Source organism: Herpailurus yagouaroundi, unplaced genomic scaffold (genome assembly GCF_014898765.1).
Source record: "Herpailurus yagouaroundi ecotype Mexico unplaced genomic scaffold, PumYag 566, whole genome shotgun sequence".
Classification (NCBI taxonomy): Eukaryota; Metazoa; Chordata; class Mammalia; order Carnivora; family Felidae; genus Herpailurus; species Herpailurus yagouaroundi.
This window is the reverse complement of record NW_024412783.1, coordinates 1535207-1605800: the sequence shown is the minus strand read 5'-3', so window position 1 is coordinate 1605800 and position 70594 is coordinate 1535207. Positions and strand designations below refer to the sequence as shown.

Here is a 70594-nt window from a genome sequence, read left to right as displayed (position 1 = left end):
ATATGTACTTCTTTATTAATTTATTAAAGCACAAACCTAACAGAAAGTCTAATAGCCACAGTTAGTTTGAAGTTGTGGTTAATGTAAGGAAAATTTTGGCTTGTTTGTAACAACTATGGCATGATACAACCTGTGGTTTCTCTTGACAACCAATCCACAAATCTTTCTAAACCTCTTTGGTTGGTTCCATTCAACATGGAAGAGAAAACTAAAATTCTTATAAAGCCTGGGGGAAATAAATAATTTTTTCTAATCGCATTAATTTACTCCTGAATGTTGTTCATAGACTGGGAGTCTGTAGACCTTAGGTAAAGAACTTCTGTAGAGGTGGCCTACCTGGTCCAGGATATGTTTTCTCTATATTCTGGAATTCCCTTTGCAGCATCCAATAAAGGTAGAATGATAAGGGCTCTGACCATCAGGACTGGAGCCAGACCAGCTCTATATGGGGTGCAAGTGGGCATTCTTGTAAGAGAGAAATCATTAGGTGTAGCCATACAACTGGAGACTATGCACGTGTAATGTATAGTCCATGGACAACGTGATGCAACTACAAATGGGTGGCTAGTAGCTGGGGTATAGCATAGTTTCAGGGCATGGGAAGAAGGACTGTGAGACAGGCACAGGCAGAAGGAAAAAGGTGAGGAACTGAGTGTCCATGTTTACCCTGGGAATGGTGAGCTCTGCAATGTGGGTTTCTGCATTGCTCTGCAATGTGAGCAGTATTTTATACTGCTATTTTCACAGTGCCTGGGCAAAATAGACATTAAGGCAAATACATATCGAACAGAATAATAAGCTTTTCTATCTGAGCAAGATTTTTGAAATCAATTTATTGATTCATTTTCTTCTCAAGATAAGTAAGTGCCCACAACCACAAACTTGGGAGGGGAAATGCTAGAAGGAGCTTGTGCTTTCACCTCCTGACTTTTTCTGCCCACTGTATGGTCCTGACACATTTATATCATAAATGTTATCTTTAGGTAGAGCTGAACAGGATGTGGAAATTTCTAGAAGTCCCAAGAGAGTGTTAAGAGTTGTTCCTGACTCAGGATCTGTGTACTGCAAGGGGAAAATTTTCAAGTGAAACTGGGAGATGAACTAAGATTCAGACTGGGTTCACTGGGCAGAAATGAACAAAAGAGGTTTGGCCCCTGCCCACCATCCAGGGTGTCAAGAGTATAAGGACATTCACATTAAGAAATATTGCATACTCTATTTATGACCACTCAAGGATCTTTATATCCACAGATGTCTCCTTCCTGGGAGATGGGAAGTCAAGGTCCCCTCTGCTCTGATAACAGCCAGTATGATGGGCTATAGCCATAGAAGAATCCCTAGAATCTGTAACTTTTTTCAGGCCACCACCTATCCAAGAGTGGGCAGAGAGGCTCAAGATAGAGAATGAGCAGGCATAGCCAACTCAAATGTCTCCTGGAGTCCAGAACTGGGGTCCTAACTGTAACCTCTTAAACTTGATTTCATTCACTAGGACCAACATAGAAGTGATGTGTATGATGACAATTAGGACTGGACTTGGGTGACAGACCAGGGTGGGAGTGCTACAAGTTAGTGACGGGGAAAGGTCATCATGAATGTGTCAGTGGCTGAGGAGGAGACTGTGCATGTGTATGTGAGTCACCTGCCATCTTCTGTTTCTGAAAAACAGTTGAAAAAACCTTTCTTCCTACAATCATCCTTTCCCACATACATAATTACACCTTTCCTCATGGTGTAATGGTAGTGAATCTGGCTCCATAATTGTAACAGGAAAGTGAAGGGGGGGGGTAGTAATTCTGAACTTAAATATAATCAACATGTCCTGGCTCCAACAAGCTCTGGGTACACCTGAGACCAAATTAAAGTGGCATTCTTGTGACAGTTCCACTTTTCACACATTAGTATGAAAAGCTTTGCAGACCAGTAAACTATTGAAATAATAATAATAATAATAATGATTAAGTCAGCAAATTTTCCTGCAGTAAATGAAGAAAGAGTTACTCAGGAAATTATGAGTTTGTAAATTGTTTATAAAAACAGTTCAAACATTATTTGAACCAAGATCCAGTCCTTGCTCCTATCCTAGCTCAACAAGATGGAAATTCCACTCCCAACTGGTACAGCCAAAAACACAGGGCTCCTTCTCACTCCTGCCTCTAGTCAGAGGGCTGTCTTCCTGAGAGAGACAGAAATCAGCACCAGGGCCATGGCAGACATTTTTCCAATGGAAATTTCAAAGCAGACCATAGAACAGAGATGTCCAAATTTCTCTCCAAAGAAACTGACTTCTTTTGCAACAGATTGTGAAAAATGGTCAAACCTAAGAAAGCTCTAAAACTGGTGAAGGTTGTGAAAAGCAGTTGGGAATTAATTGATGGGTTCACTGGAGATATAAGCTAAACTTTAGGCCAGTTAGTTTGCCAGAGAGAAATAGGAAAACAGAACAATGAAGAATCTTCTCGGGGTAAAAACAAATTTCAGACACCAACTTTGTGACTTATCCCTTCAAAGGAGCCTGAATTTCGTCTGTGTGGGAACAAGTGGTTGGTGAGAGTTTTTTCTTAAACATTGCACTTCTACAATTTCCAAGGGCAGACAATGATTCATAATGACTAACACTAACAACATCCTAAGACCAGGTCCATGGGACATGACTTAATAAATAGATGAGAATGATGTTTAACTTACATATCAATTATTGAGAATTGAGTGCCCCTCCATAAATCAATGGCATAGAATAGAAGTCCAGAAATAAACACACATTTATAGGGTCAATTACTCTTGAACAAAGGAAGAAAGAATATACAATGGGAAAAAAGACAGTCTCTTCAAAAAAATGGTGTTGGGAGAAATAGATAGCTACATGCAAAAAAATGAAAGTGGACCACTGGCTTACACCATACAAAAAAACAAACTCAAAATGGGGTAAAGACCTAAAATGTGAGACTTGAAACTATAAAAATCCTAGAAGAGAGCACAGGCAGTAATTTCTCTAACATAGGACATAGCAACTTTTTTCTAGATATGTCTCCTGAGGCAAGGACAACAAAAATAAACTATTGAAACTTTATCAAAATAAAAAGCTTCTATGCAGAGAAGGAAACAATCAACAAAAATAAAAGGCAACCTATAGAATTAGAGAAGATATTTGAAAATTATATCTCTGTTAAAAGGTTAGTATCCAAAATATATCAGAAACTTGGAGGAGGGGCCAACATGGCAGAAAAGTAGGGGGACCCAAAGTTCCCTCATCCCTCAAAGAAGTGTTGAAGCCAAAGGACTTTGAACCCTAAGAGTCCAGGAGGAAAAGAGACAGAGTCTCTTCTAGGGACCCACTGGGAAAACCTGGTGGGCCATAGGTGTGTGATTGTGAACTGGGAGAGATAAAACAAATGGAGGAGGGATCCCCTTCTGCAGAGAGACAAAGGGAAGAGAAAGAGAGGCTGGTGAAGCATAAGACTGTACCTGGACAAGAGAAAAACCTTGGACCAGGACAGAGAAAGATACAATCTCCAACTGAGGGGCTTTCTCCAGACTGGGGCCAGCTGTCCTGATCGTGCACTTGGGGAGAAAGGGAGACAGCCCCAGGCTCAGAGGCTAAGTCAGGGTCGCTACTCCACAGTAGGAGAAAGCGATCCCCTCCCCGGAGTGCTGTGGGACAGGACAAAGCCTGTGTGTGTCCACCATCCAGAGACCACATATCGGACACATAGAGCAAGAGTTTGAATCCCAGCCAAGTGCTAGGGCATGGGAGTCAACAGAGCAAGACAAACTGCCTCATTTGCACCTCTGGCACAGTGAGGACAGCTCAAACAGAGTGGTTTGGGACTCCTGGAATGTGGAGGAGAGACTGGGGTGTTGCCATTTTTCTCCCCACCACCACCAAGGTGGGACCTCAGGGATCAGACAGCAGGGCTACAGTGAAGATGGGACCTTCCTACAAGACAACAGGACCCTCTGAGCCTGGTAACTGAATATCTACAGGAGCAGGATTGATGCTGATAAACTAGATGGTCCCTCCTACAGACCAGCACTATTGCATTGCTTGGTTTAATTCTCAGACAATTCTTATTATGTAGATATATTCTTCCTTCCTTTTCTCCTTCTTAACTCTTCCTTCCTATAGTCTGGTTACTCTGGTTCTTGGCTTGTTTAAGCAGACATATTTAATCCATTCTCTTGATACATGTTCTACCCCTCCTTCTTTATTGTCCTTTCTCTTTCTCTGGAATAACTAATTCATATAGTTTCTCTGTCTGGACAATGTTATCTTCCTTTCTTTTCCCCACCTCTCACTTTATTTTCCTTTCTCTTTCTCTGGATTAAGCTGTATAGTTTCTCTGCCTGGTCAATGTTTATTTTTTCTTCTCCACCCACCCTGTACTTGTCATTTCTCTCGTTGTATGGGATAAGGCCCCTTCTGTCAGTACTGCCATCACCCTGTTGTTTACTTGTAGCTGGTGTTTCTGGTTTTCTGTTTTTTTTGTTTGTTCGTTTGTTTTAATATGTGTGTTTGCATGTTTTTGTTTTCTGTTTGTTTTTTGTTTGTCTCTTTTCCTTTCCAGGGTTACTTCAATGAACAATTCAAAGCACACGTGAAGGAGGGTCCAAAACATCACTACAAGTAGGGAGATAAAGTAACCAAAGTTACAACAAAAAAGCGCAAGTAACCGTCTCCAAAAAACACCTCCTTAAGGGCCGGGCCCTGAACAGTGTATGTCCCCGCTTTAATATAGCAGTGCTTGCAGGTTCAGGGCACATAACAAGCTTTTAATACACATAAGGGACAGAAAACTAGCAAAAATGAAGAAACGGAAGAATTCTCTTCAAAAGAAATTGCAGAAAGAAATGACAGCTAAAGAATTGATCAAAACAGATATAAACAATATAACTGAACAAGAATTTAGATTAATACTCATAAGATTAATAGCTGGGCTTGAAAAAAGCATACAGGACAGCAGAGAATCTACAGCTGCAGAGATCAAGAAACTAAAAAGTAGTCATAATGAATTAAAAAATGCTATAAATGAGGTGAGAAATAGCAGTGGTCACAGTGAGGACTGAAGAGGCAGAGGAGACAATAGGTGAATTAGAAGATAAAATTATGGAAAAAGAGGAAGCTGAGAAAAGATTTAAAAAAATCTAGGATCACAAGGGGAGAATTAGAGAACTAAGTAATTCAATGAAACAGAACAATATCTGTATCATAGGAGTTCCAGAAGAAGAAGAGAGAGAGAGAAAGGGGCTGAGGGTGTACTGGAACAATTCATAGCTGAGAATTTCCCCAATTTGTGGAAGGAAACAGACATTGAAATCTGGGAGGCACAGAGAACTCCCTTCAGACGTAATTTGAATCAATCTTCTGCATGACGTATCATAGTGAAACTGGCAAAATTCAAAGATAAAGAGAGAATTCTGAAAGCAGCTAGGGATAAACAGGCCTTAACATACAAGGGTAGACACATACAGGTTGTAGCAGACCTATCTACTGAAACTTGGCAGGCCAGAAAGGAACGGCAGGAAATTTTAAATGTGATGAACATGAAAAAATATACAACCAAGAATCCTTTATCCAGCAAGCCTGTCATTCAGAATAGACAGATAAATGTTTTCCCAAACAAACAAAAACTGTAGGAATTCATCACCACTAAACCAGCCCTACAAGAGATCCTAAGGGGGATTCTGTGAGTGAAATGTTGCAAGGAGCACAAAGGACCAGAGACATCACTACAACATGAAACCTACTGATAACACATAACTCTAAACCCATATCTTTCAATAAAAACACTGAATGTAAATGGACTAAATGCTCCAATCAAAAGACATAGGGTAACAGAATGGATAAAAAGACAAGACCCATCTATTTGATATCTACAAGAAACACATTTCAAACCTGAGGACACCTTCAGAGTGAAAGTGAGGGGATGGAGAACTATCTATCATGCTACTGGGAGTCAAAAGAAAGCTGGAGTAGCCATACTTATATCAGACAAACTAGATCTGAAACTAAAGGCTGTAACAACAGATGAAGAAGGGCATTATAGGGGCACCTGGGTGGCGCAGTCGGTTGAGCGTCCGACTTCAGCCAGGTCACGATCTCGCGGTCCATGAGCTCGAGCCCCGCGTCAGGCTCTGGGCTGATGGCTCAGAGCCTAGAGCCTGTTTCCGATTCTGTGTCTCCCTCTCTCTCTGCCCCTCCCCCATTCATGCTCTGTCTCTCTCTGTCCCAAAAATAAATAAACGTTGAAAAAAAAAATTAAAAAAAAAAAAAGAAGGGCATTATATCGTAATTACTGGGTCTATTCATCAAGAAGAGTTAACAATTATAAATGTCTATGCACCACATTCATAAGCACCCAAATATATAAAACAATAAATCACAAACATAAGCAATCTTATTAGTAAGAATGTGGTAAATGCAGGGGACTTTAATATTCCACTTACAACATTGGACAGATCATATAGATAGAAAATCAATAAAGAAACAATGGCCCTGAATGATACACTGGCCCAGAGGGACTTGACAGATATATTTAGAACTTTTCGTCCTAAAGCAGTAGAATATACATTACTCTTGAGTGCATGTGGAACATTCTCCAAGATAGATCATATATTGTGTCACAAAACAACCCTCAATAAATTTAAAAGAATTGAGATCATACCATGCACATTTTTAGATCATAATGCTATCAAAGTTGGAATGAACCACAAGAAAAAGTTTGGAAAACCTCAATGCATGGAGGTTAAAAAATATCCTATTAAATAATTAATGGGTCAACCGTGCAATTAAAGAAGAAATTAAAACATATATGGAAACAAACATGAAAATGAAACAAATATGAAAATGAAAACATGACACTCTAAACACTTTGGGATGCAGCAAAGGCAGTCCTAAGAGGAAAATATATTGCAATCCAGGCGTATCTCAAGAAACAAGAAAAATCCCAGATACAAAATCTAACAGCACACCTAAAGGAAATAGAAGCAGAATAGCAAAGACACTCCAAACCCAGCAGAAGAAGAGAAATAATAAAGACCAGAACAGAAATAAACAATATAGAATCTAAAAAAACAAACTATACAGCAGATCAATGAAACCAAGAGTTGTTTTTTTGAAAAATAAACAAAATTGATAAGCCTCTAGCCAGGCTTCTCAAAAAGAATAGGGAGATGACACAAATAGATAAAATCACAAATGAAAATGGAATTATTTCAACCAATCCCTCAGAAATACAAGCAATTATCAGGGAATACTATGAAAAATTGTATGCCAACAGACTTTACAATGTGGAAGAAATGGACAAATTCCTAAACACCCACACACTACTGAAATTCAAACGTGAAGAAATAGAAAATTTGAACACACCCATAACTAGTGAAGAAATTGAATCAGTTATCAAAAATCTCCCAACGAGTAAGAGCTTTGGACCAGATAGCTTCCCTGGGGAATTCTACCAGATAATTAAATTAGAGTTAATACCCATCCTTCTCAAGCTGTTCCAAGCAATAGAAATAGAAGGAAAACTTTCAGACTCATTCTATGAAGCCAGCATTACCTTGATTCCCAGAACAGACAGAAACCACCCCCCCCAAAAAAATGATAACTACAGGCCAACATCCCTGATAAAAATGCAAAAATTCTCAACAAGATACCAACAAAGGGAATTAAACAGCATATAAAAAGAATTATTCACCATGATCAAGTGGGATTCATTCCTGGGCAGCAGGGCTGATTCAATACTTGCACATCAATCAATGTGATACATTACATTTATAAAGTAAAGGAGAATACCCATATAATCCTGTCGATTGATGCAGAAAAAGCATTTGACAAAATACAACATCCTTTCTTTGTAAAAACCCTCAAGAAAGTCAGGATAGAAGGAATTCTATCTTAGTACACACACACACACACACACACACACACACACACACACACACGTGTGTGTGTGTGTGTAAATAAAGTATATTTACTTTAAGAGTAATTATTGATAGATATGTATTTTTGTAGTTATTTCTGAAGACGTTTCTTTGTTCCTTGCTCATCCTTCTCTCTTTCATGGTAAACCGATTTTTTTAATAATATTTTTTGATATCTTTTCCTTATTCTTTGCATGTTTGTTAATAGTTCTTGATATATGGTTACCATTAAGTTGGCATACAACACTTGTGCATACAATCTATATTAGGTTGATTGTCTTTTAAGTTTGAATACATTCTTTTTTTCTCTCCTCCCCATGTTTTAGGTATATATTATTATATTTTATATCCCTTTGTTGTGAGTTCCTTGACTTTTTTTTTTTACAGAAATATTCATTTTATTGATTTTGTTTTTCCTATCTTTATATTGTCACTTTTGGTTTCTCATTTCCACTCAGAAAGTCCCTGTTAATATTATTTGCAAGGCTGGTTTATGGGTCACAAACACCTTTATCTATCTATCTATCTATCTATCTATCTATCTATCATCTATCTAGCCTGGGATACTCTTTATCTCTCCTTATATTCTGAATTAGAGCCTTACTGGATAGAATATTCTTGGCTGCAGATTTTTGCTATTCAGCATTTTGAATATATCATGGCATTCCCTTCTAGCTTAAAAAAATTATGTTGAAAAGTCTTCTGATATCCTTATGGGGCAGTTCCCTTGTATACTATTGTCTCCTTTTGTCATGCTGCTTTTAATATTTGTTCTTTATCACCACATTTTGTCACATCAATTACAATATGTTTTGGTGTGGCTCTGCTTTTGTTGATTTTGTTGGGGATTCTCTGTGCCTTTTGGATCTGGATATGTGTTTCATTCCCCAGATTGGGGAAATTGTCAGTCATTATCTCTTCAAATAAATTATCTTCCCTCTTTTTCCTCTCTTCTTCTTCTGGGTCTTCTATAATACAAATGTTATTACATTTGATGGAGTCACTGAGTTCCTTAAGTTTATTCTCATTTTGTATAATTCTTTTTTCTTTTTTTTTCAGCTTGATTCCCTTCCATTACTCTGTCTTCTAGGCCACTAATTTGTTCCTCTGCTTCTTGCAGCTTGCCGTTCATTCCTTCAAGTGTGTTTCTCATTTTGTTTATTGAGCCTTATTTCTGTGTTAAGGGTCTCACTCATGTCTTCCACTCTTTTTTCAAGTCCTGTGAGTATCCTTATGATCATTGCTTTAAAATCTGTTTTGCTTAGCTCTATGTCCATGGCCTTGTCCTGTTTCATTTGGAATACATTTCTTTGTCTCTTCATTTTGTCTGCCTTTCTGTGTTTGTTTCTCTGTGTTAGTAAATTCAGCTGTCTTCACTCTTTGGAGTAGTGACTTTATGAAAAGGAGGTCCTGGAGTGCCCTGCAGTGCAATGTTCCCTGTACACCAGAACCTGGCACTTTAGAAGAGTATCTATCCTGTGCATATTGCTTACACCCTGCTGCTGTGTCGGAGTCACTTTTCCTTTCAGTATAATCATCTGTAGTGTCTCTTTGCCCCTTTTGGTCTGTGCTTACTCTCTGTGGTGTCAGTGGGACCCAAGAAGGCCAGTTCTGGGAGGGCATGTCCACTAGGGAGCTTGGGAGCAGGGCGGCATTGTTAGTCAAATTTGTTGGGCCACTAGTCCTATGCTGGATTCCTGGAAGCACTGCAGTGACTAGGGCCTGCACCCCAGGTGGCCAGGGTGTGAGGCTGCAGGCAATGACAGCAGGGCATAGCTGCATGCAGCACAATGGCAGCAGTGCACCCTTCATCTGGGCATAGTATGCAATGGTGGCTAGGGGCATGTGCACCTGGGTGTTGCACTACAGTTGGGCTGAGCACGAGATGGCAGCTATTCACCCGGTGGCTGGGTGGGTGTTCATGCAGCTTTAAGAAACATGTTTTTGAGCTCTGGGTTGAGGATACAAATGTCTGTGCAGCCCTACCTCCTGCAGGTGGCTTTGTGTTTATGCTGAGTGTGCGGTAGGAAAATGGCTCTTGCCAGCTCCCTCATTTTCAAAGATGTCCCCCAACATGCTTCAAAATCAGTATGAACAGATCTGTTTCCTGTTTGCCCCTGACATTGTATAAGCTTCTCCTTTTATGTTGCCCTTCCATCAGGCGACTGTCTCTTTAGTGGCAGTGGTCCAGCTATCACTGGCCCTCCCAGCTTGCCCAGTGCTGAGTCAGCTGACTTTTAAAGATCCAGGTTCCAAGTCCCACTGGCTTACAAATTCACAATTTCAGTCTCTTTGGTTTTTGAAGCCAAATGTTATGGGGATTAGTCTTCCTCATGTGAGTTCCCTGGTACGAGGCCCCATTACTCTGTTTTCTTCATGTGCACAGCTCCCTCCCTTTGTGGGTAGCCTCCCTCTGTATTTCTGACCTTCCTAAGTTTCAAATGCAGCTTTGTCTCTATATTTAGTTGTGGAGTTTGTTCTCCAATCTCAAGATTGCTCCTCAGTTTATTGACTTGGAGGTAGGTGCTATTTTGTAAATGTGGAATTGTGTGAGCTCAGGGTCCTCCTACTCTGCCATCTTCCCCATAGTATCAGATGTATTGACTCTATCTCACAGTATTTAATTATTATTAATGTTACATACTAGTATTTCTTTTTAAAGTTTATTTATTTATTTTGAGAGAGAGAGAGAACCTGAGTGGGGGGAGGGACAAGAGGGAGAGAGACAGAATTGAAGAAGGCTCTGCACTGTCAGCACAGAGCCTGATATGGGGCTTGAACTTACAAAACCGTGAGATCATGACTTGAGCAGAAATCAAGAATCAGACACTTAACTGACTGAGCTATCAAGGCATCAACATCATAGTATTTAACTTATGAAATATAAAGAAGAAGAGAAAACATCACCCAAGGACTTTGCATCCTCCCCTGGGGAAAGGTCTTTCCATTTTCAGTTGTACGTGGAATACTTGTATCATGTCAGATAGAACTATGATCTTGTTATTGCTTTTATTTGAAGATTAGGAGTAAAGTTAAAAAGACATGTATGGGGGCGCCTGGGTGGCGCGGTCGGTTAAGCGTCCGACTTCAGCCAGGTCACGATCTCGCGATCTGTGAGTTCGAGCCCCGCGTCGGGCTCCGGGCTGATGGCTCAGAGCCTGGAGCCTGTTTCCGATTCTGTGTCTCCCTCTCTCTCTGCCCCTCCCCCGTTCATGCTCTGTCTCTCTCTGTCCCAAAAATAAATAAACGTTGAAAAAAAAATTAAAAAAAAAAAAAGACATGTATGAGTACAAGTTGACATGGGGTGGAGATGTGATTATCTATCTATCTATCTATCTATCTATCTATCTATCATCAAATTGGCTTACATACAACATCTAGCACTCATCCCAACAAGTGCCCTCCTCCCTGCCAATCACCCACTTTCCCCTCTCCCCCACCCTCCATCTACCCTTAGTTTGTTCTCAGTCCTTAAGAATCTCTTATGGTTTGCCTTCCTCCCTCTATAACTTTTTTTTCCCTTCCCTTCCCCCATGGTCCTCTGTTAAGTTTCTCAGGATCCACATAAGAGTGAAAACATATGGTATCTGTCTTTCTCTGTATGACTTATTTCACTTAGCATAACACTCTCCAGTTCCATCCACGTTGCTACGAAAGGCCATCTTTCATTCTTTCTCATTGCCAAGCAGTATTCCATTGTGTATATGAACCACAACTTCTTTATCCATTCATCAGTTGATGGACATTTAGACTCTTCCCATAATTTGGCTATTGTTGAAAGTGCTGCTATAAACATTGGGGTACAAGTGCCCCTATGCATCAGCACTCCTGCATCCCTTGGGGAAAATCCTACCAGTGCTATTGCTGGGTCATAGGGTAGATCTATTTTTAATTTTTTGAGGAACCCCCACACTGTTTTCCAGAGTGGCTGCACCAGTTTGCATTCCCACCAACAGTGTAAGAGGGTTCCCATTCTTCCACATCCTCTCCAGCATCTATAGTCTCCTGATTTGTTCATTTTAGCCACTCTGACTGGCGTGAGGTGATATCTCAGTGTAGTTTTGATTTGTATTTCCCTGATGAGGAGTGATGTTGAGTATCTTTTCATGTTCCTGTTGGCCATCTGGATGTCTTCTTTGGAGAAGTGTCTATCCATGTTTTCTGCCCATTTCTTCACTGGATTATTTGTTTGGATGTGGAGATTGGTGAGTTGTTTACAGATTTTGGATACTAGCCCTTTGTCTGATATGTCATTTGTAAATATGTTTTCCCATTCTGTTGGTTGCCTTTTAGTTTTATTGTTTCCTTTGCAGTGCAGAAGCTTTTTATCTTCATGAGGTCCCAATAGTTCATTTTTGCTTTTAATTCCCTTGCCTTTGGAGATGTATCAAGTAAGAAATTGCTGTGGCTGAGGTCAGAGAGGTTTTTTCCTGCTTTCTCCTCTAGGGTTTTGATGGTTTCCTGTCTCACATTCAGGTCCTGTATCCATTTTGAGTTTATTTTTGTGAATGGTGTAAGAAAGTGGTCTAGTTTCAACCTTCTGCATGTTGTTGTCCAGTTCTCCCAGCACCATTTGTTAAAGAAACTGTCTTTTTTCCATTGGATACTCTTTCCTGCTTTGCCAAAGATTAGTTGGCCATACATTTGTGGGTCCAATTCTGGGGTCTCTATTCTATTCCATTGGTTTATGTGTCTGTTTTTGTGCCAATACCATACTGTCTTGATGATTACAGCTTTGTAGTAGAGGCTAAAGTCTGGGATTGTGATGCCTCCTGCTTTGGTCTTCTTCTTCAATATTACTTTGGCTATTCAGGGTCTTTTGTGGTGTCATACAGATTTTAAGATTGCTTGTTCTAGCTGCAAGAAGAATGCTGGTGCAATTTTGATTGAGATTGCATTGAATGTGTAGATTGCTTTGGGTAGTATTGACATTTTAACAATATTTATTCTTCCAATCCATGAGCATGGAATGTTTTTCCATTTCTTTGTATCTTCTTCAATTTCCTTCATATGCTTTCTATGGTTTTCCTCAGCTGAATTTTTTTTTAACAGCTCTTATTATTAGATATCAAACACTGTTGGAGCCAACAGAAGGCGAGGCATGTCTGAAACAAGATGTATTAGTGGTTTATCTGACATCAGAGCCATAAACCTCTGGCTGGCAGTCAGCTGCAGAATGCAGGCAGCTCCAGGAATTGTCCCACACCTACCAACATTGAGCAGGTGAAGATAAGGGAGAGCTATAAAATTTGGCTGGACTCCACTGATAAGCAGGTACCTCTGAACACTATTTCTGTTACTAGCTCAGTCATCTGGGAGTGTTTTCCTCTTCTTCTGTCACGTCCTTCCCTCCAGCTGACTGTATGTATCTTCATATTCCTCTTCCTCTCTTCTCAACTTCTTTCCCTTTCTCCAATTCTTGTAGTTCTTCTAGTTGCAGACTACTTTCTCTCATCTCTTTTTATGCTTCCAGACCAATTTGCCTGTCTTTCAGATTCTGCCTTCTTGTCTGTCACCTTCTCTCTGGTTGTGTCTTATATATTTTTTAAGAAAAATTATTTCAATTCAGGATAAAAAAGAGACTATACAAAGTGGCAGGTGAACTACACACCTATTTGCATTTTTTTTTAACTTTGTTTTTGTTGGTTCCATGAAGACATAGCTTCCCTCTCTCTAAGGGACACCGTCCTAAGGCCTCATGTCCTTTCTTGTTATTGGCAGGTCCCCCTTCCAACTGGGTAGCCTTATACAGTCCCTTCTGCTAAATGCCCTGTTCAAGAGAGAAGGAAAAGTTTGTTATCAGGGATTTAGGAAGTCCCTGTGCAAAGTGGAATTGTTGGCTGGGTAAAGATTAACTGGAAGAAGGCCAAATGGGAGAACAGAAACTGCACATTCCTACTCTGTGGTGCAGGGGCAGGTGGGCTTGTGGCCTCTTTCTCCAAGGAGAGTGGGAGGCTGAAACCACAACAGCACCACTGAGGTGAGAAGGAGAAGAAGGTGGCTTTAAATGACTCTCATTTTCCTCTAAGCAGCAGCAACGCCTGAGAGTTCTGCAGCTCAAGGAGCCTCATACCAGGAAACCCTCCCATGCCAGTGTTCCCACTACTTCTTCCACTCTTTTCTGTTTCCCAACCTCTGTAGGAGTTCCTGCCTCACCTTAGGAGGACAGGCTCTGGCATGCCTAAAATTCTCTTCTGTTGGGTGTGGAGAGGACTCTGCCTAATAGCATGTTATCACAGAAATCACAAGGCAAGAGAAAAGGGGACAAGGTGGCCTAGAAGCACATGTGAGATGAAGCAGTAACTGAGCAAGGATGAATTTGTCTTCTCTTTTTTTTTTTTTAATTTTTTTTTCAACGTTTATTTATTTTTGGGACAGAGAGAGACAGAGCATGAACGAGGGAGGGGCAGAGAGAGAGGGAGACACAGAATCAGAAACAGGCTCCCGGCTCTGAGCCATCAGCCCAGAGCCTGACGCAGGGCTCGAACTCACGGACCGCGAGATCGTGACCTGGCTGAAGTCGGACGCTTAACCGACTGCGCCACCCAGGCGCCCCAAATTTGTCTTCTCTTGATAAACTCCAAACTAATCTCCTTTCCATCCTAGAACAAAATGATCCTGTCTTAAATGGGGAAGAAACCCATTTTTATACCCCCTCCTTCCAAAAATATTGATGAATAAGTCAGCTGGCTCATCTCCACTGTGTGGTGATAACCACCTTGCCTGCACTGAGGAAGGAGAAATCACTGCCCAGCATTCCAAGTTCTTCAACAGCATTGGATGGTCATCACCTCATGTCCAAAGCAGAAATGTCTAGCAGCCCTCTATTGCCTCCAGGCTGGTCCATAGTCAATCTGGAACTTAGAGTTCTCATGCCCTGACCCCATACCTCTCCACGAATGCATCCACCATCTCACAGCTTTCACCAAAACACCTTTCACAGGCTCCACTTCCTCCATTGGCCATATCATTTTAGTGCTTTTGATAACCTGAGATGTTATCTACCCAATCTGGCCCCCCTTCTTGCAGATTGGAACACCAAAGCCCAGAGGGGTTGAGTGTCTCATGCATATGCACGAACACCTGTGTGGCAGAGGCAGGCCAATAACAACTGTATCTGGACAGTATGGCCAGTGTTTTTCGGTCCTGGGTGACATCTGCCTCTTTCACACTCAAGTGTCCCAGTTTAGACCATACATGTTGTATGATCACTTTATAGAATGTCTATTGTACAATGTTAAGTGTTGAGTGAGATGGAGTCAGAGATGACATCAGGAGTGACACTGGGCCAGTCCTGCAATGAGTTAAAGGAGCCATGGGGCATTTGGTCTAAAGTCCACATGAGCTGGGCCTCAGAACCATAGGCAGAAGTCTAACAGGTTAAGCAGGGGGAAAATTTGTGCCAAGAGTAGCACAAGTATAAGCAAGTCAATGAGCAAATGTCTGGTAAAAAGTGCCATGTGCCACCCCCTGAGAACACCAAGATAGGTGAGTCACAGGCCCTGGCCAGATGAGCTTAGGACAATTTCAGAAGAGTAAAGCATGGGTGAGAGGAGTGGTAAAGGCAGTATGAGGGGGGATTCCTTTTTTTTTTTTTTTTCCAATTTAAATTCAAATAGTTAACATACATTATAGTCTTGGCTTTAGGAGTAAAACCCAGTGATTCATCTCTTACATATGACATCCAGTGGTTATCCCAAAAAGTGCCCTCCTTAATGCCTATCACCCATTTAACCCATTTCCCCACCTACCTCCCCTCCAGCAACCCTCAGTTTGTTCTCTGTATTTAAGAGTCTCTTATGGTTTGCCTCCCCTGTGTTTTTATCTTATTTTTCCTTCCCTTCCCCTATGCTCATCTGTTGAGTTCCTCAAATTCCACAATGATTAAATCATATGATATCTTTCTGACTTATTTTACTTAGTATAATACACTCTAGTTCCATTCATATTGTTGCAAATGGCAAGGTTTCATTCTTTTTTATTGCCGAGTAGTATTCCAGTGTGTGTGTGTGTGTGTGTGTGTGTGTGTGTGTGTGTGTGTGTATACACATATACAGTGGATATTTGAGTTCTTTCCATAATTTGACTATTGTTGACAGCACTGCTATAAACAGTGGGGTGCAGGTGCCTCTTCGAATCACCATTTTTGTATCCTTTGGATAAGTACCTAGTAGTGCAGTTTCTGGGTCATAGGATAGCTTTTTAATTTTTTGAGGAACCTCCATACTGTTTTCCAGAGTAGCTGCACCAGTTTGTACTCCCACCAAACCATTTCTCCAGCCTGAGGACAGGGACTGGTCCAGAGCTTCAAAGAGTAATTCCCTGCTCAAAGCCCTCTGTTATCTTTCCTAACCTTCCAGAGCTCCCTGAATGCCCTCTTAAACATCTATTTGTTTACTTCCCTGTATCACCTGTTACCTGTATGCACCTGTGTTTGCTACCTGACTTTCCCATCCATGGTATTACACCTTGTGGTGTTCCTAGCAAGCCCTACCACATTGTTTACAACTCTAAAAGATCTTGCTAAATATCTAATACACCACACACCCTTTTGCCAGCCAGTGAAATGGTCCCCTGGCTCCCTTAATTCAAGGTATGGTGCAGTGTGGCAGCCTGGGGCTCTGGAATGGCAGACAAAGAAGAAGCCAAGGGCTCAGGAGCGGTGGTGGAGGGAAGCCAAAGGGACTTCTCAAGAGGGGAATATGTAAGGAGGGTGAAGTAGAGAGAGGGACAAGGCACTAAGAAGGACAAGGAAGGAGGTGAGTTCTGAGGAGGAGAACAGGGCATCAAGAGGCACAGAACATCTGGTCTCAAATGACCAGCTGCCCACCAGACCTGAACCAGTTTTCACATACAACAGGAGATTCAAGCACACCAGAAATGCAGGAAGCCCAGGTGAGCTCCACTCTGCTGCGTACACCCCACCTCCCACCCCTCTAGGTTCCCAGGACCACCCACCAAGGGTCGAGGAGGCAAACCTCACAGGCCTGCAGTATTATCACATCGAAAGAACCAGAACCAACAGATTGCGCTCAGCCCGCTTTCTGGTGGCTGCTGCCCTCTGCTGACCAAACAGGACTACAACCCAAGAAGCCCATCTTAGCTATGCGTGCGAGCAAAGTTGAGGGTGACCACCAAACTCACAACCAGAGGACGAGGTAAATCCAAATCTCATTGGGGCCTTTATAAAAAGTCTGCTTCTCTAGCACTAGATAGTAAGAGGCCTCCTAATTTAAAGTTCATTTCATCTCAAAGCTGCAGGGAACTAATAGGGATCATTGTGGCTAACACCCTGTCTGACCTGGCACAGTGTTAGGCACACCTACACTGTCTCATTTTGTAGGTGATAAAATTGGAGCCTAGAGAAGTGTGAGAATACCCTCCCGGAGACATAGAGATATGATTCTAGGACTGTGGATATAGATGCTGACCTCCTAACCACAGTACTAACAAAGTCACTTGGCATAGGTTTGGACTATGGGGAGGAGACACAAAAGCATTTACTGAACATTAAGTGTCAGGTATGTATTAAGTGCGGGGGAGATGGAGGCCCAGCTGCTCACCCAGGGATGGCATAGCTCGAGAGAACTAATTACCACTCAGTGTGATGGGTGACATGACATGGTACAGGAATGGGGGAGATGAGATACATCACCTGAATTTGACCATCTTTTGCTCATTTTAAAACAGCTAAATTCCTTGACCCCCCCTTCCCAGTAAAACTTCCTAAAAGATGACTACACCCACTCCACTTTCTCACATCTGGTTCCTGTGTTTGCACTCAAGTCCAAATACCTGCTTTCATTACCTTCTACAAGGTGAGGGGCAAACCGGACATCCCTACTATGCCTGTATTCTCACCCATGAAAAGGTCATCATGGCGCTACTTACTTCATAATGTTGTTGTGGAAATTAAATGGGTAAATTCATATGCCTAGCACATGAGTCACCCTAGGCAAGTACAAGGCACTATTGTTAAGATAGGGTTGGTGGCCTATTTGCTGGGGCTGTTTTCTTCCATACAGAGGAAGTGCCATAAGCTTTTAAGCCTCCTACTAGCTCTCCACTCTTGCCTTATCTAGTAGGTGTTTTTGTGAGTAAACTGGGTGGGCAGTCAGCCCTTCTTTTCTGGGGCTCCTTCACACCAGAAGCCTTGCAGGTCCTGCATTGTCAAGGACTGGGAGGGAAGTACGACCCTGGGGTGTCCTCTCAGAAAGCCCACTTGCCCAAAGACATGGGCCATGCATTCTCATAGCAGCTCTTCCAGTAATAAAGGGAATATCTTGGCACTCATCTGCTTTATCACACTTTACTTCCCAGGGAGAGAGGTTGGTTGAAGGGCATTCCAATAAGCAGAATGGTAGGTAAGTCCAGTGATGTTACGACAGAAAGAACAGGATCAGATACCTTTTACATCATTTACAGTGATGAGTTGCTTGTGACTGACTTATCTCTCTCTCAGAATGTGTATGTTGCAGTTGTAAGCCAGCCAGAATGTGACTGTATGGTTATTAAGTTAAAACGAGGTCATTTGAGTAGACCCAAATCCTATATGATTGGTATCCTTTACAAAAGGAATTTGAACACAGACATGTACACAGGTAAGATGTGAAGACATTGGGAGAAGACAGATGTCTACAAGTCAAGGAGAGAGACCTGGAACAGATCCTTCTCTTACAACCCTCAGAAGGAACTAATCCTACCAATAGCTTGACCTGACTTCCTCTGGAACTGTGAGAAAAAAATTAATTTGCTGTCAAAAAGCCAAGTTAGGAAAGGCAGTCTCATACGTGGACAGTACCTGGTATGTTCAGAACACAGTGGCTCCTGATGGCCCATCTGCCATCTGAGATCACCAGGGTCACTGCTCTGCCCTCCACCCTGCCCCTCAAGTGTCTTCAGGACACTCATTTCCCATCAGGTTTCCAGTTGACCTCCTGCTCTCCTCCCTAGCAGAGCCTTCTCCATCTCCTGGCTGACCTCCTCCTCACCTGGCCCTTAAATGTTGGCACACTTCTGGTGGTGCAGGTGAGGGTGCTGAATCCAAAGCTTTCGCTCTACACCTCCGTGGCTCCTGAAGTCCTCATCCCTCCCCAACCTGACTCCACTAGATATTTCACAGGCTGTGGGGTCCAAACACATTCAAATCCTTTCTATCCCACAACAGGTCAAACCCTGACTTGAACATCACCTTTTACATGTGTTAAATTTTAATTTCAGATAAACAGCAAAAAAGTTACACTAAGAATGTCATAAACATTGCAGGAGGAAAAGATTATGGTCTATCTGAAATTCAAGTCTCTCAGTCTTGAACTTTTGTTCTGTTCTCTCAGAACCCCACTTTTGTCCCTCCCCTTCCTTCATGCTCACATCCAGACACATCCAGGATTGGCACCCTCATCTGGTCTGGACCTCCAGTGATTGACAATGTCCTGTCCACCCCACAGACCCTTCCTAGCTTGGCAGGTGGGAGGAAGGGGGGGCATCTCCCCTGCCCTGACTCCCCCATACAAAAAGCACCCCCCCCTTTGCCCTGCTCTTCCCCCCTCCCCATCCTCACGCCCTTCCCCTCCCTGACAGGAAGAATAAACATTACTGTTACATAAACTATTTTATTTAAATAAAATCAGGGGCAGACCCTTTTCTTTCTCTCTCACACTCACTCTCGCACACACACACACACCCCAACACATGCACACACACTTGCCCACGTCCTCCCTCCCTTTCTCCCCTCTACCCATGGCCACCTCAAACCCAGTGGTTCTCATAGTGACCATCTTAGCACAGGCCCTCCATATGATGGCCCACTCCTCCCAGTTGATGGCAGCAGCATACAGGCCTAGGCACAAGCTATCCTGCCCAGAGTCCAGCTCTCAGACCTCTTAGGGTGGGAAAGGAGGAAGGACCAGTTCTCCCAAGGCACCCCGATCCAGTGTGGCTTCCCTGCTTTTCCTCCCTTACAGCCTGGAGCACCACCAAACCCCTCCCAAAGGAGGGTGGGTCCCTTCACCCTAGGGCAACCCCTCCCTGCATCAGAGAAGGCTCAGTAGCCAAACCTGAACAGTCCCCAAGGGATTCTGGAGTAGGTATTGTCTGGTTTGGGGAAGAGAGAGGGAGAGGGATTGAGCACCAAATTCCCTAACTCCACCCAGCAGGAGGGCGCTGAGATTAAGCTCAGTGACCTCCACCCAGAAAAAGTAAACCCAACTCTGCAGCAGGAACCGCGAAGGCCTCAACCATCAGGACCTCATTATGTCTCCACCCCCCAACATGGACCCTGCTAGAGACCCACTAGCACCTTGGCAATGTTAATGGCCCAGCTCAGCTGGGGAAACAACATGCACATGGGAGCCTGTCTGGAGGTGGTGTCCTCTATGTGGACAGTGGGGTTGGGTTTCACCTTCTCTGACACTGGTACCCTTCAAGTCCTTCTTTGTGGCACACACAGCAAAGTGGCTTAAGTAATGAGAAGGGAGCACTGCAGGGTTGTGTAGTGTTTTCCAGAGGCACACAGTCCTACAGTGCATTTTACAGATTACATACAGGCAGGCTAGGACAGAGGCTCTGTAGCATCCCTAGGCCCCCTTGGGAGATGGGGAGGTGAGAGGGACACCTGTCTATTGCCTCAAACCAGGGGGCCAAGATGTCAAAACTCAGGTCCCACATCCACCTTCTCCAGTGGGCTACCCTGTACCTTCTAGACCAAGTTCCCTGAGGGGAAAGCCAGACAGATGGAAGGAAAGCAGAAAGGGGGCAGTGAAGGACATCAGACCAAGAGGAGCTAGCAGGGGGAGGGCAAATGTGAGAGCCATAGAAAAAGCCTTCTGAAGGGGTAAGGCAAAGAGAGCTGCCACCTGCAAAGAACTGGGGGAGGAGGGAGAGAAATTCACCAGAGACAAGAGCCAACCTGACCTCTCCAAGGGAAGCAAGGACCTGAGGACAGGGAGCTTGGAGCCCTACATGGGCCAATGGTGGTAGGAACCAGCCACCCTGAGCATGAACTACAGGCTGATGCTGCGCTGGTGGCGACCCCCACGGCCCCCGCCATCACTGCCCCAGCGCCCCCCACTCCGGGAACCCAGCTCCTGGCCATCCAGACTGGTGTGGTCTGAGAGGCCCCGCAGGTGCTCCACAGAGTCACACTTCTGCAGGTCTGAGGCCACTGTGCGTAGGCTCAGCAGGCTCAGTGTGTCTGTGTCAGGGGCAGGGCCAGGCCCCAGGCTACTGCCCTCCTCCAGCACCCCGCCTTCAGCCCCTTCTATGATACCACTGTCTCCATCCTCGCCACCATCAGGCCCGGCCTCTGCCCCCACAGGGGAGGAGCGCCGCTGGCCAGGGGCATGAGGGGGCTGGCCCCGGCGCCGGGCATGGATCTGCTCGCTGATCTGCTCCAGGTTGCGCAGGGCAACTGAATAGCGAGTCTTGGCCTGGGCCACCTGTTGCTCCAGCTCTGTCACCTTGGCCTTGTGCTCCTGCAGAGGGAGGAACAAAGTGAGGTGACCGACTGGCCAACTGTCCGTGGCTCCTGGAGCGGAGTCCCTTCAGCTCCACTCAGCACTTTCCACTGGTGCCTCCTTTCCTGGACTCTTAGGCCAGCTCACCATCCAACACAAACCTGCAGTGCTCCACCCCACCCAGCCTAGCCCCTCTTCACTCTTCTCTTCTTCCTCTTTCCCAGCAGTATCACCCTGCTCTTGGCCTTACAAGACCTTCCTCCCAAGTCTTCATCCCCACCCACTCCTCCTCTCCCCATGGTTCCCTTTCCCTATCTGGCCAGTTCCTCATCCCCATTCTCCCTGGTTTCCCCTGATTCCCACTTTTTCTCATTTACTTCCTTTTAACTCCATTCTCTACCAGGACCCATTCCCCAAGCCCAACTCCCACTCCTAGATATCATTCTTAGCATATGTACCTCCACCTGGGCCACCACACTGGTCTGTCAGATGGACCAGAGAGGCACTGGCATCCCCTCTAACTGCCCTCACTCTCCATGCCTACCCCCTTCCTGCCTAGTCACACACTCTCCCCCACCCCCACTGCCTTACCTCCAGAATCTGGCTGAACTGGGCCTTGAGCTCAAAGTAGGGGCGGCTCTTGCCAATGGCCCGCCGGAGAGTCTTCTGCAGGGCCTGGACCCGAGCTTCAGCCTGCTGGCACAGCCGAGTCACCCGCTGATGTTCCCGCTCACCACGAAGCCGCTCCTCCTCTGCCTCATTCACCTGGCCATACATTCACCAGGACATACATCACTGACCCAGGACCCATGTTCTTGTCTCTCAAGACATGACCATCCTTCAGGATCTGACATCTGCTGCTAGAGACTAAATGTTTATCTCTCTCCTCCTCTCCAAAAAATTCATGTTGCAATCCTCACCCCTAAGGTGATGGTATTGGAGGTGATTAGGTTATACAGGTGGGAGAACTCAAAAAATAAATAAATGGGATTAGTGTCCTCACAAAAGAGTTCCTGGAGAGCTTTCACTCACTCCTTCCACCTCGCAAGGTCACAGTGAAAAGACTGCCAGCTGTCTAGGAACCAGGAAGCAGGCCTTCACCTGGTACCAAATCTGCCTGCACCTGATCTTCCTAACCTGCAGAGCTGTGAGAAATAAACTTGCTTAAGCCACTCAGTCTATGTTATTTTGTATTTAACAGCCCCAGTGGACTGGAGCTGATGCCAGGGATCCTCCCACTCCCCAGTCTTCTGGGAGTAGCTTAGAAATGATACATACATGCGAGAGTAGCTTAGAAATGATACATACATGTGAGAAATAAACTTGCTTAAGCCACCTAGTCTATGTTATTTTGTTGTAACAGCCCCAGTGGACTGGAGCTGATGCTAGGGATCTTCCCACTCCCTAGTCCCCTGGGAGTAGCTTAGAAATGATATATAAATTACACTTCAAAAATCACGGTACACTAGCAGAGCCCAAAAGTAAGAAAAGGAGAACATTCTGAACATAGAAGTGAGGGGTCACAGCTAAACGTAACAAAATGTGAGTGTTGAATCTTGAGAATCCAGGGGGTGGATCAACTGAGGGTCAGTCCCATATCTGGATGCAAAGGTTCAAGAAGAGCCCAGAGAGACATTCTTAAGTCAGAAGGAAATGTAAATGGAGGCCAAAAAGGGCAGAGAGGAAGGAAAAGGTTTTGCCTGAAACATAATCAAAGCTAAGGGAGGGCTGGAGGGTAGAAGAAAGGAAGAAAGAGGGAGATGGGATGAAAGAATAGCCAAAGAAGTACCAGAACCGGAGGAGACCTGGCTCACCTTGCAGGTGGCATGGTTGAGCATCTCCTGCCATGTGGGGTCCAGCCGGTTCTTGTCAGCCATGACACCCTGCTCAGCCACAAACACCATCTCCCGGGCAGCATTGTGCATGCTCACGGCCCGCTCATACCGCAGCGCTGCCTTCTGTGTCTCTTGCTGGGCCTGGAAGACGGGACCATCAGGATGGGGAGCCCCAAGGGACCCCCACCGCCCATGGAGACCCATCCTGGATGAGGACAAGAGGAGGAAGGCCCAGTGCAATATCAGCTTCACTTCCCAAACTGCACTAAGGATAAATTCCAAAGAAGCAACATTCCATAAAGACTATCTTATAAGGATATGGCTCAAAAGAAATAAATGCAGAAATAAAGACTGGATGGGGAGCCTGGTGGCTCAGTTGGTTAAATGTCCAACTTGGGCTTGGGTCATGATCTCACGGTTTATGGGTTTGAGCCCCACATTGGGCTCTGCACTGACAGGTCAGCCTGCTTTGGATTCTGTGTCTTCCTCTCCCTCTCTGCCCCTCTCCCACTTGTGTTCTCTCTCAAAAATAAAAAAATAAACTTAAAAAAAAAAAAGGACTGGAAAATGATACTGCCACTGCAGGGTGAATGTGTGAAACCCAGCACTCGCAAAGGCCACTGGCCTGTGCTCTAGGGAGAACAAAGAAAGATCCACCCCACTTTAGTTTGAAGGTGGTGAATGACTTGGACCAAGTCTCACAGAGAGTACACCCCTGAGACCATCACCTCCAGTCCAGCCTGTAAGCTGAAGGAAATAAGACAAGTGTTCTGAGATACTCATTACACCCATGCTTACCAAACATGAAACTGGAAACAAACCTAAGTTTTCAATTATAGGGAAGTGATTAAGTGTATAATAGAACATTAATAACAATAATAATATGAGGAAATGTTAAGCAGCTTTTAAAAATGATAGCATGGATGTATATTTATTGACATGGAAATATGTAAATAAGTAAAATAAAGGAAGAAAAATAGCACGAATCATAAATCTCATTTTGGCAGGATATACACACACCCAAAAATCAAGGGGTTATCTGTATTGTATTAATTACATTTTTTATTTTCACTATTTTATGATGCTTTCACATCCTGGGGTTTTCCTAGGGCTAATTCCTAGAGACACTAAACTCCTCTGTGAGCATACTTTTCAAATGCAAACCAACCAATCCAAAGCCCACCACCTCCTTTATCTAACTCTCACACACAAAGCCAATTATTTCCTCTGCCCTACATTAACCCAGGGCCAGGTACCAAAATATAGAAACCACCCCTATAGCCCAGGGCCCACAGTTATTCAAGCTATCTAACTCTAAATTCCATCAAAGTTGCCTAGGGGCGCCTGGGTGGCGCAGTCGGTTAAGCTTCCGACTTCAGCCAGGTCACAATCTCACGGTCAGTGAGTTCGAGCGCCGCGTCGGGCTCTGGGCTGATGGCTCAGAGCCTGGAGCCTGTTTCCGATTCTGTGTCTCCCTCTCTCTCTGCCCCTCCCCCGTTCATGCTCTGTCTCTCTCTGTCCCAAAAATAAATAAACGTTAAGAAAAAAAAAAGAAAAATTATTAAAAGTTGCCTACCCTGCCTTACCCATTCCTTCCTATCATAACCGCAATAAAGGCTCTGAGCCAAGTTTTCCTCTCATGTCTTCCGCCTCCTGATCAACCCAAGTGCTTCCCCAGGTGGCCCTAGGTGGTGCGGCATGCTCTTTCTTCTTGGAAATTTTAAGTAATAAACTCTCTTTTCATGGCAGCTGTCTCTGTGTCTGTGTCTTACCATACTTGACTAAAATAAATTCTAGATGCAAAAAATGTGAAACAGGCACATGGCAGGATTTGGAGTGATTTTGGTTTTCTTCTCCTTTTATAGTTACTGTTACATTAGAATCTTCCAATACTGAACCCATTACTTGTGTAAAAAAGGGGGGGAAGGAAAAGGGTAAAGGAATGGAGAGGTGAGCAAAGAAAAGAGACATGAACCAAAGGGAAGAGAAATAAGAGAAACCAGAAAGTGTTCTGTGTGACTGGAAGAGTCCAGGGCCAGGCTCTGTATGCGCCCCTCCTGGAACGTGCATCAGCTAGCCATACCTCCTTAGCAAGCCGCCGAGCCTCATAGTAGGGCCGGGCCTTCTCGATGCAGCTCCCCAAGTGGGAGCCCTGTGTGTTGAGCTTCCTTGCTGACTCCTGCAAGATCCTTCGGTAGGTGGTCCTGGCCTCCTGGCAAAGGGACAGGGACATGGGCAGAAGGAAGGCACATGTGTGGGTCCCAGCCCCTCTCGTTTTTCATACATGCCCCTTCCCCTGCCACTGTATTGAACAGGGAGAAAAGAAGACACCTCCAGAGACTAGCCCAAGGGTGTGAAGAAAAAGATCAACACTCACATCCAGCTGCAGCTCCACCTGGTTGATCTCCTCACTGGCCTGGTTGAGATGCTCTAGCTCCTCCTGCCAAAGAGGGGCAAAGAGTTAGAGCAGTGGGAAAAAGTAGCCTCTTACAGGAACCATGTGGGGTGGGAGGGAAAGTCTGCCTGGTTAAGGAAGGGAAGAAATGGAGGAAAAGGGCACTGTCAAATGCCTCCGTGCAGGAGACCTAATATACAGTCTCCTGTAATCCTCACAACTCCACCTCTGTATCAGACAGTAAAACCCCCTTTTTAAAGATGAGGAAATCACCATTCAGAGAATAGAACACACACATGCACACAGCAAAGTGGCAGCAAGCCTGCCCTCTCTTCATTAGAACATGTGACCACCTTCTCTCCGAAATTCCAGCCAATAGAAGTTGCCTTGGAGCTAACAGTCTGTGTTCCTGAGAGAGGAACACTAGGCCAGTCACTCACTACACATTTACTACACACTTATCACAGCTCAGCACCATGACACCCAAGAATTCAGAAAACAAAGAGGCAGAAGCTCCGGACTCAGTAAGAAAAAAGTGGTACAAGGAACTGTAAGAAGCAGGCCTGGTGGGAGCAGCAGGATCACCTACCAGGGCAGGAAAGGCCAGGCAAGACACCCTGAGGACTTGCTCCTAGGCTGGGCCTTGACAGATACACAGAAAAGCACCAGTGACAAGCAGGTGCCCAGAGCAGGCAGCTTGTCAGGTGAGAAGCCAGCAAGGCTGGGGTACATACAGGAGAAAGGATACCAGAACTTTTCCCAATGGCAGGGGGAGACCCTTAGAGCCTGGCACCACCCAGTCTGTGGTTTAGGAAGGTGGGTCTGAGCAGTATGTGGAAAGTTTACAGTGGCCAGGGAGAAAAAAGTGGAGGCTGTCTGCAGTATTCCAGGTGGGAGAGGACAGGGCGATCCCAAAGAAATGCAGGAAGCAGAATCATGAGGGTCTGGTTGAGGTCAAGATTAGGGAAGATTCCATGGTTCAAGAGACCTCTAGGCCTGCTTGAGCAGTTGACTGACAGAGACCCCAGGTCCTCACACAACAGATTCTGTGGCAGGGAAGGAGAACACTGGGGACAAGTCACCAGACATGGTAGCATAAGGATCTCACTGGCCCTTGGTGCACCTGGGTGGCTCAGTCGGTTGAGCGTCTGACTTCGGCTCAGATCATTATCTTGCAGTCTGTGAGTTCAAGCCCCACGTCGGACTCTGTGCTGACAGCTTGAAGCCTGGAACCTGCTTCAGATTCTGTGTCTCCCTCTCTCTCTGCCCCTCCCCTGCTCATGCTCTCTCTCTCTCTGTCAAAAGTAAATAAACATTAAAAAAAAAAATTTTTTTTTTTAAAGGATCTCACTGGCCCCAAGGCTAGAGAAAGAAGCAACAGAACCACCTGGGCCTTTCACTGACATGGCAGAGAGTAGGGAGAAGTGCTGGTCTCAAGTATGCTCCCTGTCCTTTCTCAGTCAAGTTCCTGGAGCCCAGCATGCCAAGGACACTCCTGAGAAGGATCAATGCCCAGTGAAATGCCTGACACTCAGCTATGGAATCCTCTCCCAGGAGCCCTGCAGACCCTGGACAGGATAGTGGAACCCAGGCTGTGTCTGCCTGCTGCCCATGACCCAGACATAACCTGCACTTGGCAGAGAGCAATGCTGCCATCACTAGCTCTCACATACCTCATGAAAATACACATACCTACAACAATGCAGACACTTCCTCAAAGGAGGCCATAAATTTGGCTCTAAACTTTACAGAGCAGAACTGACATGGGCCTGACATTGAATTTTTAGTATTCTGGCAACCATGTTTTTAAAAAAATGCAAAAGAGGGGCGCCTGGGTGGCTCAGTTGGTTAAGTGTCCAACTCTTCATTTCAGCTCAGGTCATGATCTCACGATTCATGAACTCAAGCCCCGCATCCAGCTCTGTGCCGACAGTGTAGAGCCAGCTTAGGAGTTTCTGTCTCTGCCCTCTCTCTGCCCCTCCCTCTCTCTCTAAGGTGAATAAACTTTAAAAAATGCAAAAGCAAACAGATTAAATTATAATACATTCCATTTAACTCAATGTAGACAAAATATTATAATTGTAATATGTTTTCAACATAAATTATAAAACACTTTTACATTCTTTTTAATCTATGCCCTTGAAATCCTCGTGCATCTGACCCTTAGGGTACATCTCAATTTGTCCAGCAGCATGTGACTCCCACATTGGACATTGTGGGCCTGGACGTTGGTGCACATGAGCAACCTGATTACTCACACAACCCAGTGTCCATAAGGTTACAACAAAACACTGTGGAACCATAAGCAGCTGACATGGCTCACAGGAGCCCACAAGAGGCCTGGGGCCAGAGCCAGCACTACCTGACACACAGAGATCAGGGTTTCACAGTGCCTTCCTAACAAGGACATAGCCTTCAGTGGACAGAATCACCCCAAGGGCTCTCACAAAAGGCAATTCCTGTTAGGGTGAGAGACAACCTCTCCCACCGTGGGCCTAGTCTTCCTCTAGCTTTTTTAGGCCCACAATGGGTTTCAGACTATCTGGGAGATGAAGTGACAGTGCTTTCGCAGCTCTTGCCAGAATATTCTCTTTCTCAACTTGTTCAAATTTGCTAGATAAGAAACAATGGAGTAGGGAATTAGAGGCAGAATTGAAAATGGATCAGGGACCTAACCTTGGATCTGGTTTTCCTGATACTGTGACCACCATCCTAGGGTTAAGGACATCTTCAGATGGATGCCTCAGAGAAGACAGGAGTACCATCAAACTAAAAAAAACACATTTCTGGTGGGAAAAGGATATGCCTCAGGAGGCAATAAACTGATTCTGGAAAACAGAAGGAGGTGGGTAAAGGCCAGCCTGCAACATTCCCATGGGCAAACCAAGGTCCAAGACTGGATCCCACTCAGTTCCACGGCCCAAAGTGCTCCCAGATCATTAAGATCAACAAGATCATCACAGGAATGAATGCCTCTCTACATAAGTCATCCCCACCGGAAAAAGTACGTAAAGGGCTCTGACTGTTGGCAAACAGCAGGAGTAGGCACATCTTTCTAGAAGGGAACTTGCATCCACACAACATTTCCAGCAATTAAAAAAGTCTTTCGATGATGAGGTCTGCCCCTCAGTCACAAAGCTCTAACAGGACAAGGAGACTGGGGACCAGAATAGGATAGATGGTAGGTGAGCAAGGGGGTCGGGGGAGGTGGGGGACAAGCAGGCTGAGGCAGACCCAGGGCAAGGCTAAGCGGGAAGCCAATGAGCACTCAGGGCTCTGTTTTGGGAAGTTGGCAACATAGTACATTTGGCCTGCTCCACCAGGGACTCTTGGCACCTGGCTGAAATGGAAATTTGAATAGAATGAAGTCTGAGTCAGCAGGCATCATCCATCAGTGATCCCACAGCCAGCAGGGGTGACCTTCCCCAGACATGGCAGGCACATTCCCAGGATGCCAGGCCACTGATTCAAAGGCATGGGTGCTCCATCTACAGATGTGCCTGCTCACCTTTTACAGGCTACTAAAACACACAAGCTCATGGTGATGCAGGGCCAGGGTGATGCATGGCTCAAGGACTAAGTAAGGGAAATATGATTATCCTGTGAGAGCTAAACGGATACTTCAGATGAGGATGAAGAGGTTGCAAAGTCACTCTGAAGAGTCAAAGGAGGAGATGAGTGACTGTATCCACTCACCTGAAGATGAATGTACCCATCATCACAAAGGGAACTGAGAAGTCACAGGGGAGGAGACCTAGGCCCACCCTAGCACCATCCTCCTTCACTCCTTCCCTCCACTGGGACCCTCTCTCAGAAAGCTGAGGACGAGCCAGAAAGCCTCAGAGAACTATGCTGACCTCAAGACATGGAGACTAAGACAGTGGCCTTCCCTGGGTGATAGCACACTCCAGGTCAGCCTAGAGGTGATCTCCAGCTGGCTTGCCTCCAAATTCCAGAGGTATCCCACCAGACAATGCGGACATGAACTGCCTGCCAAGAAACCCCATTTCCCGTATCAGTAAGAGCCTTCTCCTAAGGGCAACCATTTCTGGGAATCCCAGAAAATACCTGAACAGAGTCCCTAGCCTTTGGGATATCCCTGGCTGAGTGGGCACATGTAGACTACATGTTAGAACCATTTCTCACCCCCAATGAGACCAGAATTCACATGTCTGGACATGGCTCAGGAACAGGTATTTTTATTTTATTTTGCTTTATTTTTTGTTTTATATTTTATTTTTATTTTTAGAGACAGAGAGAGACAACACATGCACACGTGCACGAATGAGGGAGGGGGCAGAAAGAGAGAGAGAGAGAGAGAGAGAGAGAGAGAGAGAGAGAGAATATCTTAAGTAGGCTCACAGGACAGAGCCTGATGCAGGATTCAATCTCACAACCCTAGAATCATGACCTAAGCCAAAATCAAGAGTTGGACGCTCAACAGACTGAGCCACCCAGGTGCCCCAAGAACAGGTATTTTTAAAATTCGCTGGTGGATTAAGATGCATCTGTTGGCAGAGAATCACAGAATGCACTGAGAATCCATTTAAAGCACTGAAACAGAGTTACCAGGATAACATGGTCTTGTGTTATGAGAGAGAGGTCCCAATAAGAGGCACCTCAAAAGACACACAGCAATCTCTTTCTTATCTAGAGGAGACCAAACCCAGAAAGGCTGAATGCTGCCAGCTTCCTCCCTGAAGGGTACCCCTCACATCAGGCTGCCTCTTCCACATGGCAAGAAGATGCAGAATCCCTGCTAAGGGCAGAGTACTGGCCCAGCCATCAGTGTGCCATAAAAGGGGGAAGCCTCTACAACAAGACCTTTCCTCCCCACATTACCCACACCATTCCACAATGTGCCTCCCAGTTTAGCAAGAGAGATTATGATCTGCCTGTCCCTCTTGCTCCAATTAACAACACTGCAAGCTCCCTGGAATTAAGGCAAATCTAGGCCTGCTTGATATTCTTCAACCCTCACAGAGCTCTTCTAATAGAACTATGTTCTACTTCTACAATACCAACAGCAGCTGGGGAACTGCATTTTTATTTAATTTTAACTGATTTTACTTAAGTAACCACGTGTGGCTAATAGCTACTTTAGTGAACAGCAAAACATGAGAATGACTCTTCGTACTACCGCCTTTGCCTGTGTGGGTGCTGGAAAAATACACAGGAGCAGGAGAGACTGAGCAAAGAAACCACAGTAGATCCTCCCCTGGAGCAGAGCAAGGAATGTTGGGAGAAGGTGTATGAAGCACACCATACAGTCCTCCTCCCAACAGAACAGACAGGGGTCTGTTTCCCAAAATACTACCTCCAAACTTTCACCAAGAGATAAGCAAAAGAGTTGTAACAGAAAAGAATCATAGGACTATGTCAGAGCAGAGTGAGCAGTTGTGCAAATAAACTGCACCAACCCCTCACTTTATAGATGAAGTTAGTGAGGCTTAGACATTACATAACTTGCATGAAAATCACAAATCATGAGGCTGGAGGTTGTTTCAATCTCAGGCCAATGTGTTTTTCACTATAACTTACTTCCTCAGTAGATGACAAATCTGTAAAATTAGCAGAAGAAATTGAGCTGTTTTCAATGCAACACCCATGAGATAGGGTGGAAATAAATTACTGACTCATGCCAGTAGATGAATGGCTCACTGCATCTCCCATATAAGCATGGAGTTCCTCTGCCCAACATCCAGGGAACCCCCACCAAGAGGGCAGGAAGGATGTGAGGACCAGATTTGATTTCTTCTTGACTCACTGAAGCAATCTAATAAAGGTTTGTTGACAGAGAAGCCCAGGAATGCAAGCCCTAAGATGTTCTTGCTCACCTACAGAGGTGTGAGTCACCTCCACATCAGAATCTTGGAGATGCTATGAGACCTTATGGCAGACTGAGCCCCAAACACACAAGCACTTCCTGCCCTCACCCACCCAAGCTGCTTTCCCAGGGAACCCTTCCCAGCCAATGCACGTAAACACTACAATCCCACCTCAGCCGACCATGCATCTCCTCCCCATGGTCTCTGTCCTCACCCACTGCTCCTTCACAAAGATCTGCCCATCCTACCAACTACTAGCCTGTAAACACTCCAAGGCAATAAGTCAGCTTTTCCATTCATTTGGTATAACCAGCATCCTCAGAACTCGGAATCCGTATTAAGGACGGACCATGGCTGATACAACTCCATAAACACATCAGATTTCCTTACAGGCCTCCATCTGGTGAGGCGTTGTAAAACATGAAATGTCTCACCCTTTACAGATGTGAACATCCCTGGGAGGCACTAATGAGACGATGACAAAAGAGAAGATTCAAAAGTGCCTCCCACTCATACCGCATCTCTGGGCCAACAGCCACTTTACTTATTTAGAAAGAAGAATAGTTTTACTCTCCACTGACCGAAATGAGGCCCTGCATCTGAGGCCAATTTGTTGCTTCCCTTTGTCAGTTAAGCCTTCAGCAGCACACCCCAGGCACTCAGGCCCAGGCCTTTCTCTGCACTCCACACACAGCTCTTTTAGAACTTGTCACACTATCCTGCAGTGATTTGCTGACAAACTTGTTTTCCTTTCCTGCCCCAGCGCACTGGGGAGAGAATAAATCTAATCCCTCATTTATCAGACAGCTCTTCAGGAAAACTGGAATCTGGGCTCCCTGTCTCTCCTTTCCCTTTAGTTTTCTCACCTGTATTCGAGGATCCAGTTCTTCCTCCTCTCTTGGAGACAATTTGGTCTCACTGCTGTTGTTTCCACCTCTTCCCGGCTCCTCTGCGACCGGGCTCCGAGGGACTTCATCCTCTACAACCTCAGACCGAAGTTCCCCCTGCGGGGTCTCCCGCCCCCCTGGAACCTGCCTGAATTCAGCCATGCTAATGGGGAGAGGGCACAGCCCTATGCACAAGAGAGGACTGACATGGTGGGACCAGGGCCCCAGCTTGGGGCTTCCCGGGCTCCAGGTAACAAGAAGAGTTTCTCTTCTCAAAGGGTGTAAAAAGGGACACGGGAATGACCTCACACTGGGTTAGAGGCCAAGATTCACGTTGTCAGCGGGGTTCCTAAAGCTACAGCCTTGTCGGTGCAAAAGTTCTTCCGTCCCCGTCGCGAGGAGTCCACCAGGAGAAACCCGGAGCAACCGCTCCGAGGCAGGGGGCAAAGGGGGTTTGGATCCTGGGCCGAGGCCTTCGAGGAGTAGCACCATTCGGGAGGGCGGAGGCAGGCGCCTCCAGGCTGTGGTGGCAACTGGAGAGAGAAGGCTGGGCCCGAACGGAGGCTGCGGGATGACAGTCTCTGGGGAGCTGCAAGGGAAACAAAGGCCAAGTACAGGGGCAGCATCAGAACACAGGCCACCAGCCCCTTCCAACCCCTCAGCCTCCCAAGAACTTCACTCTCTTCCTTTCACACCCCGCTATTCTGACCAGCCCCCACCGCGAGTACTTTCCTCAGCCCTCAAGGACTTGAGATCCTACACCTCCCGCGTCCCAGCTCCGCTCGCCCAGCCCCTCCCGAACTGCGCTTTCCAGACTTCCTTCGGATATCTCCCCATCTCCTCCATCCTCCCTTTTCTTCCGCCCTCCCTCACTCCACACCCGCCGGGCTTTGCAATTCACCTAGTAACCCCCAGCCCCGCCCCCCCTCCTCTCTCCAAACAGGCGGACAATACGAGCCTCCAGGCTCCAACCCCACAATCTTCCTCAGTCCCGAAGACCCTGCCCCCAGACCTCCTACACAACCGGACGCAAAGCCCCGGGCCCCAGACACAGAACCTTACCTTAGTTTACCTTCCCGTACACTGAGCTCCTTCACTGCAAACAATCTTCCCCCTCCCTCCCCGCAACAAGCTAGCTAGTACAACCAAAAGCTACTGGGCCGAGAGGAAGCGGAAATACATCATGTGCTAACAACGCCCTCCAGCCCTTTCGCCCCTCCCCCCACACTCTACTGGCCAGCCGGGCCACGTCTGGATTTCCGTACCTCGTCCCTGCCCGGCGTTTGGTTTCCGGTTTCCGTACAAAATGATGCCCCATGGTACTCATGGTCGCTGCCTGGAGCTGCCTCCAACCCATCTTCCACCCCCAGATTAATGATACTGAAATATGAACGTGTTGTGGTGAGAAAAATTAGATCTGGTTATGGAAGTTCGGAGTCCCTTGTGGGTATGGAGGTGGTAGAAATAAAACGAAGATTGGACAATCGCTTTAGTCGGAGTGCTGCCATCTTGTTTTACGCTCTGCGGCTCTGGCGGCCGGAAAGCTACTTCCGGCCTCGCCCAGGAAGTCAGAAGCGGCGCCAGAAGTGAACTTGTTGGCTTCTGCCGTGGCAGCGGGACGGCTCGGATCCAGGTCAAGCGCACTCTATTTGGCACATACGGTCGTTTTGCAGAAGTAACTATCGGTAATCACTTTGGTGAAGTCAGCAAGGTCCTTAGTAACGACGTTTAAAACGGACAGCCCTGATAAGTAACCGGTCTCCTCGAGGCTTCCGGCCGGCGCTATCACCGTGACCCCGGCGCTCTGCCTCTCCAGCCCTTCCCGGAGCCGGGCCCTGTCCCGCAGACCATAGTTTCCCTCTTGAGCACTAATTAGAAACCTAGGCAACCTGAATTCCGTGCTTAAAAGCCCGTGAGGAGTTTGTGATATCAATGAAAGGACTTGACCTGAACGACCTGATGGTCACTCCCAGGTATCTCCAGGCAAGGCTACGAGGAAGACTTGAGGATTCACGTTTTGTTTTTGCAAAAGACCTTACTTATCCTAGGTGGAGAAGGCAAATGAACTGAATGTCCTTTCTTCCCTTTGGTTCTCTCTGTAGAGCCAAGTATATTCCTTTAAAAGTATTTTTTTCCCCACAAAATTTGAAATTTTATTTTTTTATTTCTACAAGTAGCTTCTTCAGTGAGTCAGCCTGGAGATTTCCGTTAACAGTGTCTAAGTGGACAGGTCTTATGGATAATAACACCTGTCTTCTATCACATTGCTTTTGTTAGTAAGGTAGTCATGAAAATTACACATAGAAATCAGAAACAATGTATTTATTTGTTCTCTGCTAGTAACTTTAATTTTTCTTAAACTGGAGTTTCACTATAATGACTCCCATTTTACCCAACCATCTTCTATCTAATCTAGCCTGAGTTCTCCCAGCCTTTTCTATCCAGTACTGCTCCAGTGTCTGTCAACCTTATACCTTGTCCTACAGCTCCTTTTCCCTGTGCATTGTCATTAGCAATCGTGAGCTGCTTCTAGTTGCCAGGTATTTTTCTTGTATTTGGTGGGATAACAACATGAATATATGTAATGCCCAGACTACCCCTAGATCACATCCTGAAAGTCAGTAGCCTCCCTAATGTCTCCACTGGCCTTTCCTGGGGTTAACTCTCGCTGAGACCAAATGTAATATCATGTATTGATTGTAGTATCTACAGCATTATCCAAATGTTTGGATAACGTTTCAAGTAGGAGTAGGTTGGAGAGCAGTGTACACCGGCTTGTTTTATTGAGGCCAGCACAGACATGAATTAAAACCTTTTTCTAAAACAGCACTCTAATGTAGACTTTTCTGCAATGATAGAAATGTTCTCTGTCACCCTGAATAATATGGCAGCCTCTAGCCACATGTGGCCATAGAGCACTTAAAGTACAGCAAGTATTATTAAGGAACAGCATTTTAAAATTTAATTCTAATTTAAATAGGGGCATCTGGGTGGCTCAGTTGGTTAAGCATCCGATTTGGTTTCAGCTTAGGTCATGATCTCATGGTTCATGAGTTCGAGCCCCACATTGTGCTCTGTGCTGACAGTGCACAGGCTGCTTGGGATTCTCTGCCTCTCTCTGCCCCTCCTGCTCATGCTGTCTCTGTCTCTCTCAAAATAAATAAACTTAAAAAAATTAATTCTAATTCAAATAGCCATAGGTGATTCCATTGGACAGCACAGTTCTAGAGTGTACTTTTCCTATATCTCTTCCAGACACATGTTGAACTTTCGCATCTTCAATACAAAACAAATGTCTCTCCGCTTTCATTCATCTCATCTCTACTTCCTCCTCTCCCATTTACTTCTGCGGTCTGGCTTCTGCTTCTGCCAATGCACAGAAATTGCAGACAAGGTCATCCATGCTCTGAATATCACCAAATGACTGATATCTGATACTGGATTTTATTCTCTCTCATCCTTCTTTAGCTTCTGAGTCACCCTTGTCCTGGGTTTCCTCTTATTTTTCTGGCCCGTTGATTTATTCTCTTCATGCATTATGTCTTTACTAAGTGTCTAGTATGTGCCAGGATTTTAGGTGATGAAGAAAAGGACACTTGTTCCAGTTTGCATGTAGCTTATAGTCTGTGGTACTCATTTTATAAATCAGTTGACATTCAAACTAGTTGGACTACAACCCAAAAATGTTTTACCTTGTAACGCAGTTTACATATCATTGTGTAACATTTATTTATAAAAAAAAGTTTCGGGGAAAGATCTGAAAGGTCTTTACTTAAATTATATGCAAAGTATATTAATATTTTAATGCTAGTGGAGACCTATTCTGCTGATTTCATGACCTGCTAATGTTTGAAAACCTTACCCAAAATGCAAGGGCTTCTGATGCTAGTCTCTGACCATCTCATGCATCCTGCTTTCTCAGAGCCCTCACCTAAGTGTATGGCCCCTATTCATGGCCACTGTTCTTTCCTTGGAAGTCTGTCTCCATCCAGACTGCCCACAGATCACATTCTGAGATCCAGCAGCTTCTCAGACCATTGACCTGTACAAGGGTTGCCTCTCACTGAGTACAAATCTGATTTCATCCTCTTTCCTAAATCCTGCTTCTATATTACTTTGTTGGTGAATGAACCATCTACCCGTTTACCTAGGGTGAGAAACAGAAGACTTCCTAAATGAATCACCCTATCTTTACTCTGTAGTACATTAAGTATATCAATAGATCTGTTGTCTCCATGTGATTGTGATTGCTTCAGTTTAGACCTTCCCCACCTCCACTGTAGATGATGTACCTCAAGAGTCTTCAAGTCCATTCTGTCCAATAGAACTTTCAGCAATAATAGACATTTCTGTATCTGCACTGCCCAATATAGTTGGTATTCACTAACCATGTGTGGGACTCTTGAAATCTTAAAATGTGGCTAGTGCAACTAAACTAAATTTTTGATGTAAGTTTAAATAGCCATTACAACTATTTAAATAGCCTTAAGCGTGGGGGCACCTGACGGTTAAGTCAGTGGAGCATGTGACTCTTGATCTTGGGGTTGTGAGTTCGAGCCCCACGTTGGGTGTAGAAATTACTGAAAAACATAATCTTTAAAATAATAAGAGATAGATAGCCATATGTGGCTAGTGACTAACATAGTGGACAGCACAGGTCTACATGATCTCCCCACCACAAGTGCACCCCCTTTCTGTCCCTGACACAGGTAAACAACCAACCAACCCCTGTTGACAAAGTCAGTTAATGAAATATGAAAATACAAAAGCCATATAAAGTTGTCAGTAACACCATCAGTTACTAGGTAGTATAACAAGTCAATTCTTTCTTGGTAAACTAAATTTTCTCAAGCTTTTATTAGTAATTTTTATTTTTAATTTGTTCACAGAAATGCTCTAAATTGCCTTCATTTTTTTTTTAATTTAAAGTCATGTTTGTTAAAATACAGTGTAGTATTGGTTTCAGGAGTAAAATTTAGTGATTCACCACTTGTATATAGCAGCCAGAGTTTATCCCAGCAAGTACCTTTAATGCTCATCACCCATTTAGGGCCATCTCCCACCCAAGTCCCTACATCAACCCTCAGTTTGTTCTCGATATTTAAGAGTCTCATGGTTTGCCTCCCTCTGTTTGTTTGTTTTTAACATTTTCTTTCAAGATTACTTATTTTGAGGGACAGAACACGAGCAGGGGAGGGGCAGAGAGAGGGTGACAGAATCCCAAGCAGGCCCCACGCTGCCAGCACATAGCTTGATGTTGGGCTTGAACCCATGAACCGTGAGATAATGACCCAAGCCAAAATCAGGAGTCAGACACTCAATTGACTGAGCCACCAAGGTACCTCAGCTTCCCTCTGCTTTTATCTTTTTATTTTTCCTACCCTTCCTCTATGTTTATCTGTTTTGTTTCTTAAATTCCACATATGAGTGAGATCATGTGGTATTTGTCTTTCTCTGAAAAACATTTCATTTTTTTGTTGCTGAGTAATATTCCATTGTATATACCACATCTTTTTTAGCAATTCATCAGTCGGTGGACATTTGGATTCCGTAATTTGGCTCTTGATAGTGTTGCTATAAACATTGGGGTGTATGTGCCCCTTTGAGTTAGCATTTTTGTATCCTTTGGATAAATACCAGGTAGTGGAATTGCTGGGTAATAGGGTAGTTCTATTTTTAACTTTTGGAGGAAACTCCACACTGTTTTCTAGAGTAGCTGCACCAATTTGCATTCCCACCAACAGGGTAAGAGGGTTCCCCTTTCTCTGCATCCTCTCCAACACCTTTTTCCTGAGTTCTCAATTTTAGCCATTCTGACATGTGAGGTGGTATCTCATTATGGTTTTGATTTGTATTTCCCTGATGATGAATGATGTTGAACATCTTTTCATGTGTCTGTTAACTATCTGGATGTCGTCTTTGGAAAAGTCTCTATTCATGTCTTCTGCCCATTTCTTAATTGGATTATTTGTTTTTTGGGTGTTGAGTTTGATAAGTTCTTTATAGATTTTGGATACCAACCCTTTACCAGATATGTCATTTGCAAATATATTCTCCTATTCCATTGATTGTCTTTTAGTTTTGCTGATTATTTACTTTGCTGTGCAGAAGGTTTTTATCTTGATGAGTTCCCAGTAGTTCATATTTGCTTTTGTTTCCCTTGCCTCTGGAGACATTTTTAGTAGGAAGTTGCTGCAGCCGAAGTCAAAGAGGTTGTTAAAGCCTTTGTTCTCCCCTACAATTTTGATGGTTTCCTGTGTTACCGTTAGGTATTTCATCCGTTCTGATTTTCTTTTTGTGTATGGTGTAAGAAAGTGGTCCATTTTAATTCTGCATTTCGCTGTCCAGTTTTCCCAGCACCATTTGTTGAAGAAACTGTCTTTTTTCCATTGGATATTCTTTCCTGCTTTGTTGAAGATTAGTTGGCCATACATTTATGGGTACATTTCTGGGTTCTCTATTCTGTCCATTGATCTATATGTCTGGTTTTGTGCCAGTACCATACTGTCTTGATGATTACAGCTTTGTGATACAGCTTGAAGTCTGGGATTGTGATGCCTCCTGCTTTGTTTTTCTTTTTCAAGATTACTTTGGCTATTAGGAGTCTTTTTGGATTCCATACAAATGTTAGGATTGTTTGTTCTAGCCCCGTGAAAACTGCTGGTGTTATTTTGATAGAGATTGCTTGGGTAGTATAGACATTTTCACAATATTTATTCTTCCAACCCATGAACATGGAATGTTTTTGCATTTCTTTGTGTCTTCTTCAATTTCCTTCATAAGCAATGTAGGTTTTCAGAGTAAAGATCTTTTGCCTCTTTAGTCAGGTTTATTCCCAGGTGTAATTGTAAATAGAATTGATTCCTTGATTTCTCTTTCTGTTGCTTCATTAATGGAGTATAGCAATGTGACAGATTTTCGTACGTTGATTTTATATCTTGCAACTTTGCTGAATTTATGTATGAGTTCTAGCAGTTTTTTGGTGGAATCTTTTGGGTTTTCCACTTAGAGTATTATGTCCTCTGTGAAGAGTGAAAGTTTTACTTCTTCCTTGCCTATTTGGATACCTTTTTTGTTGTTGTTGTTGTTGTCTGATTGCTGAGGCTAAGACTTCCAGTACTATGTTAAACAACAGTGGTGAGAGTAGGTATCCCTGTCCTGTTCCTCACCTTAGGGGGAAATCTGTCAGTTTTTCCTCATTGAGGATGATAGTAGCTCTGAGTCTTTCCCATATGGCCTTTATGATGTTGAGGTATGTTCCTTCTCTTCCTACTTTTTTAGGGTTTCTATCAAGAAAGGATGTTGTATTTTGTCAAATGCTTTTTCTGTATCTATTGAGAGCATCATATGGTTCTTATCCTTTCTTTTATTAATGAGGTATATCAGGTTGATTGATGTGTAGATATTAAACCACCTCTGCAGCCCAGAAATAAATCCTACTTGATCGTGGTGAATACTTCTTTTAATGTATTGTTGGATTCAAATTGCTAGTATCTTTTTGAGAATTTTGCAACCATGATCATCCGGGAAATTTTTCTGTAATTCTCCTTTTTAGTGGGGTCTTTGTCTGGTTTTGTCACTCATTTTGGCCTCAATGAATGAATTTGGAAATTGTCCTTCCATTTCTATTTTTGGAACATTCTCAAAAAATAGCTATTACTTCTTTAAATGTTTGGTAAAACTCCCTTGGACTCCTGTTGGTTGGGAGATTTTTGATTACTAATTCAATTTCTTTCCTGTTATGGGTCTGTTCAAATTTTCTGTTTCTTCCTGTTTCAAATTTTTATAGTTTATATGTTGCTAGGAATTTATCCATTTCTTCCAGATTGCCCAATTTGTTGGCATATAATTGCTCCTAATATTCTCTTATAATTATTTGTATTCCTGCAGTACTGGTTTTGATCTCCCTTTTTTCATTTGTGATTTTATTTATTTGGGTCCTTTCCTTTTGCTTTTTGATGAGTCTAGCTAGGTGTTTATCAATTTTGTTTATTCTTTAAAAAAACCAGCTCCTACTTTCATTGATCTGTTTTTTTGTTTTTGTTTTGTTTTGTTTTTTGATACCATTGATATCTGCTCTCACGTTTATTATTTCCCTTCTTCTGCTGGTTTGGGGCTTTATTTGCTGTTCTTTTTCCAACTCCTTTTGGTATAAGTTTAGGTTGTGTATTTGAGACATTTCTTTTTTCTTGAGGAAGACCTTGAATGCTGTACACTTCCCTCTTATGACCCTCTTTGCTTCATCCCAAAGGTTTTGGACTGTCATGTTTTAATTTTCATTGTCTTTCATGTACTTCTTAATTTTCTCTTTAATTTCTTGGTTAACCCATTCACTCTTTAGTAGGATGTTTTTAAACTCTTAAGTATTTATGGTTTTTCCATATTTTTCTTTGTGGTTGACTTCAACTTTCATAGCATTGTGGTCTGAAAATATGCATGGTAAGATTTTGATCTTTTTTACTTGTTGAGGGCTGATTTGTGATCCAGTATGTGATCTATTCTGAAGAATGTTCCATTGCACTCAAGAAGAATGTGTATTCTGCTGTTTTAGGATGAAATGGTCTGAATATATCTGTTAAGTCAATCCATCTGGTCCAGTATGTCATTCAAAGTCATTGTTTCCTTATTGATTTTCTACTTAGATGATCTACCCCTTGCTGTAAGTGGGATATTAAAGTCCCCTACTATTGTTTTATTATCAATAAGTTTCTTTATGTTTGTTATTAATTGAATTTAGACCTAAAAATTGAAAGTGAGGGGATGGAGAACCATCTATCATGCTAATCGACATCAAAAGAAAGCCAGAGGAGCTGTAGTTATTTCAGACAAACTAGATTCAAAGACTGTAACAAGAGGTAAAGAAGGGCATTATATCATAATTAAAGGGGCTATCCATCAAGAAGATCTAACAATTATAAATATTTACGCCCCCAACTTGGTATTACCTTCATCTTTAAAAGCTTTTTTTTTTTTTTTTTTTTTTTTAGTTTGTTTTCTACCGACAGAAACTACCTTTCTAGGTTCTTTGATTTTTTTTTTCCCCTACCATCAGTCAAATCTTTAATAAATACCACCATCTGCTAATTAAACATACTAGCTTACTAATGTGTAGTGACAGAAGGCAGATCAGTGGTTTCCTCGGGGAGACATAGGAGGGAGTACAAACTGGTACACAGAAACTTGTGGGTAGAGGATGTGTTGTCTATCTTGATTGTAGTGAGAATTTGATTTGTGTATACATATGTCAGGACTTTTCCAATTGTACATCTCACAGCACAGAGTACTGACCACTGTAAGATCACAACAAGCTACTGGGGACCTGTTCAAATTGTACATTTCAATATGTGAAATTATGTATGTCAATTATACTTCAATAAAGCTGTTTTTTTAAAAATTTAGTTGGAAACTTGCTCCAAGAAATACATAATGTAAAATTTGCCAATAAATGTTAATTAAAGGGATAGCCTATATTACTAAAATCCCTGAATTATGTTTACCCTTATTAAACCTTTTGGGTTTTTGAGAAATAAATTATTTTTCCCTTAACTTGTCATCTCATTTAATAATAAAAACAGCAAACACGTATTCAATGTTAACCTTGTACCAGGCACTGTTCTGAGTGGGTTTATATCTATCATTGTTCCTCCCAACAACTAACTGAAGTATACTGTGCCTCCATTTTCCAGTTGAGGAAATTGAAGGTCTAGCAGTTAAATAACTTGCCCAAAATCATATTTCTGGTAAGGCAATATTCAGACCGGCCAGGCCCTTAGTCACAATAATGTACTGCCTCAAGCTTTGTACAGATAAGTATTTAACATTTAAAATATTTTTGGTAACATATTATATGTTAAGTTTAAATGTACTCTAAATTTTAAATGACTCAATCTGTGAAAGTAACCAAAATCAAAATATTCTCTGAAGATGCTGCATATTTGCATGCGATAGTATTATTTACTATTTATGTTCCTAAAGTGCCTTTAAGTGGTTTCAGTCAGGGTTGTCTGGGTGGCTCAGTCACGAAGCATCCAATTTCAGCTCAGGTCACAATCTCATTGTTTATGAGTTTGAGCTCCACACTGGACTCATAGCTGTCAATGCAGAGCCTGCCTTGGATCCTCTGTCTCCCTGTCTCTGTCCTTCCCCTGCTCACACACTCTCTCAAATATAAACACTTTTTTAAAAATTAAAAATGATTTCAGTCATAAAACCTGATTTTATCCTTACCTTGTATTTTACTTTCAAACTAATTTTCCCCTAGAAGTTATGCCTCATAATTTTAAGCTCATTTTCTATATCTTATTTTGTGAACCAGTGATTCCTACATGTGAGTTTTGAACATAATTTTTATATGACATAACTTGTTGTTTAGCAGTGAGCATTAAGGACTAAGGAAGTCCATCACTGGGGAGCCTGGGTGGCTCAGTCAGGTGTCTGAGTTCAGCTCAGGTCATGATCTCACAGTTCCTGGGTTCAAGCTCAGGGTTGGGCACTGTTCTGACAGCTCATAGCCTGGAGCCTGCTTCGAATTCTGTCTCCCTCTCACTCTCTGCCCCTCCCCTGCTTGTGCTCTTGCTCTCTCTCTCTCTCTCTCCTCTTTCCAAAAAAAAAAAAAAAAAAAAAAAATCATCACTAAGGACCAGTGACCAGGACATCATTAAAGAATGGGGAAAAGCTGTATTTTAAAGAAAATTGATCTTTAAATATCCTCTCAACAAATAGTCTGGTTTTGTACTACACCAAGTGTATCCAGTTTACCTATATCTAGTGTACTAGGGCTTTTCACAATTAGTTTCCCTGCATAAATGTAAAAATAAGCAGCAGCCTCTGATTGAGTCATTATTGAATCAGTGCCTGAGACCTTAAAGTTGGCCGCAGACTTTAAGCACCACAACCTTCAATAATTTTCTATTAAAAGTGCTGTTGGGGCGCCTGGGTGGCGCCTCGGTTAAGCGTCCGACTTCAGCCAGGTCACGATCTCGCGGTTCGTGAGTTCGAGCCCCGCGTCGGGCTCTGGGCTGATGGCTCAGAGCCTGGAGCCTGTTTCCGATTCTGTGTCTCCCTCTCTCTCTGCCCCTCCCCCGTTCATGCTCTGTCTCTCTCTGTCCCAAAAATAAATAAAACGTTAAAAGTGCTGTTTAATTTAAAAGACATTTAATCCTCTGGGCAGATCATTAAAATTAATATACATTTTATTGGTACAATTTGTAAGTTTTCCCTCATTTTCCTATTTCCTGAAATCCATTTTTTTTAATGTTTATTTTTTGAGAGAGAGAATGTGAGCAGGGAAGGGGTAGAGAGAGAGACAGAGACAGAATCCAAAGCAGGCTCCAGGCTCTGAGCTGTCAGCACAGAGTCCGATGCAGGGCATAAACCCACGAGCACCGAGATCATGACCTGAGCTGAAGTTGGATGTTTAACTGACTGAGCCACCCACACATCCCTCCTGAAATCCATTTTGATCTGACTTTGCAATATGTTTGCAACTTGAAATTAATAAAAATCCTCCTTGCTTAAAAAAATAAAATCTGCAGTTGAGAATCATATTAGGTTGATCCATTCTTTCCTGTTTTCATTCTAGATTGTTGTATTTAACTTTTCTATACTTGGTTCTTTCCACTATTGGTAAACTGTGTCAGTTGACATTTGTGGAGTTGTTAGGGAAGCAACAGAAGCTGTCATGTTCTAGAGGCCAATGTTTTCATTGTAAATGGGACTGAAATTGGAATACTTCAAATAAAATCATTCTATATAGGGGCGCCTGGGTGGCGCAGTCAGTTAAGCGTCCGACTTCAGCCAGGTCACGATCTCGCGGTCCGTGAGTTCAAGCCCCGCGTCGGGCTCTGGGCTGATGGCTCAGAGCCTGGAGCCTGTTTCTGATTCTGTGTCTCCCTCTCTCTCTGCCCCTCCCCCGTTCATGCTCTGTCTCTCTCTGTCCCAAAAATAAATAAACGTTGAAAAAAAAAATTAAAAAAAAATAAAATAAAATCATTCTATATAGTAACACAGGAACAAAATGAAATTGAAACTATTCTCAGGCTTTATATCACTAGTAACAGCAAGCTTTCCAAATTTGATTTGTTTAGGCTTACATTTCAAACAAGGATTTGAAATAGTGGTCTATATCCTTAACTCTGCTTACTTACCTTTCACTTGCCTCTCAAACTGCAAAGTTGAGCATGTGCTGCATACCCACGACAAATAAATATTCAGTAGTTTTTTTTTCTTTTTTGTTTATTAGCAAGCTGAGGAGGGGCAGACAGAGGGAGAGAGAGAATCCCAAGCAGACCCCACACTGCCAGTGCTGAGCCTGATGTGGGGCTTGAACCAACAAACCATGAGATCATCACCTGAGCTGAACACTTAACCAACTGAGCCACCCAGGCACCCCAATATTCAGTACTTTTACTCCCCTCCTCTCTGTCTCTCTTCTTAAACTATTGACAGTGCCTTCTAGTCAAAACCAGTGGACTGATGTTGCCATGACATTATTGGAGTTTTGCAAGCATTGGGCACTCACCACCATTTCCTCACATGGGATCCAAAACCTCACCCTGTCTTGACCCTCTTTTTTCTCAAACTCTTTACTGATTGCCCAGTCTACAGCTGCCTCCTTTGCAGACTGGTGCTCCAGGGTTCTACCCTCAGTCTTCTTGTCCACATACAGGGAAATGTCATCCACTCTCATAACTTAACTTTTTCACCTCACCTCCTAGTCTTTAAAAACTCTAATGCACTACTGCTCCCTGCTGCCAAGTGAGAGAAGCCCAAACTCTTGAGCATGGCATAGATTCTTCTAACCATACAGTAAGGGCACATGATGGGCACATTTCTATATCCCCATTGTCCAGCCAAGTGAAACTCCATGAGCCCTCGATAAAGTTTTGTGGGAGGAAGGATTCCTCTAATTAAGCCAAATTTGAGTTTCCTCTTTCAAAATCTCCACCCCCTCAATTTCCTAGAATTCTTGCCCTACCCCATTCAGCAGCCTCCACAGGATTTTGACCTACATCTACTTACACTCTGTCTTCAGTCTAGAGCAAAACTTTCCTGCTCATCCCATCTCTCTGTCCCAACCCAATCCCAGCATCTACATTAGCAGAAAGCTGCCAGTGCATGGAAATGATCATCACCATCAAAATGGTGATACAAAATCTTGGCTACATGTTAAATCTATGAAGTTTGCTGATGACCTATAGCAGAATTATGCCATTCTTCCCGTTCTAGTTTTATACCACTTCACACTTGACATACGATGGGAAGGCAGAGTCTGGAGGTCCTCAAAAGACTATTTCTTTTTTGTTTCTAACACTCAATTCAGTTCCTTGAACGTAAGCGGACATTCAGAAAAGTGCACTCAGTAAGACTGCACTCAAGCTTACAATTTACCAGGAAAGATAAGCACATAATTCTAAAGTGTATGGTAAATGATAGTAAATACAGACCATGTCGTATGCCTCTTGTGGCCTGTAAGGACAACAAATTTTCAATAAATCCTTACAGAGTTTCTGGATGAACAATTCTAGTGTGCAGTGTAATGACTCCCACAGGAAACAAAACTCCACTGCCCTGCACTTTTCTCCATTGAGTTCTTTCCTCCATAGCTACACAAAAGAAAGCTGTCTAATCCACACTGCTTTTACATGACAGTTTGTCAAATTTTGTGTACAGTCATCATGAACAGGTTTCTCTTTGCAGGTTAAATATCCCCAGCCCTTTCAATTATGTAAAGTATTTATCACTATCCTAGTCACTACTCTGGAATTGACTGTGTCAGTGTCCTTAAACACATGTCATCAATTTTGAATAATGAATTCAGAAATGTCCTAATTAATCCATTTCTCGGGCTTGAAAGGCTTTGGAATTATTCTCAACTAGTCATCTTCTACATAACATTACCTTATCTGCATATGGCACTTTACAGCAGGCACATTTTCCTCTTCTACTTCTCCCACATCTATCTCTTCCTGGTTCAGGCTCATCACCCCAGTGGACACCCTGTGTCCATTTTTTTGCTTCCTTGCCTGCTGCTGCCATACCTGTACTCCTTACACAATACTGTCATATGTGGGTCAGCAAACACTCATTGAGCATCTATGATGTGCAGTGCTCATGCTTCAGGGCATTGCTTATGAGTAGAACAAGGCCTGTCCTTTAACTGTGGAGATGACAGCCTTCATCTGACTATACCACTGTAGAGGGTTGCATTGCAGCATGGGTGCACCCAGGATTGAGGGTGAAGAGGAGCATCCCGCCATAGGATGGCATTTGACTAAACTTTTAAGAATGGTTGGAATTAAAAGCAGAAGAGCATTCCGGTCTGAACCAGGGGGTAGGGCATGAAGAGTCTAAATGTACACTGATTTAAGGAGCTCCTGAGCAGAGTAGAGGAACAGAAGCTCTGGATGTGTAGCAGAATGAGCAGTAGTACTGAGTGTCCGTGAAAGGAAGATTAGAGCGGGTACCATTCTCGGTAGTCTGTTCTGGATGATCGGTAGCCTGGAAGAGGGGACTGTTATGCTCCCACTTCCATTCATTTCCAGAAATCAGTTGGCACTTCCATCTCTCAGTGGTTGAAGTCTCAACATTTGGACAGGAAGCTCTGCCTAGCAGCTCTTGAAGAGGTGGCTGGAAAGCAGACCAGGAGTACCCCCAGCCCCGGCAGTGCGACCTTAGACATTAATTTGTGGGAACCTGATTGTCAGGGCTGTGGCGAGGATTAAGCGCGATAATAGGTACCCAGTGTGGCCTTACTGTAAAAAAGTTACTAACCACTGGAATGATTTGGGAGGGTGGCACCCGCGGCCGCTCAGCGCCAAGCATCCGTTACCTGGGCGACAGCAGCCGCAAGGACTCTCGTCGGCGTCCCACTAGGCGTGTGCTAGCAGCTGGAAGACTAGACTCCGCACCGGAACTCAGCCACCGCGGACTGAGGCGGTGCCCAAGTCTCAGCGCCCTTTCCTCTGATTGGGTGGAACCAAGGGGCGGACGGACAAAAGAGGAGGTAGAGACTGGTTACTCCTGGAAAGAAGGCGGAGCCTTGTCGAGGAGAGAGGTGGTATTTGGCTGGCAGTGGTAGCCCCGCCCCCTCACCGCGATTTGGGACACAGACTTAGAACAGTCAGTGGAGTTCCTACGCCTCCTAGTCATCCCAGCAACCAGTGACGCGGCTCGCCTGAGGTCAACCACTGGCCAACTGGGGAAAGCGGGACTGCAGCGTGACCCCTTTTCCGAGCCGCCTCCCAGCTCCCCGTATTCGGCGGCCGAGCGCTCCGCCAGTCCCTTCCTCCCTTCTCCTTAGTCCCGCAGTCTGGGAGGCAGGGGTCGGCGAGCCAACTGAGTGGGAACCGCGTGGTGTACAAGGAGCCATTCGGCGACCGGTGAGGGGACTGAGGGGCTAGGAGGGCAGGGTTGGCGCGGGGCAGCGATCTCCAACTGTCGCCGGTCTTCGCCCCTCCGCTGTGGGCTGCTAGCGCCTGCAGCTGTTGCGAGCGCCGCCCCGGCAACGAGTGACGCTAAGGTGCGCTGGGCGGCCTGCTCCTCCCAGGCCTTGCCCTCAGCCTGTCCTCGCCCGTCTTCCCCCGGTCACCTTCGGGCCCGCAGCCCCACGACGCAGATATCACCAGGCTAAGACGGATTAAAAGGGCAGCTTTAGCTACCAAGCTCTGTCGGCGTTAATCACCCCCGATTCCTCAATACGTCTTTGGTGCCCTGTCTAGCCCTCAAGGTGGACTGGCGCCGTGGGAGAGGAGCTGAGGTCGGAAGAGTTTCGCCAAGCAACTCGTGACGACCACCGTTGACTGAAGCGCCCGGAATTGGCTGCGCTGCGACCTTCTCAGGTGTGGCGTTCCTCTTACCGTGAATAGTTGTGTACATCTTCCCGTTAAGTACGAGGCAACAAGTCTTAAAATGAACAACCAATCTTCGTGCTTGCTCTGAAAGCTCCCGGGGTTCGGCGTGGGGCTACGGAATGCCTACACTGCTCTAACCCTGTGAAGAAGGGTTCTTTGGGGGATCAGGGAAGGGATTTAAAAAGTCTTGCAGAACGTTTAGGATCCTTAGGGTCGAAGTCAGAGACAGACCACATATTCAGGATCCTTCTTTAGAGGAACTTTCCTGAGGAGGGCAAAACCTAAAACTTCAGCAACCGCAGTTGTCAGACTTACACATGTTTTAACCTTCTTTTCATATGAAACGTTATAATAGTTTCCTTTACTGGGTTCTCCCAGGCAGGAGTGTCAGACCCCTAAAGTTCCCTGTCCAAGGTCACACAGCTAATACTTATTATGGAAGAACCAGAATTTGGACACTTGCCTCTGTGGTTCCCCTATGGATCTTGCAGTTCTGTTTCAGTAAACCAAAGCAGAATATTGGCAGTACCTGCAGTAGATAGGGCTACGGAGGATAAGATGACTGGAGAGAGGCTTCCTACTCCTCCAGGAATCTAACATTTGAAAGACTTGTATGCCAGTTTAATACATCATGTTTAAAAAGCATTGAGTGCCCTATGTGTGCCCAACTTCTTGCTAGGCCCAGGGAAGGTTCAAAACAATATATATAGTCCCTTCTTATATCCCAGTTCTGGGAAGCTCTGCCCCCTCTGGGTTGCAGTTTTGCAACCGTGTGTCAAAGGAACACAGGGAATAGACTGCCCTACTATGTGTGCTCTCTCCCTGCCAACATCCGCACCTTGTCCACACTTGCCAGTTCACAGGAAAAAAATTGTGAAGGGAGAACTTCCAAAAGAATGTATTTGAATCATAATCAGTCTTGGGCACTTGGGATGGGAAGCCGCTGTCATTCCTATTTCCACCAGCTCCTTAAACATGTCAGACTGGACCTGAAGCTAGAAGGGGTAACTTCTTTTGAAGTACTGGACCTTGTTTCTTCTGTGGAAGAAAAGAAAGTAAGGAATAGCCACTCTGGTGCTCTAGATTCCACACTCCATCCTTACCTAGAAAAGGGGCTGAAACCTTCCCAGAATGGATGGGAATCACTGTTTCCTGTTACTTTCACTGATTACTCAGAATAAAATCAAGCAAGGGGATGGGCTGTGGGGTGTGAAGGCGCTCAGCAGAGCTTCTCTGAGGAGGGGCTATCGGAGCCAAGCACTGAGTGAAGGGGGTAATGGGCTTTGCAGGTGGAGCTATAAATGGAAAGGCCCCAAAGTAGGCAAACAATTTTAATAATACATTTCATTTGGGGCATCTGGGTGGCTCAGTCGGTTAAGTGTCTGACTTATGCTCAGGTCATGATCTTGTGCCTCATGAGAACTGTGCTGACAGCTCAGAGCCTGGAGCCTGCTTCAGATTCTGTGTCTCCCTCTTTCTCTGCCCTTTCCCCACTCATGCTCTCTCTCTCTCTCTCTCTCTCTCTCTCTCTCTCAAAAATAAACATTAAATTTTTTTTAAATAATACATTTCATTTGACCCAATATATACAAAACATTATCATTTCAACATATATATAATCAACATTAAACATTATTAATGAGATATCTTGCATTCTTTTTTCATACTAAATCTTTGAAATCAGGAGTGTAGTTGACCCTTTACAGCACATTTCAGTTTGGACCAGCCACATTTCAAGTGCTCAGTCACATGTGGCTCAAGACTATTATAGTGGACAGTACAGCAGGAACAATCCTCAGTCCCTCTCCTGTTCCAGTTTTACCCAGCTCTGGCTTCAAGATGGAGAAATTGTGAGATGATCACTTGCCTCTTCATCCTGCCCAGAAATGTTGGCCCAGCAGAACAGATAACTAGGGAAGAAAATCTTTGTAGTGACTGAAGGACACAACTCAGAAGAAAAAGGACTAAACTGCTCTCATAGTAGATTGTTAGTAAATGTACTAAATCCTAATTAATTACCATACTCTTGATCTGTAATATGTGATCAATTAGATATGGTATGAAATCCCTGCAAAATCTATTAAGACACAAAAATAAAGTGATATAAAACTCAGAAGCTTATTTTTAATCAAGTGTAAATGTTAATTTTTTCATTAGCTTATATTACCTGTTTTTTATTAATTACATATGTAGGATTTGTAAATATTTGTAAGTATTAGATGCTTGAAAGTTACTACTTTAAAATACTGAGCATTTAGGACTTTTCAGTAAATCACACATAATTACTTCCTTCCCTCTTTCCAAGCGCTCCTGTACTTTTTTTTTCCCCCTCCTGCACTTACTTTTTTTACACTTAAAATGAATTTGGTGGTTTAACAACTTCAAAACCCTCAATTGACAAAGTGGTTAAGACAGTCTAAAAATCTTTTTTTTTTGTTTTTTGTTTTTTGCACAGCAATTTTTTTTTTTTTTTTTTTTCCTTTCAGATTTCCTCCCCGGGCAAGTTCCAGCATGGGGTGAAGTACAGAAGAGTGACTTGAAGGGTGTATTCTGGTACTGAATTACCAAACCTGCTCCCTAGATCAGGGTCTGTCTTATTTCCACATTTGTAATGGTGCAGGGGTGGGGGGGGAGAATTGTATCTTTCTTTATATGTCACTCTTGTGCATTTGTCTTCCCTTCCTTGGGCATGTGCCCTGGGAGGCAGGGGGGCGGTTTCCCAGAAACTTGGTCTGAGAGGTGCCATGGTCCCTGCAGACCCCCAAGTAAAGTGGAACACACACCAGGGAATGTGCATTGCTCTCTTTGGCATTTGGGATCAAACACTGAGTCCTGAGGGAAGGTTTTATTCACGTGAGGGTAAAAGTTCTTTTGAATTGAAGACCAGCTAGAGTAAGCTGCCCAAGTGTCTGGGCTGAAAGCTCCCTATGAAAGAACTGAGAGACTCTCTAAAGACTGCTTTAGAGAGGTCTGCAGAGGGGCTCCTGCCCCTGCTTGCAGTTTGAATAAGATATCTGGGATTTAAAATACTGCAGACCAAAAAAAGAGAGAAAAAGTGTGTGGGACGGGAGGAATGTCATAGATGGGACAGAAATTTTGAGAGCAAAATGTAAATAGATGCTGAAGGTGAAAGAGTGATTCATGATACTTTAGTTTTTTAAATTTGAAAATGGCCATTAAAACAATATTCCCCTCTTCTTTCTCTCCCTGCTTCTGTCCCCTCTGCTCAGTTTAAATTCATGTTGTCCCTCTTCCTTCATCTTCGCAGGGTACAGAACATCCTGCTTCAAAGGCATGAGAAGAGAACATCCTGTATTGGCCACTCCTGCCCAATGTGGAGGGGAGCAGAAGCTCCTGAGCCCACCCCTGAAGGTTTGTGGCTTTCAAGACTTTTTTTTTTTTTCTTTTTTAAATGTTTATTTGTTTGTTTTTGAGAGAAAGACAGCCTGAGCGGGGAAGGGGCAGAGAGAGGGACACAACATTTGAAGCAGGTTCCAGGCTCTGATTTGTCAGCACAAAGCCTGAGGCAGGGCTTGAACCCATGAGCTGTGAGAAGTCGCATGTTTAACCAACTGAGCCACCCAGGCACCTCTCAAGGATTTTTTTCAATGGATCCTATTTATGGGATGTTTTAACCAGAGCTCTAGGTATTTATGATGTTTCCATCTGCCAGTAAGAAAATGATTGCTGACGTGTTTGCTTCCTCTCCCTGACCCGTTGAGTGATAGTCTATAACTCATAGTAACTGCACCTAATCTCCACTGAATTTAGCTGGGACCAATCCTTGGACCTTGAGGGAAGTAGTCAGTGATGAGGCCCACAGGAGGTTCTGTAAAGAAAGCCTGACTCTGCTCCCAGACAGCTACCTGGACCAACTTGTTAGGATTCAGGGATAACATCTGAGATAAAGACAATAGCAGAATAGATTCCATCCCCATAAGGGGCTTTTCTGCTATTCTGAGTTCTCAGATCCCTGGAGCTAGGGCAATGAAGGATGTCTGTAGAATGTTTGCAAACAGCTTGGATGAACTGAGAATTAAGAAGGAATGCTTCTTCCTTCTCCCCAGCTTTTCCTGAAAATGTGAAAAGCACTTCTAGGAAAATGCCATCAACTTTCAATATTATTTTTTGTGGACTACACATGTTCCTTTTCACCCCTTCCAGGGTTGCTTTCACCCAGGTCCAGAGTTGCTTTCTCAAGGTTAGGCCAGAGAACTTTGAAGCTGTGTACCAGTGTGGAGTGGTTGTTTATCAGGTATTGTCCAAAGCCAAAGTGCAGTACTTTGGGGTTTCTCAGATACCATCCTTTGCCCAGGCCCCAGCCCTTTCTGATACTTTTTGCCCAGGCTTCTGCTTACGTATGGGTTTAGGCTTCATCTCATTGCCCTCCTTGACCTTCCAGGTCTGGCTGGGTTCACACTGGTGACTTAGGAAACCAGGGTCTCAGAGGAAGGTTATCGATGTGGTCTAGGGGAGTTTTGGAAAACTGGTCTGCAGATTCTAGGTTCCTTTTCTGGTAAGCAGGCTCTGTGGCCCAGGGGCTTTCTCATTGCCCATCCCTTCTTGGTGTTTCCTAGTGTATCTCCAGGCTAAGACCTCTGGCCTAAGGACAGAAAACTGGCTGGGTACTCCTCATCCCCTCCCAAGCAGACTTTTGGAGGCAAACTCCCTCTCTGAATCCCTCCTGCCCTTTGTGGTGGCATGAAGACCTCCTTCCCCATATTTCTAGGAGTCCTATGGCTTTGCCTCTTCTTGGAGAATGGAATGCAGGAGATGGCCTAGCTGAGGAAGTTACAAGAAATGAGGGACTCTGTGCTCACCTGGCCATTCCCCAAGGTGTAGCTGTTACAGCTTTAACTGTAGCGTACAGTGACTTTCTCCCTATAGGGCTCGCAGTGAAGGGTGAACTTGGCTGCAGCGCACCCTAGAAAAAGACACAGTCTGCTTACAAGAAAAGGAACCTAGAATCTGCAGACCAGTTTTCCAAAACTCCCCTTCTTCCCTTTGCCACTCCCTTTCTAGGCCTTCAGAAAACGGAAAATAACACGCAGTTTGAGGAGGTGCACCCTGGCGTGGGAGTGGCACACATCCCTGCCAGCCTGCATTCCGGGGACTCCACCCCCCCACGCCCGGCCTGGCCCTCACCATGTTAGCTGCATCAGAGATGGCGGCAGCAGCAGGAAGGCCTTACATATGCAGTGAGTGTGGCAAGAGCTTCCGCTACAGTTCGGTGCTGCTGCGTCATGAGCGTGCTCATGGCGGTGACAGCCGCTACCGCTGCCTAGACTGTGGTGAGTGCTATGCCCTGGCTGCTGACCTCCGTGCGCACCGACGTGCCCATGCTGGCCAAACACTCTACATCTGCAGTGAGTGCGGCCAGAGCTTCCGCCACAGCGGCTACCTCGACCTGCACCAGAGTGTACATAGACAGCGCAGCCGCTCCTGCTCTTGCCGTGCCTGCGGCCGCAGCTTCCCACACCTCCCGGCTCTGCTGCTGCACCGGCGCCGCCTGCATCCCCCAGAGCGGCCCCGCCGCTGTCCGCTGTGTGCCCGCACCTTCCGACAGAGCGCGCTACGCTTCCACCAGGCGCGCGCACACCCGTGGGGGTCATCCATCACACCCACAGACCCATTGCACCGCTGCGCACAATGCCCACGGGCGTTCCGCAGCTACGCAGGGCTGCGGAGTCACGCGCGCGTCCACGTGGCCCGGAGCTCTGGAGACTCCACACCTCCACAGCCTCATGCTCCGGGTGCACACCAGTGCAGTGTGTGTGGGAAGAACTTTGGTAAGAGCTCAACACTAACACGACACCTGCAGATTCACTCAGGTGAGAAGCCCTTCAAGTGCCCCGAGTGTGGAAAGGGCTTCTTGGAGAGTGCCACGCTCGTGCGCCATCAGCGCACACACACAGGTGAGAAGCCCTACATGTGCGGGGACTGTGGGCGCCGGTTCAGCGAGAGTTCCACCCTTTTGCGCCATAGGCGCAGCCACCAGGGAGATCGGCCCCACGCATGCACTACATGTGGAAAGGGCTTTGGGCAGCGCTCTGACCTAGTGGTGCACCAGCGCATACACACAGGCGAGAGGCCCTTCCCATGTGCTGAGTGCGGCCGCCGCTTCAGCGACCGTTCTGACCTCACCAAGCACCGGCGCACACACACAGGCGAGAAACCCTACCACTGTGAGTTGTGTGGCAAATGTTTCACGTGCGTATCTAACCTCAACGTGCACCGGCGCAACCATGCTGGTCACAAGCCCCACAAATGCCCTGAGTGCGGCAAGGCCTTCAGCGTGGGGTCCAAACTGGCACTGCACCGCAAGACACACCTGGGCGAGCGGCCAGCAGAATGTGCTGAGTGCGGCAAGTGTTTCAGCCACAGTCGCTCGCTCTCACAGCACCAGCGGGCCCACACACGAGCGCGTGCCGCCACCGCTGCCACCCAAGCAACCGCAGGAGCTGCCCTCATCTTTGCAGGGCAGGCAGAACAGGAGAAACCGGACTTTTTGTGTCCCAGCTGAGGGAAACTTGCTGAGAAGCTTCTCTGGAATGGGCTCAGCAAGTACCAATATACTGCCACAGGGATGGTGGGGCAGCTCTGCAAATGGGAGTCTATAAAAACAGCATGGCTGTCTGTCACCCCTTGTCATGCCCCTACATCCATATCCCTTGTCAGCTCTTCCTGTCCATCCTTCCTGCTACCTCTGGGGTATAGGTGCAGGGAACTGGGAAAACCTAGACATGGAAGAAAGCCCAGGTATTGGTGTGTTCCCATTGCTGCTACTGTGCCCTCAAATGTTTTCTTCCTGGTTTCCCACCTGTATTGTCTTCTCTTGTCCCATCCCCTTTTTCCAGCCTGAGTCTCCTGTAGCTCTCCTTCCTGGATACTTTTGTTGTCCTGCCTCTTCAGGTAATGATCACAGGGTGGCCACAGGGACAACCCACCTGCCTTGCGGTCTTCTTGCCTCCTGGTTCCACTTGACAGCTTCTCTGCTGCTTTCTCCCTGGGCTCTGAGAGATGGGAAATTTTTAGGCAGAGATGATGAGATTTCTCATTTCTGTGAAAGGCATCCTGCCATAAGCAATCAGCCTGCCGCCCAGCAGAGAAGGCCCACTCCAGTGAGGGTGGGCAGGAGCCCTCAGCAAAGCATCCACCTGTCCCATGGGCCAGACCTGATGGTGTCCAGATCAAGGTCCCTCTCAGGACACTGTTCTCTAGCTAGGTGGGCTACATTAGCTTTGGGACCTAGACTTAGACCACATGGATAAAGCAGGATACTGCCAAATGAAACATCAGAATGTTATATCCAAATCAATCTTGGAGCCATGGGGAAACAGCTCCACAGAGGCAGTAGTGCAGGGTAGAAAATCTGGAGTTGTCCAGTGATTTGCTTATGGCTGTTGAAATAAAGAGTTGTTTGTTTGGGTTCCAGATACCAAGAGCCTCTTTTCTCAAAGCTTGAGGCTGCTGTCTTTGCAGACTTCAAGAGTTATCCAAGGGCCATGCTCTTTTGAAGTTCCAAGATATCTTGTCCCCTCCCAAGTGATCTTGCATGTAGAGCCCCCTTGATTTTGCACTGGAAGGCAAGACTCTTAAGGCCTATACACTTGGTTCTCAGTGAAGAGTACAAATGTGGCTCAGGCTCACATACCTCCATTCCTGCTCCAGCTATCCCTCTGGAATGACCCAGTGCTCTGCATACTGTCACAGCCTGCCCTGCTTGAGCACAAGAATAGGTATGACACTCAACTGAAAAGGACTGCAAAGTGTCAAACCAAATTGGGAAAGAAAGCTAGGTCCTTGAGGTAGGGACCTACAGAGAGAGAAACAGGGCCTGCACCTATGGTGCACTCAGGCACATTCTAGCAGAGCCTGCTTCCAGAGGAATAAGGATTCCCATTCTTCAGGTGCCAAAACATTCACTCTGCTCACACACAACTGTAAAATACTGAGTTTATTCTGTTGTTTAAGAAGGCTAAAGTAGCCTGTCTTGGTTTTTTTTTTTTTTTTTTTTTGCCCCCCCCCCTACACTCCCTGTCACCTTAGTTTCTGGGGACTAGGCATCTGGCCCTTCTCTTCCTTGCTCCCCTTCAGTCCCTAGGGTCTGGCTTCTCAGAGCCCAGGAATGCTCACTGTTGATGGAGTGTGGTCAGAGCTTCAGGAACCAGAGAGGGCCTGGACTCATCATCAGACCTCAGGGTCACAGAGGCAGAGATATTGGGGCAGGGTTCCAAAGGGCCGGATGACTCCTGTGGAGCTGGGAGCAGGGCTGGATGGCTTTTGCTGCAGTGAGCTGCAACGCTGTCTGGCTTCTCAAAACGCTTGCCACAAAACTCACAGGGGAAGCGCAGAGTAGCAGCTGTCTCTGCATGCTTGCGCCGGTGCCAGTTCAGGGAGGCCTTCTGGCGGCAGGTGAACCCACAGATCTCACACCTGAGCCAGGGACAGCGGAGGGAAGGACAGTGCTTCAGCCCATCTTGACTTCCCCATGGCAGTTCCCCCGCTCCAACCCACAGCCCTACCTTCCCACCCATACTACCTCCCCCACACTCACTGCAGGGGCTTCTCTCCAGTGTGGATGCGCCGGTGGATGACGAGGTTGCTGCTGGTGCGGAAAGACCGGGCACAGAACTCACAGATGTAGTCCCGGGTGTCTGCAGGTGCACAGGTGACACCCTAGCATTCATCCCCAGGCTGTGGCCCCTCCTCAGCCCAACCCACCTGCCAACCCTCACAGGAGTACTGTCCCCATTCAGCCTGCTTATCCCACTCCTCTCAGCCCCCAAAAGTGCCCTGTGGCTGTCAGCAGCCAACCTGTTCCTTTTTCCCTGAACCTGCCAGCACTAACAGCACCTGCCCTTTGCCCTTCTCCAGCAGCTCTCACAGGCCCACTGTGCTTTTTCTCCTGTACCTCCAAGCCTCAGGGCAGGGCATACTGAAGGTATCATCACTTCTTGTGGCATCCTTTAGACATCTGTCTCACCCCCACCTGTTGGACGGCACATGTATGCTTATAGCCTTCTTCGCCATCACTCTACCACACTGCACAAATCTCTGGCCCCAGGCCCTCTCCTCAGCCAGCACTCCATATTTCTGTTCCCTGGTCTCCCTGTCCCTGGTCTGCCACCCTTTTCAGAAATTGCAAGCATGCCAGTTCCAGCAAGGGCCTTCTACTACTTTGTCCTGCTGCAATAAGCCTGTGATTCCACGCTGCCAGTCCAGCAGCAGGCTGACTTTCCACTGTGCCCCTCCACACTCCCGTTCCAAGGCATCTTTGTAGCCTTCCTTCACTCATACTACCCATTCACTGGCCCCTCTCTTCCTCAGCTGGACCTGTTTGGCTAAAATCCAACTTAGGGTAAACAACATTTGGCCCGATCCTGCACAGGTGTGCTAAGGGAAGTAGAAACAGAATCCACAATCCATGCCCCCCACCCACCCTCCAGCCTCTACTTTTCATCCACAACCACAAGTCTAAAGAGTCCACCATATGCCTCTGTATTTCACTCTCTCACTCACAGGAGTCCAATAGACAATTATTCCATACTACCTCCTCTCTCTGCCAGCCTCATTCAGCAGTGATCTTATTTTTCAAAGTCACCAAGAAGAGAAAAGCCAGGAGAGAATACCCACATCTTCCTCCTTATCTAATCTATCACCAAACTTGTTTGTGACCATTTATGTGAATAGTTGCTTTACTGTAGCCACCTTCCAATTGTGCAGAAACACACCATTTCTCCCTGACTGCAGGCTGCCCACCCCACCTAGGCATCAGTAACCTTTACTCTCAGTGGGATCCCTTTCCCCTCTGTGCCCCCAAGCTCACAGCTCTCCAGCTAAGACCCCATTTCTCTACTTGTCTTCACAGCAAAACTCCAAAGAGTAGTCCATATTCTCTATCTCCACTTCTTTAGCTCCTCTCTGCCTTGAACTAATTCGATTCTGGCTGTCCTCTCCCTTGTCACATGCCACCTTGTTATCTAGTCAAAGTCCTCATCCTCATCTTACTCCGTCTTATAGCACTGGCACAACCCACCCTCTGTCTCTCCTCCCTGGAGCAATCTCTCCACTTGGTTCCTCAAGTACTGCTCTCTTCACTTGCCTCACTGGTCACTTTGTAGCTGCCCTTTCCACATGTCCCATTCATTACTCTTCTGTACCTACATTCACTCCATGGAGGTATACTCCACCTTCAGCAACAAATGTGCTTGTGAAGCACCCATGTGCTTGTGATTAACACTTTTTCCCCCTCCCCCCACCATCTCCAGACTCCAGATTCATATCTTCTGGGATGCCTAAATTATCATGTCCCAAATAAACTGTCCCTTTCCTAAAGCCTCTCTTAATTTCAGGAAATCACATCACCTCTTTCCAGTTGCTCAAGCTGGAATCCTTCAAGTCAGCTTGACGCCCTCCTGCCCATCCACCTGTGGCCAATCTGTCCTTCTCACAACAGCCCTTCTAGCTCCACTTTCACACTCACATCAGCCTCCAGCCACTTCTTATCAACTCAACTGTACCAGCGTGTTAAAGCTGCCATCACTGCACACTGCACATTCCTACAGCCCCATTTCTCCACATGGCAGTCACAAAGTCAGTTTTAAAGTCAGTTGTGCCCCTTTTAAAGTCAGTTGTGTCGTTCTGCTACACAACACCCTGGGATGGTGCCCATCTCATTTAGCCAGAAGCCAAACCATCTTTGATGGTAGTGTTAGAGGTCCCTGCTACCTATCTGACCTCTCTTCCTTCCTTTCTAACTTCCTGGTCCCCTCTCCATTCCTGGTACATTCCATGCAGATGCCAGTTCAGGGCCTCCCCAGGCCTGCCCATAGACATGGACAAGCCTCTATTCCTCCCTTCACATAGGTCTTTGCTCAAAGGAGCTTCCCTTTCTACAAAAGAAACTCCTCTCTCATGCTCTCCATCCCTTCCCTGCTTTCACATCTCTTTGTATCCCTGTTATCACTAGAGTGGATGCCTCTGTTCGCGTTTGTATCCTACACCTAGAACAGTCTCAAGCAGGCAGGTGCTCAACACACAGAGAGTTGAGTGTGAGTGAGAGTCATCCCACAGAGGGGTGTGATGGCACCTGCAGATAGGAGGTGATAGGCCTCACAGGGCAAGTGAAGGGACCGCCAGGGGGAGGTGACAGAACCCACATGGAGAAGTGAAGGGACTCACGGAAAAATGAAAACACCCAGAGAGAGAGGTGAAGGGACCCACAGGAGAGGGAAGTGAGGAGGCATTTCTACCACTCACCACTGTGCAATTTCACATGCTCCTTCAGGTGTTTCTTAAAGTTGAAGGACTTCCCACAGGCTGGTTCTGGGCAGGAAAAGGACTTTTGGTGGATGTGCTGGTACTTCTTGTGGTGCTAGGGAAGGAAACAGGTGGTCTCAGGGAGACCACCAGAGCTGACCCAGCAGGCAGGCTCCTCTGCCCCCTCCCCATCCCCCAAAAGTTCTGTCACCACCAGCTCACATCATCCTGGCCAGTCCTCACCTGTATATAAGTCCACCATCCCATCCTGACACCAAACTCTGCCCTCACCCTATTCTGTCCTTGACTTCCATTACCTCACCTTTTTGCCACAACCTTCCTTACAATGACCAGTTCCCTGAACAAAGTGCCATTCTGGTGACACTCCTGGTTCCCTAACCATGGATTTGCTGTCTGCTGGGAATAAGAACACAATTTGGGTAGGTATGATTATCCTCTTTAATATCAGTATTAATGTACAATAATATCACCCAGATTGCCTACTTTATTGCTAACCATGGGTATACATTATATGGTGTTTTCCTAAATCTTCTTTAGAAACACACACACACACACACACACACACACACACACACACACACACACGTGTATGCTTTCAACCTGGAACACTTTTAGGGATTGTGTGTTCTTCTTTAACTCCCTGATTATTTGTTGGAAATATTTCTCCTGTCTGACCTAATGTAACATTCTGGCTCACTAAATTCCATGGGCTTTCCCCTTATCTATAATCCCGCTTTACCATAGTTAAACTGCTGCTGGTGGCTGCTTCAGTGTCCTCCATTAACAAGCTCAAGTGCGTTTGACTAGCCCTGGTAAAGTTCTTCTCAGCCCAGGGATTTCCTGCCCAAATGCCTTCCACCCTTGCCTCACCATTCCTCTGGTCTGGGGTCTCTGCCTCAGCACTTGGGTCTGGGAGGGCTCTGGATGAGTGTGGGGGCTGTGGCCCTTCCCTCTTTGTGCCCCAAACCTCTCCTGCAGTTAGGCTGGGGACAGGACCATCTTCCAGTCCTCTAGCACTAGAACTGCCTGCTCAAGCAAACAGGGCCAGGTGGCTGAGTGTGGACTCAGCAACCCCAGCACCGTCACACACTAGCTAAGGAGTCTTGGGAACTGCTTAACCATTTTGTGTGCTTCAGTTTCCTCATTTGCAAAGCAGGAACTGTATCAGCACCTACTCCATAGGGATCTTTTGAAGATCAAAAGACTTGACCCATGTCAAGTGCTTAGAACAGTCACTAGCACTCCAAGAGCCTAAGGAATGCCATCATCATCTCCACGTGACCCTTGGAGGGCCAAGAAACCAGCAGTAGTGGGCAGCAGCTGTGTACTGGTGGCTTGGTTTTCTGCCTTATCTACCAGCTGTCTGCTTTAGTGATTATTAACTGTAGGTAAGCTCTGCAGGTCCACCCCCATCTTTCTCTTCCCATCTCTGAATCCACCACATTCCAGGCTTCTTTGCTTCAGCTTCTCCTTCACCTCAGCATCCCCTTCAGCGCTTCTCACCTCTGAAGCCACATAAAACCCAATCTGTGCCCCTCACATTCCTCACATTCAAATACTGTCGGTTGGAGAAGATCCGTCCGCAGCCAGGGAAGTCACAAGGCAGCAGCTCTCTTTTGGCAGCTTTCCTGGGAGGAGGAGGATAGGGAGGAGCATAAGGACTCCCACGGGCTCTCCTCAACTCCCTCTTCTCACTCTCCCCCCTCCAGCCCCGCTCTGCAAGTCCTACCTAATTCTCTTGGGGCCAATCTGTGCCGTGTCCTCCTCCCAGGCCAAGGTCAGAGCAGACTGGGCCTGAATCCCAGGGCTACGGGCAGCAAAGAGGGAGCAGAGGGCCTCGAGGGAGGGCCATGTTCCGGGATGCCCCTGCCCTCTGTCTCAGCCATCAGATTACCTGGCCAGAGGCTCAGTCTGCTGGGCTGCTTGAGGGGTCCCTCTGAGTTCCGGCTGTACCCCAACTTTGGTAGGAAGAGCTCCAGAACTCAATGATGATGTTGATAAGGATGGTACAGCAAGAGGATTGAGGAGAGCTGCTGGGGCTGGGGGTGTCTCCCCCTCCTTAAGTGTATGGGTGACAGGGGAAGGAAGGAGTCTGGGGGCATCTGGATCACTGCTGAAAAGAGAAGGAAGAGGAGGGCATTATTTCCCTGGGCTTTCAGCTAGCCCTGAGCCCCCGAAATGCTAAGATCCCAAACTCAGAACAGCCCTACTCCTACCCAGGATCTCTGTTCACACCTGCTTTCAGCTTTCATTCTGCCCTACAGCCTAACTTTACCACCTTCCACCCAATTCAAAGCCTCCAATTCTTTCTGCCTTCCCCAATGCCCATCCTGCCTTCCCCACCAAGTCTACAAAGCTTTGGAAGCCCTGGCCAGCTGCTCCCTCCCTCCTCCTGCTCTGTTCAGCATCCTCCTTCAGCCCCAACTTGCTCATCTGGGGAGGAGCTGTAGGTCCATGGGCTGGCCTCACTGAGCATCTCCTCTTCGTCCTCGTCTTCCTCCTCCCCCTCTTCTCCTGGGGGCGGGAAGGTCTCCAGGAGGGGTCCTACTTCCCTGCTGGACCAAGGAAGGCAAGCCTCAGGCTCTGCTCCTTCACCTGCACTGTGAACCCAAGTCTATCCTGTCCCTCCCACCCCCAACCTCACCTGGGTGACCTGGCCTCCTGAGTCCTCTCATCATGCTCAGATTCCAAACCTGTAGGGTCAAAGGGGAAGGAACTCTGGGCTGGAGGGATGAGGACAGGTGTACTTCTAAGGTCTGAAGTGGTGGGAGGACTCTTGGGAAGGAGGAGGGTGCAGAGGCTACTGGAGTGGGAAGGGATATTTTATTTTAGAAATGATACATTCACATGGGTTCAGAAAATAAAAGTATAAAAAAGTACACTATGAAAAGCCTCTTTTCCAATACTGTTCCCAATCACCTATTCTTCCCACAGACAGCCTGGTTTCCTACATGCCCTTCCAGAGATATTTTATACATCCGTTAAGTGCATACATACATTCTTTCTCCTCTTAGTTTTCCACCAAGGGTAACACAACATACGCCCTATGCTGTTTTTTGCTTTTTATACCTGAAAATATATTTAAGGATATATTTTCTTGTAAGCATAGTTTTTCCATTGAGAAAGGATAATTTTTAGACAATGAAGCTCTAAGCAAAAGAGATGGGAACCTCTTCCCTTCTTTTTCTCCACAACTCTTCTTTCCCCCAGCCTACCTGCAGGTGCTTGCCCACTCCTGGCCTCTGGGCACCAGCTTCTTGGGGCAGTACTTGGCTGGAAAACTGGCTTAGGCTCCTCTGGAGATATGGGTCCTGAAGAGGGGCCCCAGGAGAAGGTGTGGCCCGCAGAGCACTCCCACACAAGTCCCCCATCTTGGCCCCCGGGCCCCCGAAGCCCAGGCACCAGGCTGCATTCTCGGCTGTGGGCATGAGACAGGAGCACCAGATACTGCAGACCCTTGGGGGGCAAAGGCTCAGGACCTGGAATGGTGAAGACAACAGTCAGGGCAAGTGGGGAGGCCTCCTACTCTCACTCTGGGGCTACATTCAGCCCTGTCCCCCAGCCCCCTGGGCAACCCCAGTCTAGTCCATTTTACCATTCTTCAGAGCCCAGAACCTCCCCAAGGTCCTGAGACACTGCTCTCTTTGATACAGGACGTTCCCATCAAACTACCCTGGGCTCCCCAATTCTCCACCTTTTCCCAAACTCACTCAGATCCAGTCTCCTTATGGAGAATGCTGCTGGGTCACATCACTCACTCCCTGTTGCCCCTCTTCCCTCCCTGGCTCCTGACCCCCTAACTTTAGCTATTCCCTACCTACCTGCACAGAGCACACAGCCTGAAGAAGTGTACCTGCCAGGGTAGGGAAGAGAGGCAGTTTAGGTAGGGGTCCAGGCCAACTGCTCTCAGCACTCCCACACTTTTAAGGGACCAGTCCTAAGGGCCCCTCTATTCACTGGGGACCAACAGGAGGGCACAAAGGCCACAAATCACAGAGGCGGTTCTGCTGAAATGAGAAATCTACGGGTGGTAAGGAGCAATGGGCCACCACCTGACCCTGGGAGGGAACTGGGTGTTGCAGCCTGGGTGCCCTCCCCCAGAGTCCCGCCCAGGCCCCTAACCGGTCCAACAGGAACTTAGCGAGTTGCGAGTGCAGGGAGAAACCCAGCCGCTCCTTGAGAAGGCACCACTGCTCCATGTGGCCACCTAGGCGGATGCGGCACTTGCTGCGGCGCGCGTCCAGCTGCCGTCGCTTCTCCTGCCGCCTGCGGGATGCGTCCACCGGGAAGGAAGCCATAGGCACCAGGACCTACAAGGTGGAGGAGACACGCATATGGGCGTACCTGATCCCGGGCCTCTGGCTCCACCCGCCATTGGGGCCTCAGTTTCCTCATCAATGAATTGGAGCAAAACTAAGTCATTTCAATAGCATCCCCTGCCATTGGGCCCAACCACTCCAGCTTACAGGACATGTAAACTAGCTCTGTGGAGTGGGAGGCAGGGAGACAAAGTCAATGTCAGAACAATGGCCTGACCCCGGGCATACTGAAGTGTAGAAACGGAAGCTATGGGGAAGGGGCGTGAGACTTTCATGGAGAAATTTCAGCTGGGGCTGGATGAGGGGTTGGTAAACAGTTTCACCTTGAAGAGAACATGGGCCTTTACTGGTTGGTGGGGGAAGGGGAGGTCGTGTGTTTTGGGGGCGCTCTTCATAGCGGGGTGAATGTGGGTGGGGGCGGGGTCTGGAGGGCTCTCCCACCCGGTCTCCGGCCGTCCCACTTAACGCTCACTGTGTGTAGGGCTGGCCAATTCCACAGGCAGCTACCAGGCCTCCCAGAGCGTCCGCCGCGGCCCACCCCGACTCGGCCTTACCTGCGCGCCCCCACCCGCCCTCGCCCGGAATGCGCCTGCGCCTCCCCCGCCTCGCGCGCAGGCCCGGAGAGCAGAGATGGACAAGGGCCCACCTCGCGCGCACAGCCGCCGTTTCTCTTTTAAGAGGAACCCGTCCCCCTCCGCGTCGGAGCCTGCAGCCGGGAACAGGGGCCGGGGTTACTGGGAGGGCAGAGACAGAGGCCCGCAGCGCGCGCCTGCGCATTGGCCACCTAGCGTAGCGCCTGCCGGGAGGTGTAGTTCCCGCAGGAATTGCCCAAGCACTTCGCTTAGCGCCAGGGGAATTGTGGAGGGGTGGCTTTTGTGGCAAGCGCCCGCGCATGATGGGGAAATGAATGGTACCAAGCCCTCCCCCTGTGTGCCGACACCAGCCTCTCCAGCCTGCTCATGGATGTTGCCTCCACAATTACTATTTTGTACTTCACCTTCAATTTCTCTCTCTCAGTTGCCATCAACGGGCACACATGCAGTGCAGAATCAGCCACCCTAAAAAACCAACTAGACTCCTCTCTAGAACCCCAGGGCTCATTCCCTCTGTCTGCATCAAAAGTCCTCTGAAAAGTTGCCTAGATTTGCTGTAGACTCTTGTTGACTTCCCATTCTCTTTTCTAATGACTCCAGTGGCGTTTTCCCTTTCAAGGAACAGCTGGAATGGAACGGTCACTTGGCTGTGGTCTCTCCTCCATCAGAGCAACATCTGATGGTGTAGATCTTTCCCTCCATACCCCACCCCCACCCCAAATCCCTCTGGCTTCTGTGACTTCACACTCTCCTGATTTTCTTCCTTCTTCATTGGCTCTTCCTTTCCTTCCTGAATCTCCCCCGCTCTGACCCAACAAAACGTAGTGTCCTCCTGGATCAGGCTCTAAAACAAGTGTTGTCGCTTACCTCTTCTGGAGTGATCTAGTTGCCCGATGGCTTTGTTTTGTTTCTTCCAATTATTTCTTTAAATTCCAGTTAGTTAACATACAGCGTAATATATTAATTTCAGATTTAGTGATTCATGTACATACAACACTCAAGCTCCTCACAATACGTACCCTGCTTCATACCCATCACTTATTTAACCAATTTCCCTGCCCGCCTCCTGTCCAGCAACCCTCAGTTTGTTCCCTATAGTTCAGGGTCTGTTTTATGGTTTGCCTCACTCTTTTATTTCCCCAATTTTCATCTGATACAGTTCTTAAATTTCATATATGAGTGAAATCATATGGTATTGATCTTTCCATGACTAGCTTATTTTGCTTAGCATAATATACTCTAGCTGCATCCACATCCTTACAAATGGTAACAATTCATTCTTTTTTTATGACAGAGTAATATTTCATTGTATATACACACACACACACACACACACACACACACACACACCACTTCTTTATCCATTCATCAGTCGATGGACATTTGGGCTCTTTTCATAATTAGGCTACTGTTGATAATGCTGTTATAAACATCAGGGTGCATGTACCTCCTTTGAATCTGTATTTTTGTACTCTTTAGATAAATACCTAGTAGTGCAATTGCTGGATCATCAGGTAGTTCTATTTTTAGCTTTTTGCGGAATCTCCATACTGTTTTCTAGAGTGGCTGCAGCAGTTTGCATTCCCACCAAAAGTGCAAGAGGGTTTTTCTTTCTCCACATCCCCACCAACATCTGTTGTTTCTTGTGTTGATAATTTTAGCCATTCTGGTGATTGTGTGGTGGTATCTCATTGTAGTTTTGATTTGTATTTCCTTGATAATGACTGATGTTGAGCATCTTTTCATGTGTCTATTAGCTATCTGGATATCTTCTCTGGAAAATTTTCTATTCATGTCTTCTGCACATTTTTTAACAGGGTTATTTGTTTTTTGGGTGTTGAGTTTGACAAGTTCTTTGTAGATTCTGGATACTAACCCTTTATCCGTATGTCATTTGCAAATGTCTTGCCCCATTCCATAGGATGCCTTTCAGTTTTGGTGATTGTTTCCATTGTTGTACAAAACTCTATCATCTATCTATCTATCTATCTATCTATCTATCTATCTATGATCTATTTATTTTTGAGAGAGGGCACAAGTGGGGGAGGGACAGAGGGGTGGGGAGAGAGAGAGAGAGAGAGAGAGAGAGAGAGAGAGAGAGAGAATCTGAGGCAAGCTCCACACCATCAGCATGGAGCCCAACATTGGCTCAAACTCACAAACCATAGGATCATGACCTGAGCCAAAACTAGGAGTTGGATGCTTACCTGACTGAGACACCCAGGCACCCCAAACAAAGCTTTTTATCTGATGAAGTTCCAATAGTTCATTTTTGCTTTTGTTTCCCTGCCTCTGGAGATGTGTCTAGTAGGAAATTGTACCAGTCAAGGTCAAAGAGTTTGCTGCCTTTGTTCTTCTCTAGGATTTTGATGGTTTCCTGTCTCATATTTAGGTCTTTCATCCATTTTTTTGTATGGTGGAAAAAAGTCTATTTTCATTCTTCTGCATTTTGCTGTCCAGTTTTCCCAATACAAATTGCTGAAGAGACTATCTTTTTCCATTGGATATTCTTTCCTGCTTTGTTGAAGATTAGTTGACAATATAGTTGTGTATCCATTTCTGGGCTTTCTATTTTGTTCCATTGATCTGTGTGTCTGGTCTTGTAACAATACTATACTATTTTGATGACTAGAGCTTTGTAATATAGCCTGAAGTCAGGAATCATGATACCTCCAGCTTTGCCTTTGCTTTTCCAGGATTGCTTTGGCTGGTTGGGTCTTTTATGGTTCATGCAAATTTTAGGACTGTTTGCTCTAGTTCTGTGACAAATGCTGGTAGTATTTTGATAGGGATTGCACTACATATGTAGATTGCTTTGGGTAGTATAGACATTTTAAAAGTATTTGATCCTCCTATCCATGAGCATGGAATGTTTTCCTGTTTCTTAGTGTCCTCTTTAATTACTGTCATAAGATTCTATAGTTTTCAGAGTACAGGTCTTTTACCTCTTTGCTCAGGTATATTCCTAGGTATCTTTTGTTTTTGGTGCAATTGTAAATGGGGTGGATTCTTTTGTTTCTTTTGATGGTGCTTCATTATTGGTGTATAAAAATGCAACAGATTTCTGTATGGTGATTTTATATCCTACAACTTTGCTGAATTCATGTAGAAGATCTAGTAATTTTTTTTGTGGAATCCTTTGGGTTTTCTATATAAAGTGTCATGTCACCTGCAAATAGTGAATGTTTGACTTCTTTCTTGATGATTTGGATGCCTTTTATTTCTTTTTGTTGTCCAATCTCTGAGACCAAGACTTCCATTACTAAGTGAAATAGTAATGGTGAAAGTGGACATGCTTGTCTTGTTACTGACTGTAAAGGAAAGCCTCCCAGTCTTTCCCCAATAAAGATGATATTAGCTGTGGGGCCTTCATATACAGCTTTTATGATGTTGAGGTATGTTCCTTCTATCCCTACTTTATTGAGAGTTTTTATCAAGAATAGATGCTGTATTTTGTCAGATGTGTTTTCTGCACCTATTGAGAGGATCATATGGTTCTTATTCTTTCTTTTATTAATGTGGTATATCAGGTTTATTGATTTGTGGAGATTGAACCAGACTTGCAGCCCAGGAATAAATCCTACTTGATCATGAATGATTCTTTTAATGTACTGTTGAATTCAATTAGCTAGTATCATGCTGAAAGTTTTTGCGTCCTTGCTCATAAGGGATATTGGCCTGTAATTCTCTATTTTAGTTTGATCTTTGTCTGGTTTTGGAATCAAAATAATGCTGGCCCCGTGGAATGAGTTTGGAAGATTTCCTACCATTCGTGTTTTTTGGAACAGTTTGAAAATAGATATTAACTCCTTTTTAAATGTTGGATTGAATTTCCCTGGGAAGTAATCTGGCCCTGCACTTTTGATTGTCAGAGGATTTTTGACTACTGATGCAATTTTATTTACTGATTATGGGTCTGTTCAAATATTCTACTTCTTCCTGTTTAAGTTTTGGTAGTTTGTATGTTTCTAGGAATTTGTTCATTTCTTCCAGATTTCCCAGTTTTGTTGGCATATAATTTTTCATAGTATTCTCTTATAATTGTTTGTATTTCTGTGGTGTTTGTTGTGACCTCTCCCCTTTCATTTGTGATTTTATTTATTTGGGCCCTTTCTCTTTTCTTTCTTATAAATCTGACTAGGGGTTTATCAATTTTATTTATTCTCTCAAAGAACCAGCCCTTAGTTTCACTGATCTGTTCTTCTTCTTCCTCTTCTTTTGTTGTTGTTGTTGTTGTTGTTGTTGTTGTTGTTGTTTCTCTATAGTTTATTTCTGCTCTAATCTTTATTATTTCCCTTCTTCTGCTTGCTGTAGGCTTTATTTGCTGTTCCTTTTCTAGTTGTTTTAGGTGTAATGTTAGGCTGTGTATTTGAGATTTTTCTTGTTTCGTGAGGTAAGCCTGTATTGCAATACACTTCCCTGTTAGGACAGCCATTGCTGCATCCCAAAGGCTTTGGACTGCTGTGTTTCTTTTTCATTGGCTTTCACGTACTTTTTTAATTTCCTCTTTAACTTCCTGGTTAATCCATTCATTCTTTAGTAGGATGTTCTTTAACATCCGTGTACTCAAGAACTTTCCAAAAAAATGTTTGTGTGTGTGTGTGTGTGTGTGTGTGTGTGTGTGTGTGGTTGACTTCACGTTTCATAGCATTGTGTGCTGAAAATATGCATGGAATATCTCAATCATTTTGAATATTGAGCGTTGACTTGTGCCCCAGTATGTGATGTATTCTAGACAACATTCCATGTGCACTTAAAAAGAATGTGTATTCTGCTCCTTTAGGATGAAATGTTCTGAATATATCTGTTAAGTCCATCTGGTCCAATGTGTCATTGTCTCCTTGTGGATTTTCTGCTTGGATGATGTGTCCATTGCTGTAAGTCCGGTGTTAAAGTCCCTACTATTATGGTATTATTATTAATGAGTTTATGTTTGTTATTAATTGATTTATACATTTGGGTGCTCTAAGTTGTGGGCATAAAAATTTACAATTGTTAGATCTTCTTGATGGACAGACACCATAATTATGATACAATGCCCTTCTTCATCTCTTGTTAGTCTTTGTTCTAAAATCTAGTCCTGGGTGGTTCAGTCAGTTAAATGGACAACTCTTGATTTCAACTCAGGTCATGGTCTCATGGTCTGTGAGTTCGAACCTGCATCAGACTCTGCACTGACAGTGTGGAGCCTGCTTGGGATTCTCTCTCTCTCTTCTCTCTCTGCCCCTCCCTACTTCCTCCCCCTCAAAATAAATAAATAAACTTAAAAAAAAAGATAAAATAAAGTCGAATTTATTTGGGTCGGCTGAGTGGCTCAGTTTTTAATCACCCGACTCTTGATTTTGGCTCAGGTCATGATCTTGCAGTCTGTGAGATCGAGCCCCACACTGAGCTTCATGCTGATAGCAAGGAAACTGCTTGGGATTCTCTCTCTCCCTCTCTCTCTGTCTCCTCTCCTCTCTCTCTCTCTCTCTCTCAAAATAAATAAACATTTATTTTTTTTTAAGTAAGATAAAATAAAATCTAGTTTAGCTGATATAAGTATGGCTACTCTGACTTTTCTTTGATGTCCATTAACATGATAGATGGTTCTCTATCCCTTCGTGTTCAACCTGCATTTGTCTTTAAGTCTAAAATGAGTCTCTTGAAGGCAGCATACAGATGGGTCTTTTTTTTTTACTATTATTATTCTTTCTGATACCTTATGTCTTAATTGGAGCATTTATTCCATTTACATTCAGACTGATTATTGATGGATATGAAAATAGTGCCACTGGACTATGGGTAAAGTTATTGATTTTTTTTTTCAGGTTTTCTCTGTTCCTTTCTGGTCTTTCTTAGTTTTGGTCTGTTTTTCCCACTCAAATAGTGCCCTTTAATACTTTTTGCAGGGCTGGTTTAGTGATCATGAACTCCTTTAGTTTTTGTTTATCTGGTAAACTCTTTTTCTCTCCTTCTGTTATGAATGACAGCCTTGCTGGATAAAATATTCTTGGCTTCCTATTTTTCCCACTCAGCAAAAAGAATATATCATGCCACTCCCTTCTGGACTGCCACATTTCTGTGCACAGATCAGCTGTGAACCTGATATATTTTCCCTTAGGCTAAGGACATTTTTCCCTTGCTGCTTTTGGATTCTTTCCTTGTCTGTGTGTTTTGTGAATTTGACTATGATATGTTTAGATGATGGCCAGCTTTTGTTGATTTAATGGGATTTCTCTGTGCTTCC

At 45.2% G+C, this 70594-nt stretch overlaps 3 protein-coding genes across 11 annotated transcripts; 1 reads left to right on the top strand and 2 right to left on the bottom strand.

Moving 5' to 3' along the window:
* Positions 1–20726: 20726 nt before the first annotated feature.
* Positions 20727–33516, bottom strand: SH3BP5L (SH3 binding domain protein 5 like). Its single transcript, XM_040465510.1, has 7 exons — positions 33382–33516; positions 32299–32908; positions 25587–25649; positions 25293–25421; positions 23189–23350; positions 21966–22139; positions 20727–21392 (listed from the first exon to the last, which is right to left on the bottom strand). The coding sequence occupies exons 2-7, from the start codon at positions 32479–32481 to the stop codon at positions 20922–20924; spliced, it is 1182 nt and encodes a 393-aa protein (XP_040321444.1). The 5' UTR covers positions 32482–32908; positions 33382–33516; the 3' UTR covers positions 20727–20921.
* A 13840-nt stretch (positions 33517–47356) lies between these two features.
* On the top strand, positions 47357–55606 carry ZNF672 (zinc finger protein 672). Of its 2 annotated transcripts, XM_040465559.1 has the most exons (6): positions 47357–47699; positions 48039–48158; positions 50657–50757; positions 51439–51542; positions 52335–52425; positions 53193–55606. In XM_040465559.1, exon 6 carries the CDS (start codon positions 53317–53319, stop codon positions 54691–54693), a length of 1377 nt encoding a protein of 458 aa, XP_040321493.1. In that variant the 5' UTR covers positions 47357–47699; positions 48039–48158; positions 50657–50757; positions 51439–51542; positions 52335–52425; positions 53193–53316; the 3' UTR covers positions 54694–55606. The 2 variants fall into 2 exon arrangements, with proteins under 2 accessions (XP_040321493.1, XP_040321494.1); XM_040465560.1 differs by lacking the exon at positions 52335–52425.
* Positions 55607–56112: 506 nt separating this feature from the next.
* Positions 56113–64519, bottom strand: ZNF692 (zinc finger protein 692). 8 transcript variants are annotated; one of them, XM_040465550.1, is made up of 12 exons: positions 64419–64519; positions 63576–63763; positions 63275–63306; positions 62669–62932; positions 62098–62146; positions 61883–62008; positions 61348–61566; positions 61183–61260; positions 61003–61081; positions 59433–59547; positions 56728–56827; positions 56113–56606 (listed from the first exon to the last, which is right to left on the bottom strand). In XM_040465550.1, the coding sequence occupies exons 2-12, from the start codon at positions 63749–63751 to the stop codon at positions 56303–56305; spliced, it is 1542 nt and encodes a 513-aa protein (XP_040321484.1). In that variant the 5' UTR covers positions 63752–63763; positions 64419–64519; the 3' UTR covers positions 56113–56302. The 8 variants fall into 8 exon arrangements, with proteins under 8 accessions (XP_040321484.1, XP_040321486.1, XP_040321485.1 ...); XM_040465552.1 differs by having other exon boundaries at positions 61348–61563; XM_040465551.1 differs by having other exon boundaries at positions 61883–62005.
* Between the last annotated feature and the right edge of the window lie 6075 nt (positions 64520–70594).

Excerpts from the sequence above, each read along its gene's own strand:
- SH3BP5L (XM_040465510.1), bottom strand. The coding sequence starts at position 32,481 with ATGGCTGAATTCAGGCAGGTTCCAGGGGGGCGGGAGACCCCGCAGGGG. Across the intron at positions 25,650-32,298 it reads AACTGGATCCTCGAATACAG|GAGGAGCTAGAGCATCTCAA; the intron begins GTGAGAAAACTA and ends CCTCTTTGGCAG. Across the intron at positions 21,393-21,965 it reads AGTTCAGCCAGATTCTGGAG|GAGCACAAGGCCAAGGTGAC; the intron begins GTAAGGCAGTGG and ends CTCCCTCTGCAG.
- ZNF672 (XM_040465560.1), top strand. The coding sequence starts at position 53,317 with ATGTTAGCTGCATCAGAGATGGCGGCAGCAGCAGGAAGGCCTTACATA.
- ZNF692 (XM_040465550.1), bottom strand. The coding sequence starts at position 63,751 with ATGGCTTCCTTCCCGGTGGACGCATCCCGCAGGCGGCAGGAGAAGCGA. Across the intron at positions 61,567-61,882 it reads TACAGCTCCTCCCCAGATGA|CAGTGATCCAGATGCCCCCA; the intron begins GCAAGTTGGGGC and ends TTCTCTTTTCAG. Across the intron at positions 59,548-61,002 it reads CCAACCGACAGTATTTGAAT|CACCACAAGAAGTACCAGCA; the intron begins GTGAGGAATGTG and ends TTCCTTCCCTAG.